At 47.5% G+C, this 71,113-nt stretch overlaps 1 protein-coding gene across 1 annotated transcript; it reads left to right on the top strand.

Moving 5' to 3' along the window:
* Positions 1 to 35,584: 35,584 nt before the first annotated feature.
* LOC136569479 (serine/threonine-protein kinase PAK 3-like) lies at positions 35,585 to 68,706 on the top strand. The gene is given in 17 exon segments (XM_066569872.1): positions 35,585 to 35,629; positions 36,634 to 36,754; positions 38,363 to 38,470; positions 41,316 to 41,376; positions 49,427 to 49,503; positions 49,662 to 49,750; positions 53,665 to 53,896; positions 54,784 to 54,821; positions 56,180 to 56,311; positions 57,634 to 57,768; positions 58,047 to 58,379; positions 62,275 to 62,387; positions 62,933 to 63,050; positions 63,728 to 63,827; positions 64,229 to 64,425; positions 67,136 to 67,273; positions 68,617 to 68,706. Coding segments are annotated over 17 exon segments (2,127 nt in total).
* Positions 68,707 to 71,113: the final 2,407 nt, after the last annotated feature.

Raw genomic sequence — 71,113 nt, 5'->3', positions numbered from 1 at the left:
GTAGAGATTTGGAGGAGGCCCCCTGTTATGCTTGCTGGAAGACATTTGGGACCGAGGCTATCAGGTGTTCTTGTGACAACCCAGAGAAAATCCATTGTTGGTTTCATGGCCCAAAATACATTCTAACTTTCTCTGCAAAGGAACAGGAGAAGTTAATGCAGATGGGATTACGAGAAAAAGAGGGGAGTTGGTTGTTACAAGATGGGAGGGAGATGGTCCCAAAGGCCTTAGCCTTAAGAATCCTCCAGGCAATTCACGTGAAAACCCATTAGGGCACACAAGCATTAATTGATCAGTTTGCTATAAAATACATGGGTATTGGGTTACATCATTCAGCAAAGCAGGTCACTCACCGGTGCCTCACCTGTCAGAAGGTTAACAAACAGCACCAGAAATCCCGGATAATGGGAGGAAGGGAGTTGGCCCATAGACTGTTCTCCCATGTACAGATAGATTTTATAGAATTATCTAAAGTTGGGCGATATAAGTATCTATTGGTCCTGGTAGATCACCTGACCCACTTTGTGGATGCCTTTCCCACTGCTCGGGCAACAACTCATGTGGTGGTTAAAGCAATACTTGAAGAAATCATCCCCAGATATGGGTTAATAGAAGTAACAGACTCTGACAGAGGCCCCCATTTTGCTTCTAAGGTAGCAAAGGAAGTTTTTACTGCTTTAGGAACACAGTGGCAATATCACACTCCATGGCACCCTCAGAGTTCGGGCAGAGTAGAGAGAATGAATGGAGAAATAAAGAAGCAATTAACCAAATTAATGATAGAAACAAAAATGTCCTCGCTCAAATGTTTACTGCTGGCTCTACTAAACATCCGTACTCAACCACGGACAGACGTGGGAATTTCCCCATTTGAGATGCTATACGGAATGCCATATGACATGGAGGCACCGGTAGATCATCCACACCTAGAGAATATACAGATAAACCAATATCTGACCCAATTGATGAATAGGCGAAGGGAGCTCCGTGATAAAGGATTACTGGTACAGAGACCTCCCTTAGATGTCGCCATCCACCAAATCAAACCTGGGGATAGAGTATTGATTAAGACTTGGAAAGAAGCCTCCTTGACACCTCGTTGGGAAGGCCCGTATGTGGTATTGCTTACCGCAGAAACTGCCATCCGAACAGCTGAGAAAGGATGGACACGTGCTAGTCGAGTGAAGGGACCAGTCGAACCTGAACGCACATGGAAAGTGGCAAGCCAATCCGAGAACCTAAAGGTTAAGCTTAAAAGAGACCAGTAATGACAAATAATTAACCCCAGGAAACATTACCATCAGAACACTCCTCACCTAGATCAAGTGGACTTTTTGGTTCTTCCCAGCAGGGACTGTGAAGGAGAAACCAGCATGGTGGATGTGTTGGGACAAATTTTGGCCAATTTGGCTTGGCACATCTACTATACTGCCTTTTCAGTTACTGCATGGACTTTGAACATTAGGAAAATGTATTTTGAAAATTTTAAAGAAAACGATTGTATAGATAAATGGAGCTGCCGATGTGGCAACCTGCCCAACTTGATACTGAGTTATGTCCGGAGGTGCGTAAAAGGGACGAGTTTCATTGGAACCTCCTGGAAGATAAATCCTCCAATGGTGTATAGATATACTGTCCTTAGAGCCTAAAGCAGTAACTTTTCAAGACATAGAATCAGCCTACTCTTTGCAGAAAAATTTCAAACATTTAAATGTTTAAGATGTACTAAATGTACCTTTTGTATCCCTTGGGTGTTGCTTGAATGTGGTAAATGTAAAGCACTGAAATGGATTTATGCTAGAGGCCTATTTTATGATTTATGTGCAGAATGTTATCATGAACATCGGAGAAATTCTAATTGGAAAAGACAATTGGAAGCATTTATTGGTGGGCCCAGTCCTGTTCAAAACATATACCAATTATTCGAGAATAGAGAACAAGCTTACCAGTCAATTAGCGCTAACGAAATCTGCACATATATTACTCTTTTGGCTTATTGTAAGAAATCGCGCATAATCACTTTTGAGTGTGACAAAAATGTATTTGTGCCTTATCCTCATTCTGTACTTAGTATCAAGTGGCATGCCGAGAATGAATATTGGCGTCAACGTCGCCTACGGGTTTACTCCCAAAAAAAGACAAAAAGCCATGGATGCTAGTATGCACTACCCAAAGATTACACTGTATATTGTGGGACTAAGGGGTGTGAATGTTATCTCTTTGTATGTCTTGTCTGCAGGATTTGCCAAGAACGGTGGTGGGTCCATTGCCACCGGAATTAACAGAAACCATTCTAAGATTAGGGGAGCTTTCGGGAAAATAGGTAAAATATGAATCTCAAGAGTGGTGGGGAATCTTTACTAAGGGTATAAATCCAGAGACACATTGTTCTCATACCAATGAACCCACTCCCTTTGTAGCCCAAATCATAAAAGGATACCACCGGAGACAGCTGCTTGGTATCGATTGCAGCTCTCCTTTGATAAAGGATAAGAATTGGGAACCATATCGAGTAAGGCAGGAACGAAAAGGATCCCTAAGCAAATACCTGTGCCGCCGAGAAGATGGTTAACCCCGTGCAACCGGATCGACGGGAGAGGCAGAGAGGAAAAGGCAAAGGGACCTGCAACCCAGAGTGGGATGCGCTTAGAGAAGTTCCAACAACTGCCTCTCAAACATTAAGTTCCCTGGAAAAATAACCCACTCCAGGGTATCCAAAGGGCAGCTCCCCAGGAAAATACACATGTGAAATTTTAGAGTAGGACTGCACCCTTTTTTGGCAGATCTATTTAATATCGATGTGGGCATTGGGATAAGTCACTAGAGATGCAGGGGGACATTAGCCATTCACATGGACGCTAATTTGAGTAGATAGAACATTTCTTAAAGGCAGCAGAGTTAAGTGAGGCCCACTTAAACCTATCAAACCACCCTACTCTCCACAATAGGGGGACCAGTAATTCTATTAATCCTTGGGCTGACTTTTGGGCCTTGTCTATTCAATAAAATGATTGAAATAGTAAAAGGAAGGCTGGAGGCAGCCCATCTGCTTCTGATTAGAACCAAATATGAACCTGTAACAGAGGATCCTGAACTGGGGGAGGAGGCCACCTTGAGTCAATGTGAGTTAAAATGATTTGATGAACAAAACAGTCAAAAGAAAAGGGGGGGCATTGTAATGGGTTAATTTCTCAAGTTTGTTCATCGAGTCTATTAAAAAGAAAAAAAAAGGGAAGCTGATGAAAAACCAAAAGTTAAATAAATATAATGGGCTAATATGTTGCAAAATGTCATAAGGCTTAAACGGCAATATGTCACAAGCTAATATGTTGAAAAGCTGAATATGCAATATGTATGCAGCCACACGCCTATATATGGTAAAGGCTATTGCAGGGTCATCAAAACTCTGAGAGAGAGGACGGGAGCCTTCCTCCAAACGACCACCAAAAGGCAGAAAAAGACCCCCTAGCAACTATCGGCGCAGACGCAGATAACACCGGAAAATACGCAACCAGGAGAGATCAGAGAGAGGCCTGAACCGCCAGGTGGGTGCAAGCCGTTGGTGGAGCGGAGACTGCCCGGCTGCACCCAGCGCTGTAATTTGCCTATTATCGCTTGCTCTGCCAATTAATAAATTACATTTCATTTGGACTCACTTGTCGGTGATTGGTTCCTCACCACAAATTATAACACTTGTGCAAGGCAGCTGTGCCAGCAGGGCCCGGGAGCTGTGCCGGCTCTGCCGGGCTGCCGGGGCTGCGGGACAGTCCCGCCGCGGCTGCGCTCACCCCAGCCTGGCCCGCTCGGTTGCTTTCTCTTTCTGACCCCCCTGGGGAGGCTCTGACATTTCCTCTTCCCTGATGCAAGTGCAGCTGCTGCCAAGGGAAACGTCCCCATACTCACTCAGTGTTCCCTTTGCTTGCCAGGTGTCCCGTCTGCTGTCGCTGTCCAGGAGAGCTGCTCTGCACGGGAGGAGGAGACCGAGGGAGAGGCTTTGAAGATGGGGCAGCTGGAATCCCTCTGCTTGGAATTCTATGGACTTGCACACAGGCAGTGATAATTACATCAATCTGTACATATCTTGCTATTTGTATTGGTATATTTCTATACATATGATACTTACTATATTTCTAGAAATACAATACTTATTATATTTATAAATGTGCTATGTATATATGTACAAATATATGCATACACGTTTGCAGTTACATATTTGTGTGTAGGTGTATCTAGCTTCTTATGTATGTTGTAATATCTTTTTGTGTTTAGATTTCAATAAGTATACAGTTGTGTAGGTATCTATTCGTATTGATGGAGTTTTTTGTATATGTCTTTTTAAAGAGGGATATTCCTATTTGTGTTGGTATATATGTCTATTTTTATATGTATATTGACCTATTGATATATGTAATTATATTTACATATATATTGAGATGTACAGCTGTATATTTGTATGGATATTTAGCTTGGCACATTTTTTTGTATTTATAGATAGGTTTGTCTTATATATCTGTTTAAATACATGTTGTATGTTATCTGTAATATTTAATCCATATTTGCATCTGTAGATTGTTATATATGTATTTATATATATTGGTGTCTACATATGGTTTTAGTTCTGTTTCAACATGTATGGAGTGTTCTAGTTGTATAATTCTATTGGTTCTATGTATAATTCTCTGAGTTGTTGGTACAGGATTACTTAGAGAGAGAATCCACATTTTTGTATTTCTATATGGGCTGTATGCTTGTAGTCGTTTGTAATAAATTAAGTTGTTAAATACCTAATTGATCTTTGTGTATAGGGAGTTGTTGTAGAGGTTGGCTATAAGTTTTTTTTTTTTTAAATGAAGTTGTATTTTTATATTTTTAACTAGTCTGGCTGTAATAGTCTAATGAATTCCTGGTTTTAACCTAAGTTGAGATTTGTATTGTTCTGTATTGTCAATGTGGGTGTAGCAATTTGTAATAAATGACATTTTTCAACTGAAATTGATTCTCGTGTATTTGTGGATCAGCAGTGCGGCTGTGGCAATCTGCAAGAAATGCCATTTGTCAGCTGCGATGGGTGTTCTGTGATTTGTGCTCCCCAAAGCCATGAGCAGATGTAAATGCTGGAGGATTTTGGCCATGCAAATCTCCAGCCATGCCCAGCACATGCCCCACCTGCACTCAGGCTGGGCAAGGGAAGCGCAGATTTGGGCTGGCAGCAGAGCCCCCCGTTGGCTCAGAACTCGCTGCAGAGGCCTGCTGAGAAAACTCCCGGACTCCAGTGAGCGCAGAATCCAAGCAGGAGCCACCCGGGGAGGACAAATCTGCCCCCCATCCCATGGGCAGCTCTTTAGGAAGCGCTCCAAGTGTCCCTCTGGAGCTCATCCCTGACCAAAAGCCAGCAGGGATCCTGAGCCAGCTCCGCTGCCTTTGGCAGCACTTTGGCAAATGAGCTGCAGCAAGGGGGAGGCAGCAGTGACTGTGACTGCTGAAAGGCTGGGCATGAAGGAAGGGCCATGGACACAAGTGCTGAGATGCCCCAAAATCCAGAAGGAGGCTGGAGAACTGGGAATCAAGAAGATCTCACAAGTGCTGAAATGATGGAAGCCCTTTGTGTGAAGCTTCCTGGAGGAAGTGACAGGGAGTTGCTGCTAGGATCAGCAGTAGCAGAAGGCAGCAGGATCTGCTCATTTTCCTGGCTCTGTTTCCAGGACACAGGCTGAGATGGGCCCTTCTCCCACAAAGCCCTTGCCCATGGAGGCTGCCGGGCAAAAGCAATCCCATTGCAAAGAGAGGCTTTGCAGTTGAAATCCACTGCCCTTGTGTTGAGGGGAGGAATGACTGCCCTGCCAAAGCACAGCAGCCGCAGGGCCCCTCTCAGCTCTGTGTGTGTGTTGCAGGCCTGCCTGAGGTGCCCGTGCTGCAACAGCTGCGAGAAGGGCAAAGTGACCTGATTGCATCCTTAGCACACCTACTGCTGGATCTGATGGCACACTTCCCCACCAGCCAGGGCCAGGCCTCGGCCAGAGCTCAGGCCTGGGCTGGGAGGAGTTTCCCCTAAAATACCCTACAGAAGCCCGTGTTCATGTCAGTTGGGAAAGTTTCCTAAAGTGATATGTTTCTTGCAGATAACTTCATGAGGTTATGCAGAGCTAGCATAAGTGTCTTTGTAGTCTATTTTTAGCTAAATACTGATGGGCTTGATGACCCCAGGATTCATCTTGTAAGTCAGCTCTGGCTCAGACTTGCTGCTGAGGCCTCAGCACATCAGACACTGAATTTAGAAAACCTTTTGATAAAGATTGTCATCCCTTTACTTCTTTTAGCCCAATACTTCTAGTCCTGATAAATTTGAATTCTTCCTGTACATTCTGGCAAACAGACCATCTAAAATTTTCACTGTTTATCAGTGTTTAAATTCTATCCACCAAAAGAAACCCAGTCACTTCCAAAAGGAGCTTGAAATAAGCTACTATTTTAAAGCAAAACCAAGAATTTTTCTTGCTAAGTGAGAAAAGGAGTTTCCAAAACTCCTCTGTGAAACTAATGCAGATTATTTGAAGTATCCTTTTCCTGCCAGGAGCAGAGGGAGTCCAACCTGGGCAGAGTGCACACAAAGCTCATTTCAGTAGAAAGGTGATACACTGGGGATGGACAGAGGGGATTTGCAGCTCTGCTGGGGCTGTTCAGTTCAGGTTGCTGTTCTCAGCTGTAAAAGGAACTCCTGCTGCTGTAGCAAAGCTCTTTGAAGATGCAGACAGTTTGTTCATGAGCCAGGTCCTGGTTGAAGAAGCATTTGTTCCCCAAAATCTACCAGCAGCATTACCACACCATACTTTAGCCAGCTTGCTGCCAGAACCTGTAATCCCAGGAGCAACTTCCAGGGAAAGGGGAGTGGGTTCTACTCTCATTCCTTCTAACAGCTCTTACACCATGGCAGGGACTCTCAGCAGCCCAGGTTCCCCTTGGAAAGGCAGGATGCCGTGTTCCTTCTCACTTTTCAGGATCCCTCATCATTTACAAGCTTTACTCAAACATTCTGAATGTTTTCAGCAAGATAATGAATAGTGTAAGAGCCTGGGATGAACTCCTTTCACTTTGTATCTGGTATTTCCTGCAGGGAGGGGATGGAGGAAGGCAGAAGATTCCCTGCTTCACAGAAGGGACACCCATGAGACAAACCTCTGACAGGTGCACCTTCCATGCAAATTAGGTTTACAGGGAAAACACTAGACCCTAGGAAGAAATGTCACAAATCAATAACTTCCCATTTTGATTTCAGGAGCAGACTTCAAATGCAGCCTCCAAGCACAGGGAGCACTGAGACTCTAAGCCACACGACATCTCTGCCAAAATTCCCAGCAGCCATGACAAAATGACTGCAGAAATAATGCAGCGTCCTGGCCCTCCTGATGTGTCAGGAATAAGCCACTGGGGATACAGCCAGAGGGACCAAAGTTGCTCTAGCTGAGCACATTTTGAAAGGAGAGGAAGGAAGAAATTAGGTGTCTCTACTGTTGAAGTTTAAAGCTTGTGAGAAATGTTTCCAAGAACTGGACAAAGAATGGGAGAACAGACAGACAGGACCAGAGGCAGGAGAACCAGAAAAATCAACCAAACACCAGCTTTAGTAAGAATTTGGGCATAACAAGATTCTTTGTGGTAAAGCTGCAGCAAAGGGAGCTGAAAGTCCTTTTCTGAAAAGGGCAATGACAGCAATGCCTCAGCCTAGGGGAAGGTGAGCACATCAACCAGGGCTCCTCAGTGGAATGCTATTTCCTAAGGGTCTCCATGACCTCTCCTTTCTCCTCTTCTGGATATTTAGATGTGTTTGTTTGGGGCTAGGGTTTCCTAGTGCACCAGCCCTCAGGGGTTCTTGGCCTGGCTCAGGAAGATCCCAGGTGCCTAAGGAGTTGCTCCACTGAGACTACAGATTCATTTCCTTGGCCTCTATTGGGCCTGGTAATTGGGAAACTCTTCCCTGCCAGGAGCAGGGCCATTCCTTGATGGGATTTAATTAGCAGAGCCCTCAAATGAAGCTCTCACAAATCTCTGCTGCAGCTGAGCTTCCATCCCACCAAGGCAGCACTTCAGCAGCATGTTCCCACCTTGGCAGTGTGGGAACACTGGGATGGGAAATTTCCCAGGGATGGGAAATTTCCTCTCAGGAACAAAGAACACATAAAAACTGAGGGCAAGACCCAAGGGACAGGGCCAAGAAAAGAAGCTGAAATAAACAGGGCGGGAGACTTTTTCTCCTTTTAATGCCTTTTATAAAGGTGATCAGCTAAAAATTGGGAAGCTCGACAGGTCTCTCCCAGGGTGCCTCGAAGGAGAAGGAATGTGCAGCTTTGTCCACTGGGGGCAGAGCTGGGGGTCCCATCCTCACAATTGCCATAGGGCGTAACCCCAAGTTTGCAACTCTCCAGTGAGTCCTACTTGGGGTCTTGGTTTCAGATGAGTTCCGCTCAGGGTGAGGGGCAACAAAGGTTCTCAGCATCTCTGCAGGCTCAGCACTCTGTTCCTCATGTCTAGACACCACTCTAATTTCCTAATTCTGTATTGGCTCATTGTTTTTGGGGTCTTCTTGGTAAGTTTGATGAGGTTCCCATGGCATGCTGGTCTCGAGGCTATTTTGCATTCTCTCTGATGCCCCCCCCCCCCCCACCTCTCCTCCCCTCACTGTCTGGGCAGAAGTACAGTTTAGCCCCAGGCAGGGCTTTACCAGTACAAAAGGAGCAATTAGTTACAACAACCCGTGTTTACAATAACAAAACAGGTACAATTCCACCTTGGCAACAACTAGTCTGACTGGTTTTGTAACTCTTTTTCTTCCCAAAAGAAATTGGCAGATTTTTGTTTATAACAGTCCCTCCTCTTTTTCTTTGATCCAGCTTAAACTTAAGCTTACATCAACTTGCAATTCTTGACTCATGAGCTTCATATTTCTTTAATTTTTTTAAAATAAATTTCTTGAGCACTCTGGTAATCATGGTTATTCAACTTGGTTACTTTTCTTGGTTTTCTTTTTCAGGTTAGAATTTTTTTGAGATTTTTAGCTTGGTCTGTAGGGCCAATACTATTATTTTAATGAAACAGGGAAATAAGCATAGTAAAAGGAGCAATCTTCCATGTATACACACAGTGAGGAAAACAACTTTTTCCCATACATTTTTTTTTTTAAATCTATAGGTTATCTTACCAACTGGAATCAAGTGTAGGAGTTTGTTCTTGGTTATTTATACATGCTAGTTTTTTTATTTCATTTGAGATGTTTCTAATGATTGCATTCTTTCTCTCTAATACTGCTTGGAGTCTGATGATTCTGTTTAACATAGATATTGGCGTCTGAACTTGGTCCTTACAATTTTGGATTCTCTTAATTTCTATTGCACTTTGCTTTTGCTGTTTGGTTTCTCTTAAATCATTGTGTATAGCAACTCCTAAACTTGATCCAGTTTCTTGGTTTTATCATTCTAGCAGTGCAGCTGCCAGACCAATCTCTTGACAATTTAGTGTATGCTGTAGTACTAGAGATCAAAACCAGGTGTTTAAGGCTCTCTTGAAATGTGTTATTAGTTTCTGTTGGGCATTCCCAATATCTACACCGTTCTTTCATTTTCTAAAAGGGGTTGATCCCTTTTTCAGTACACTCATAACATTCATATACTTCATGGTGGGTACACTTGTCTCTTTCTTTTCTTTTCTCAACAGACTCTAATTTATTTGGATCTCTTGGGATCCACCGGGTAGCCGAATTCTTTACTGCTAAATACTTGTTACAAACCACCCTTCTTACTGTTTTTACCATTTCTTTTCTTTTGACTAGATCTACTGAGCTTGCTTCAGCAGCATCACATTCAAAGCACAACCAGGCTTCTCCTATAGGGCACTCTCCCAGGAGTGGCTGCCTAAAAGTGGCAGTATTCCAGCTATCCCATACATTCTCTTATCTTCTTGATAAAGGACCAATTGGGAGAGGTTAACACAATTAGGCTTAGAACTGAGGTGGACTCTAGACAAGGAGCTCCCTTTTTCCTCCTCATAGAGGGGTTGGTAGCACTTACTGCACGGCTCTCCTGGGCTCCCCAGAGCACCACCAGCAATTAGAGCCATCATTACTACCCTTCCCAAGAGTCCGGTATGGGTCATCTTGCACAGCCTGCCCACCCGGCCTGGCCTCTTGGGGAATTTTACTGAGAAGAAACTTACAAGCTCTTTAGAGTCCCTTCTACCTGCTTCTCTTGGTCTGTTCTCTACTAAGTTTGGTTTCTCTTAGGGGAGTGCCCTGCAGAGGATTAACTTGTATTAATTTTGAACCAAATTGGGGGAACTTAACCAGAATTACTTATTTACAGTCTTAAACTTTTTACAAATTTATTTTACACACAGAACTGTCTTGAAACATTTTAAGCTATGTTATGGTTCTGATACCAAACCCCTTTCCTATATAGTTCAGTCTTTTGACTCTTCCTTCTGAGAGTCAACTTTAAGTCTTTTGGCCCTTTTATAACGGTGTACTCAGGTGAATTAACTTGTGATGTGGTTGACTCTTGTCCAGTCCCAGAGGTGAGAGTGGTGTGAACTCTGGCCCAATGCCAGAGGGAAAAACTGATGTTGAGTCTGGCCCAATGCCAGAGGGAGGATGGGATGGAGTCCGGTCCAATGCCAGAGGGACAAACTGATGTTGAATCCTGGTCCAATGCCAGGGGGTGAGAGTGATGTGGAATCTGGTGATGTGGGTTCAACTTTTTTCCTTTGGTTTGCACAGTTGAATTAGCAGTGAGGAGTATCTGAAACAGGCTTTCAAATATAGGCATTAATGCTCTGCTATTTTATGATTCTATCAAAACTCAGTTTCTTCGGTTAATGTTATGTACAATTGATTAATTTCTCTTTTTCTATAGCTTGCATGTTTCTCTCATCAACTTCTGCATACTCTGTATTTTGCAGGGAGTTGTATTTCTGTTAGCTAACTTAACTCCAAAAGTGCTTTTATTCTCCTATTTTTCTGTGTATTTAACTTACTGGTTTTCTGTTCTATTTTCAAGATCTTATCTATTCATCTCTTGCCTCTGTTTCTTACTTTCACTGACAGCTTAAATACTACTTTTCTTTCAACCCCTTACACTTAAAACAAATTTTTTCTCACACTATTTTTCAACACGATACACCTCCTTCCAAGGAGATGTGGTAAAACTTATAATGCACAATCTACATTACCTATACTTTAATTTGTCTACATTCACTCTCTTTTATTTCTCATTCACTTTCACACATTCCTTCACACCCTCAAGACACAAAGTGGATCCTTATTGCTAGTAAATCTCTGTGGCCTCTGCCTCACCTTGGCATTGGCCTCTAGGTCTCAGGATCTCTGGGCCTCTTGGAAGTGGTCTGACATGGGGTTGCCTCCGGTGCTCGTTCCCCTGTGAGGCTGTCTGTGTGTCACTCACGCTCTTCAGCTATGGCCCCCTCACACATCTGGGGAACACTGGCCTGGTGTGCAGGTCACACACACCCTTCAGCTAAAGCCCCACCTGCCTGTGGAACAGTAGCCTGGTGTGCAGGTCACACACACCCTTCAGCTAAAGCCCCACCTGCCTGGGGAACACTAGCCTGGTTTTGTTTGTGACTCACTCTTACACACAAAAGAAGACAACAGTAAGGTACTTTTTACTTTCACATCACTTATTACAAGTTGAGATGTTACTGGCCAGTCCTGGTGCTATTGGATATCCTTCCACTTAGCCGTTTCTCCACAATAATAGCAGTGTTGTTCACTCAAAGGGACTTGAGGTCTCTCCATCCCTCTTGTGCCTGACAGTACAAGAGGCCTATCCTTGCCTCCTCCTGGTGGGGGACCTGCCCACCCCACACTTTCTCTGGCTACTGCAACCATGATCCTAGCCTTGGCCTTTGCTTTTTCTTCTTCCTTCCTTAAATACACCCTCAATGCTTCTCTTAATAACTCATTAATGTCCTTCTCTTGCCAATCTTCAGTCTTTTCCAGTTTTCTCCCTATATCAGGCCAAGATTTGGTAACAAACTGGACCTTTAGTAGCACTTGACCTTCTCTGGTGTCTGGGTCTATTTTAGAGTACAGTTGGAAATTCTGCTTTAGGCGATTAAGCCAAGCAGCAGGAGCTTCATCCTTCCCTTGTGCACCCTCAAATGCCAATTTGGTAGTAGTTCCTTTGGGAACTGACTCTTTGATCCTCCGTATTATCAAAGATCTATATTCCATCATGGCCTTCCTCCCTTCCTCTTGATTAGGGTTCCAGCTGGGATCCATTAGTGGCAATTTTTGTTCACCTGATGGCACCTGGGGTCCCAGAGGGTTGTCTTTCTCCCAAATTCTTATGCCAACCGCCCTAATCATCTGGACCTCTTCTGGGGAAAATAAAATATTTAGAATGGAATTTATCTCTCCCCAAGTCTAGATATTTGGACCTAAGTATTGATCCACTTGGTTGACTATGCCTGCTGGGTCCTCAACTAAATGCCCAAACTCTTTCTTGAATCCTTTCACCTCAGAAGCCGTTAGAGGAGCATTCACAAAGCCAACACCTCCCACTACTCCTCCCATAGGAACTTCTCTGAGGGGAAAAAGTCTCTCTGCCTTGGAGGTCCTGGATCTGGTACTACAGTATGGCCCAGACGCCAAACTACTCATTTGAGAGATATGAGGATTACCCTAAACTTTCTGCAGATCAGCAGGTGTATTTGGTGGTAACTGTTTAGCAGGCAAGGAGGCATTTGTGTCCCAACTAGGAGGAGGTAAAGGGACAGCAACAGGAGGGGGAGAAGAGCTTGAGTACATATTAAGTGGAGCTGGAGAAGGGGTGGAGAATGCAGCAGGTGGAGTAGGCACTGGTAGTGGTGCAGAAGGAACTGGAGGAGCTGAAGGGGGTGGTGAGAGAGTGGTTACTAGGGGAGATACTGGGAGATACCATAGGGGAAGCCAAAGAGGTAGAAGAAGGAATTAGAGAAGGCGGTAGTGAGATGGCAGCCGGGGGAAGAACCGGATCTGCCATTTCAGGTGCCCAAGGAAGAGGATTAAAAGGTGGAGGGGCAGCAGGAGGCAAATAATCCAAGGGGTCCCATTTTTTTCCAATTCTAGCATCCCCTCCTTCATTCCCCTCTTTCTTCTTCTGCACCTTACAAATTCGCACACCTTCATCCCCAGTAGCACTCTTTAACCAGCAAGCTACATACAATAATTGCTCAGGATCGGTATCCTCCCCAGCTGTCAGATAATGACTCAGTTGTTGACACATCCACTTGTCCCTTGTCCCACACCAAGGCCATCCTCCTGGTACCTCTAATTCTGGCCAGACTTGTACAGAGTAGTGGATCATCTTCACCTTATCTAATCCCTCTGTGGCCTCTACAGAATCCCATTTCTCTAACAGTTCCCCTAAGAGACTATTGGAGGTATATTCCTCAATCTCTTGCCTGTCTTCTTACTATTACACTCTCCCATTTTTCGGGTCTCAACAGAAAAAATCCCAAAGGTGCCTCTACTGACAGGTAGTCTCATGAAAAATATATTTGCCTGCCGCTCAGGACTTTACACTGAAACAACTGTCTGATCTCTTGATTGCCCAACTTTACTCATATCAGATCTTATACCTATCAGGACTTAAAAACACGAAACCCTGGCATAAGAGCCCCAGTCGTGCCTGACTCCCCTCTGTCAGGAAAAACAGCTGCCTGATTTCTAGTTTGCCTAACCTTCCAAATGTTAGGCCTCACCATATCAGGACTTAAAAACCAACCCCAGCTTCCTTCACTGGGATTTGTGCCTGACCCCTTTGTCAGGACTTGATTTGCCTGCAGGGCTTGTGAGCTTGCCCGAATCCTTCTCGGGACTTGCAATCTGCCTGACTTCCCTCTGCCAGGACTTTTGGGGTGCGTGCCACTCATACACTATTTCCTCTTCACGCCCGGAGGGGGGGCCCTCTCTGCCCCTTAGGAGACGACTCACTCACGCTTATTCCACTCGCTTCCCTCTGTTCCCGGCCGGCCCGCTCGTGGGGGTTCGCAACCGCGGCACTGAGGGCTCCACACTGAGGGCGAGGGTCCGAGCTGCCCGCTCTCGTCTCACTCACGCTCCACTCACTCGCCTCCTACTCCCGCCGCCGGATTTCTCACCAGTCCGGTGCTCCTCTGCGTCACTGGTCCTGAGCCGATCTCTCTGCTCCTGATAGCCAGCTGTCCTGGAGGTCCAAGATGGCCAGTCCTGGTGGCCTCTTTGGACATGGCTATCCCGGACGAGGCCCCAGCTGAAATAAACAGGGCAGGAGACTTTCTCTCCTTTTAATGCATTTATTAAAAGTGATCAGCTCAAGGTTGGGAAGCTCGACAGGTCCGTGGTTTGCTGTCGCCACTCCCAGGGTACCTCGGAGGAGGAGGAATGTGCAGCTTTGTCCCCTAAAGGGCAGAGCTGGGCGTCTCACCCTCATGAGAGCAGTGGGCGTACCCCATCTTTCCCCACTTTTAGATTTGCCATCCAGGGTCTTGATCTCAGTTGAAGTCTTCTGCTTAGGGCAAGGGGCAATAAAGGTTTTCAGCATCTCTGCAGGCTCGGTACTCTGTTCCTTAGGTCCAGACATCACTCTAATCTCTTAATTCTGTATTGGCTCATTGTTTTTGGGGTCTTTTTGGTAAGTTTGGTGGGGGTAGCCTCCCATGGCATGCTGGTCCTGGTGGTTAATTTTGCATTCTCTCTGATGCCTCCCTCCCATGTCCCCTCCCCTCACTGTCTGGGGAATAGAACTATCAAATTAGCCTCAGGCAGGGTCTTTCCTATACAAAAGGAGCAATTAACTAAAAGGACCCGTGATTACAATACCAAATAGGTAGAACTTCACCTTGGCTGGCAACCGGTCCAACTGGTTTTTCAACTCTTTTTCTTTTTCCCAAAAAAAATTGTCAGATTTTTTATTTATAACACTGAGCACAGCCCAGCCTGGAGGCATTGGCCATCTGGAGTGTGCCCAGGAGCAGAGAAAGGCCAAGGGCAGCCGAGGGCCGCTGGGCTGGCTGAGGATTCCTCCTCTTCTGCCGGCTGCCCTGCAACTCCTGGCCAAGGTCAGCAGTGTGTGCAGCACTCTGGGCACCGGGGCAGGGAGCCGGGCTGCTCGGCAGGCTGGAGCACAGGGCAGCCTCCTTCAGGCCCGGCACTTCTGCCAGGGGAAGCGAGGCCAGCGTGAGACAGGGACAGCTTGGCAGGGCACGTCTGCAGGAGCCAGCGCCTCACGCAGCTCTTGCAGGAAGCACCTGCAATCCTGCAGTTCTGCACTCAGCCAGAGCAAAGGTGTGAGGTGCAGAGTGTTTGGCAGAAATATTCAGGCCCACCAGGCCAGCCTGCTTGGTGCTCTCTGGCACACAGCAAGCGCTGTGCAGTGCAGCTCTGAGCTGCTGGGAGAGAGGCAGTCAGGGATGTGCCTGAGGCTTTTGCTTGAGGAGTGAACTGATTTGGAAGGGGGCAGAAGCCTTTCAGTAGGCAATTTGTGTTTTCTTCATTAATTTCTGAAAGAAAGTCATAATGTGTTGCACACAGGTAGGGTTATTAGAAAAGAAAGTCCTTATAAAATCAGGCCTTGCTATGGGAAATTCCCAGCTCGCCTGTTAGGTCTTCTACGTGCAGCCAGCTAACTTCCCATGGGAATAGTCATGAGTGCAGTTAGCACAACAAGCTATTGTGCTAAGAAAACTGTTTGCATCTGGAATAAACAAGAAATCTGTCCTATGAGCATCCACAAAAGAAAAATGTAATCACCTAAGTAAGAGTGAGTCTTAAGAAGAGAGAGTCTTAGCATGTACACACCAAAACACCTTCTAAGCAATCAATTGTGTGGCAAGGAAACTACCAGCCAGTTGGAGTTGAACACGAGGTCTGTGAAAACAATATAAAAATGAGTTATGTGAATAAAGAATTGGCTTTCCCTGCATGAAGAAACTCAGTCCCACCTGCTTTATTGACACAGCAATGTGGCTTCACTCAGCAGGAGCACTTGCAGGGTGTATTGCTGAAATGCTTGTGTTTGATTCCCAGAACAGGAAGGAGAGGCGTTAAGTGTAACAAACAGGGCTTAGTCTTGTGAATTCCTTTAGCTTTAACAGGAGTGCTGAACCCTGTATTCCCCCACTGCAGTGCTTACTGTGTGCAAGTGGCTATCTTGGCCTTGAGAATAAGGAGAGTGGTCCTGCTAAGAAGGCAGCTGGAATGCATTCAAAGGGAAGAAAGTGTTTTTAGGAGGCTCTTGGCCACCAAAGGAGAGTTTGAGCAATGGGATTATTTCCCAAATGACTGTGTCAGGAACCGGAGTCGTGTCCCAGGCACTGCCATGTTTGATCCATGTTTGAGCAGGTTGACAAGACAATGAAGAAAAGTGTCTTGTTTAACAGGTGGGATCTTGACCCTTGAAAGAGAAACAATCTATTGGTCAATCGGTGAGCAGTCAAGCTTTGAAAGGGGAACAGTGCATAATGGAGCCCTTGGTGGCAGGGAGTCATGGAGTCATCCTGAGCCATCATCTCACAGCCAGCCATGTGTGAGCTGATGCCGTAACTGGGAAAATGGCACTCCTGAGCAGGAGATACAAGGCCTGGTTCTGAGCTGGAAGGGTGAGAAGGATGAGATGCACACTGTTTTGATCCAGGGGATGTCCTGGAAGTGCACTGCCTACCTTCCCCGGTGCCGAGCACCACGCTCCATCTCCTTCTCCTGCTCAGCAGATTTTTGGGAATCCAGAGGTCAGTATGTATTATTTGCTACTGCAACTAATGGAATAAATTTGCTTTGCAAGCTCAGTTGTGTTTTAGGTTCTTTTGTGAATGGGTCTCCTCCTGAACCTGTGGCAGCGACCACCAGGGACCTACAGGACACTCCTACTCTGATGTCAAAAAATTCTGAGAAGTGATTGGAATATGTCAATAAATCTGGTGTTTAGCCTGTGAGTTTCAGCAAAGTATTGAACATGTCTTAGCTCCATGCATACAAACTGGTAGGTGAGATTGCTGGCTGTGCAGGCCTTAGGGAAGTGATTCCCTATGCACCCAGCACTGAAATAAAGTGATGCCTTCTTTCTAACCCTCAGCTGGCAGCAGGGATCAGGCCCTGCTTGGAAACTTTCATTTTGGCAACTTCTGTTAGCAGGTGAGAAAGGTCAAAATGAAAGCTTTTCCAACTGTTTTCCTCTGGTTGATCTTTTTAGGCACCAAAGCTCTGTGCCACACGTGTCCTGGGTGTGTGCAGAGCAATGCAGCCCCCACAAAGGCCTTGGTTTCTCCACAAGTTGCCAGGTTGACTGCTTCCAAAGGGGAAGAAAGGCAGAGATGTACATCCACAGGAGTCCTGGCCATGTCCAATAAATGTGCAAACATGTGGGGAGATTTGTAAGGAATGATTTCAGCTGTGATGCCAACAGTGCCTTCTCTCCTGCTTCTGTGCAATATAGGTGAGTTATGTAGTAGTTGGCTCTCACAATTAAGAGATAGCTATTATGTGGACAGATATTATGTTCAAATGGAAAGTGCTGTTATTGTAATATGTCCTCCCATAGTCCTCTTTCTTATCCCCCTTGTAATAGCCTTGGTAGTCAGGGCATTTGGGGAGGGCTGGCTTGTGACCAGCAGGAGGGGTGGAACAACACCTGACCTCCAATCAAGGTGCAAGAAAGTAATCTCCACCAATGGACAGCAGAGAAAGAGTTGACTGACAAAACATTGGGAGGGGCTAAGGGTATGAATGGCAGAGCATCCCTTTTGTAGATGAGCATGTGGCTGCTAGTCGTGGAGACTCCCAGTGCTGCAATCTTTCCTTATTCAGTCCTTTCTAAAGGTTTAATAAACCTCTAAAAAGTTAAAGGAAGTGTTGTTTCTCAGATGGGCAATGCTTTGGGCCATTTTCTTGCTCTGGTTTCCTTTGCTTGTGTCCCATCTGAGTGCTCAGTTGGGCTACAGGCTGTAGGTGCTTTGTGCACTCTTGGAGTTCCTCTTGGATCCCTTGAACGACAGGCTTTGGCCCACGAGGGGAATTTGTGCTACTTTGTGACAGAGGAGAACTTCCCAGGCTCTTTTGTGTTTGCTGTAGGGAAGGTTGGTTAGTGCTTGGCAAAAACTCACAGAGCAACATGGAGCGTTTGCTTTGTGATGTCAGGGCATGGTTGCCACATTGTCGTGGTGACATCAGAAGGGTGCCTTGGTGCACGGAAGGCCTGAGTGTCAGAGCAGCCCTAGCGCTTGCTCAGTTCAGGAGAATCCTCCTGGGCAAGGCTTTTGTCAGTGGGCTATTGCACACTGACAGGAGCCTTGTTTTTCCTACTGAGTGAGCACAGCCTGCAGACTTGCAGAGCACAATGATTGAGCGACTTGCACCCGTCCTTTTCGCCACATATGGCGTTACTTATGGTGCATATTTCATTACACACTTCGCACGTAAGTAGATGTTTCCTCTTCTGCTTAGGTTAGGGTGTAACCTGACCTGGCTTTTGTCTGTCTTCCTGCTCTTTCTTAGTGACTGAGCTTCTGATTTTGAAACAGAAAGAGCATTAGGATGCCACTGCTTTGGTCAAGCTCCTGTCAAGGTGTTCAGCTAAAAAGGGGGTGTCTGTAGCCACAGGGGCAGCATTTGCAAGGGAACCTGCAGGGCTTCTGTTCCCTCCACGGGAGAGTCTGTGGCAGCAGAGTCTGCCATTTCTTCAGTTTGCTGGGACAAGCAAGACACCTTGGAAAATGTAGACTGGCAGACCTTCAGGGAATGCCTTCTAAAAACTCTGCAGTTGTTCCCAGAATTCAGGGAAAGCTTCTTTCTTCCAAAATTTTGTCATGAAGGGATTTGACTGTCTAACTTGATCCTTTAGTGAGTGCTAAAATAGAGATTCCCTTTGCAATGAAATGCAAACTCCAAAGCACTGAGTCTGCTCCAGAACCCTGGAGTTACTGTTGTGCTGTTTCACAACAGAACTGCTGCAGCTCAGGGGGATTTTGGGGAAGCTTTTCTGGGCACAAGTTTCCAGCAAGTTAACGAGACTTGGTGCATGCAACTGACTTAAAAAAAAAAAAAAAGGACCCAAGGGAGAGATTAAAAAAGCTGCTTTATGTATTTGGTAGAAGAGGAACAGCAAGTGTTCAGGAACAATTTGAATTTTCTTCATCATGTTTGTAGTCATTTACTGACAAAGCAGGCCAAAGAGTAGGCACAGGCAAAAATATTGTCCTGATCTCTTGCTGGCTGTGTGAATGAAACATGTCTCCTGGAGGGATGTTGTGAAATGGGAAATCATCTCTGTTTGGGTTGACTTGATTTGTGGGTTTCACAAGCCCAAGCAGTTTTCTCAAAGCATCTGGTTCATTTTCCATTGCCCACTACAGGTCACCTGAAGCGTGTATTCAGTGGAGTTGATCCTGAGGTGAGTGAGATTTCATGTTCCTGGTGTTAAGAAATTATGGACCCAGCTGTCAGCTTGGCCAGTAGCAGTAGAGTGTAGAGGGAGGCCAAAACAAAATCCATTTTCATGCCTTCAACAAAAATAACATGGGCCTAAAGTGGAGAGTTCCTACTTTCCATCTCAGAGCCCGGAAGAAATATAAACTCAGTTTGACAGAATGTCACTTCCTGACAGCACCTAGAGGGGAATACTGAACTAAGAGCAATTTCCTATAGACTAAAATTAGCCGATTTCAAATAAGTCAGCGTGACTGGGAATTCTACTCTAAGAAATTTAATGCTGTCTCTTTAGAAGATGCAGCTGTAGAAAAAAACAGGTGTCTTGTAATGGTGCCTACTGTATTTGAAGTAATTTAGGAAATTTTGTGGCTGGGGAGCTGCGTGGGCCAAAAGGAGCCAGGGTTGCTGCTGGCCTTGAGCCACTGAGGATGAGGCAGCATGTGGCCAGGTGGCCAAGAAGGCCCAGGGCATGGTGGCCTGTGTCAGCAGCAGTGGGGCAGCAGGAGCAGGGCAGTGAGCGTGGCCCTGTGCTGGGCAGCGCTGCGGCCACAGCTGCAGTGCTGGGTGCACTTGTGGGCCCCTGGGCAGCAGAAAGTCCTTGAGGGGCTGCAGCGCGTGCACAGAAGGACAGGGGAGCTGGGCAAGGGGGTGCAGCACAAGGCCAGTGAGGAGGTGCTGAGGGAGCTTTAGCCTGGACAGTGGGAGGCTCTTGAGGGACCTTCAGGCAAACTTCCATCATTCCCTGCATGACAGTGCTCAGCACAAGGGCTGGTTCACACCAAAAATTCATCACTCATTGCATCCAAGGGCTCTAGACACTGGAGTGGGTGGCACTTCCATCTGGTGGTTTGTTGGCTCGTTGTTTTGCTAGCATGAGAAGGCCTGTTCATTTTCCTCTTTTTCCAGTAAGCAATGATGCTTCTGTACAATGTTTCCTGCCCTTTTGCAGCCCTGGATGGGATTGTGGTCCAGTTTGAGTTTTCTACGTCTGCAGCAGCAGTAGCAAAGGCATTGCTGTCACTTTCCTAGTTTGCCATTTCAGAGCTTTCAAGCTCTAAAAGCTCCGTTTTTCTGAGGCAACCTTGCTTGCTGATGGCAGCCATGGAGGAAAATCAACTTCATAGCCATCTAGAGTGGTGTTGAATTGGCCCATGTAATTTGGTGGCTGTGATTTAGAACCCCTCTGTCACCATGAAACGTTATGAGTTTTTCCTTAGAAGATGTTGTGGTAGATCTGAAAAGAAATGAGGTTCTACATGATAGGAAATGGCCTGTGTCTCATGCTCCTCTCTTGCCACAGATGACAGAAGCAAGAGCCGCCTCTCCCCTGGCCCGCGCTGCTCCTGGAGAAGAAGCCAAAGAGGAGCAAACTGAGGTGGATGAGCGCCAGCCTCCATCAGTGGTCAGACCACCATATTCTCAACGTGTAAGTGCCAGTTGTGTGTGGTGCTGTCTTTAGTGCAAGGCAGAGCTGCAAGGTTTGGAGCAGGCAGCACTTTGCTGTTGCTGGCTGAGGATGCTGGGTGCTGGAGTCCTGCCAGGAGCTGGGGATTTCCTCCCGCTAGCGACCGCACAACTTGGCCTTTGAGCTGTCATGTTGAGGCAGCAAAGGGCTGGTGCCTCTGGGAGAGCATCTGGCTGCTTGGCTCAGGGAAGCTCTATCGCTTGGCTTCTGCAGTGCTATGGCCAAGGGCAAAGGAGGGAGTGCTGGAGGTGCCAGGCCTTGGTTTGTTTGTTTTCCCTTTCTGGAAAGGCGTGTTTGGCTTGTGAAAGCGGTCGGCACTTTCCTTGAGTAGTTCTTCACTTGTACAGTCTCTTTTGGGCCAGCTGTCTTTTGGCTTTTGGTGCCGGGTGTCGGCACAGAGCAGGGTGTCCCAGAGGCGCTTGCGCTCCAGAGCCACCAGCTTCTTCTCAAAGTCCAGCAGGCAGAGCAGAGCCTTCATGGCCTGCACTGCAAACCTGTGTACAGAGCAAAGGCGAGGTGACGCTGGGAGCACTGGCCCTGGCCACAAGGGCATGGGAAGGACAGGGCGACTGAGACCTGTTGGGCTTTGTGGGAAGGCAGTGTTCCTCCCGGCACGCTCTCCAGAAGTTCTCAACCTCCTCTGGCATCTGCTCTGTGGTGACAAAAACTTGGAAGAGCAGAGCCACAAACAGGCGGGCAGAATGAAGGACTAGTGCCTCGTGCCACTCGGGCATGTGGACAGTCTTCCACAGCACCACAGTTGCCTGCAAAGGAGAAAGCACCCCGAGGCAGCAGTCAGTGCCCAGGTGTCCATGTTGCAGGGCCCAAGGGGAGATGCAGTGGGAGCAGCCAGCCTGCTCCCCCTGAGTCTGCCCCTAGCCCAGCTTTCGGCCCAGCGCCTGAGGCAGGGAGGTGCGGGACAGGGAGAGAGCATGGAGAGCTGCTGGAGAGGTGACCTGGAGGGTGAGCAAAGGCCAGTTCTAGAAACTCACAGCCAGGGCAAAGATGGCCTCGTCATCCCCACTGTAGAAGAACATGCTGTAATGCGGCCGGTCCTCTGTCACAGACAGGAGTGCTGGAAGCACCTTCTGCACTGCGGATCCTGAGGAGCCGATGGTTCTCCACATCAGTGCAGCAGCTCTGTGGGACCAGGGCTGCGCGTCAGTACCGTGCCCCGTGCGGCTGGGTGGGGCCGGGTGACAGAGCCCCGGTGCCCTGAGGGGCAGGGGGGGGCATGGCAGCAGGCTCAGGAAACAGAGGGGCCCCAGAGTCCTGGAGCTGTCCGCCTGTCTGGCAGACCCCACTGGACAGGCTGGACAGGGGGAGGGCCCTAGGGGCCACTGAGCACCAAGCTCTCGAGGCAGTTGTGCTCTGTACCTGTCACAGGTTGGGGCACAGCGCAGGAGGCTCATCACCACATTAGCAGGGTGCTCTTGGGCCAGGCTCAGAATGTCCCTTTGCAGCCCAGCGTCCACAGTGAGACGGGACACGAGTGTCTGGTGAATGTCCCTCACCATGGCTGGCACCTAGAGGAGGCATGGGGAATGCATGGAGTGCTGTGCAAGGGGGCAACTTGCCCAGCTTCCCCCAAGAAGTGCTTGCCTTCCCACCCCACTTTGCTGGCTTCAATGGCTGAGGGGGCCTAGCAGACGTAGCTTGAGGGGCCACAGGATCCTGGGAGGCCTTCAGCCCTGGCCCCAAGCTGCTTACCTGCTGCTGAGATGAAAAGAAATCCTGAGTGGGAGCAGGAACCGCAGTGCAAGTGGGCCTGATGTTGGTCTTTGAGAGGGCCCACGTGCTTTGAGTCCTTGCGTCCTCACTCAGGGCCGTGACAGCCTCTGGCCTGCCCTCAGCCATTGCCCTGACAGAGTCTGCTGCCTGCTCAGGGGAGGCTGAGCTGACATCAAGCTCTGCCCGCAGCTTGGCCGTGCCCTCGGTTGCTGTGGCGCTGGTGTTTCTGCACCGAAAGCACAGGAACCTCCGCAGTATCTGCAGCAGAAGGAAAGGCAGGAAGAGAGGGATGTTCCGTGGCCTGCTCCAAGCGCGGCACTGGGCCGAGCAGTGCCAGCAGGCCCGGCCCAGGTGGGGATGGCCGCAGGTACCTGCGCTGCTCTGTGGAAGCGGCCGCGAGTGGGGTCCTGCTCTCGTGTCCGATCCTTGCCCGCATCTGGCAAAGAATGAGTGCAGCCAGAGCTGAGGGGCTGCGGGAGAGGCCCGAGAACACGGCCCAGCCCTGGCAGGGACAGCCCCCCGGTGGCCAGGGGATGGAGCACGGCTTCTGGGGGGCAGCCCCAGCCCCTCTTCCGTCCTGTCTGCGGGCTCGTCCACAGGGGCTGGGCCGGCCACAGGCACCAGCCCTGCGGCCCAGCTCTGCCACTCACCGTCCTGCAGTGGCTGCAACTGCTCCGGCTCTGCAGGCTGCTGCACTGGGAAGGCTGCAGGGCCTTTCCTTTTCTTCCCCCGAAGCACCTTGAAGAGGCTGAGCATTCTGCCTGCCATCCCGCTTTCTGACCTTGAGGACACTTTTGAGCCAGATGCCTGGGCAAAGGTCTGAATCAGTGAGCGCCTTGCAGGTGCCTGCGACAGAGAGGCCTCAGGAAGGCTACAGGACAGCGCGTCCTGCACTCTGGTCTCGAGGCCTCCTGCCACAATAACAGGAGGCTCCTTGTGAGCAATGGAGGTCACTGAGTCCTATGGCCTGGCCACGAGGGCACCGCCACAGGGATGGCAGATGCCTGGGAAAAGCTCCGAGTCAGGAAGTCCTGCAGTCTGGCCACCAGGCCAGCCACAGGAGTAACGCCTTGGAAAAGCTGTGGGTCAGCGACGAAAGAGCCGGCTGTGTGGGGCTCCTCACAGCACAGCTCTGGCACGTCCTGTCTCGTCACATCCACCAAGCACTGTGGCGTTGCCTCATCACCGCCAGCACCCATGTCACCACGTGTCACAAAGGGTCCTGTTCCATTCCGTTCCATGGTAACCATGCTGCGCCGTGTCAGCAAGGGCCCTTGGACACGCTGCCAAGTGCTCTGGGGCCACCCCCACCCTGCCCAAAATGCCTCTGATTGGAAGAAATCCATTGCCCCAAGTGTCTAAGACACACCAAGCCCAGCCAAGTGCTCAGGAAAGGACTCTCCGTGGTGCCTGGCCAGCACAGCCCAGCTCGCTGCTGGCTCTGGAGCAGAGCAGCTTCCAGCAAGCACAGGGCAAATGCATCTTGCCAAGAGTTAAGGCACACCAGATAGGGGAGATGGCATGAATGTGTGCATCAAGGCCTTTGAATTCACAGCTCCCCAAGAGAGCTTTGGGGCACTCGGCTGGACAAACACGATCCGGCTCAGACCTGTGCTCAAAGGTGGGCAACAAACCCTGCTGCAGGTGCTTGGCTTGGTCTCTGCAGGCCCAGGCAGATGCCAAAGCTGCTCTTCACATCCTTCCCCTGCCCCTCTGCCAAGTGCAAGGGGCCTCAACTACTGAAGGAAACACAGGGAGTCAAATGGAGACACTTGCACCTATCTCACTGGGGGCTCCTGGAGAAGCAGTTTCCTTGGGAATCAAGCCCCTCTCTTCCAAGGGCACTTCCCCAAATTTGTACATTTCCTGGGCAACACCAACACACTCTTAAGTGCGGGGTGTGGAAGTTCGTGGACATCACACCATGACCAATATGATCCAGCAAAGCCAAATTTATTATCCCTAAAAAGACTATATTTATAATAAATTTCCACTGTCCACGTGTCTCTAGCTAATACATGATTGGTTAATCCTAGCTGTTCATGCATCTAAAATAGAATGCTGATTGGATCATCTAATTTTTTATGCATCTTGCTGTGGTTGTCTGGCCCACCCATGGCTCACTTTCCCAAGCTTGCTGACAAACTTGCTGAGTCCTGATGACTCTTCTTGTATCTTTTTCAAGGATATACCGAGCCCATTTCTGAATATGTCCATAATTCATTCTTTGTGAACGTGTTCATTGTCCATTATTACAAGCAGGCTGGATTGTGCATTGGCTGAATATGGCCATTGTCTTGCAAAAATTCCTCAACCTGCAAAATATTCTCAACACTTAAGAAACCCTGGCAAGGCTGAATTGCTTGTGCTCCTTGCAGCACAGGCACTCCAGCTGGAGCACATCTTCCTTCCCCCGAGGCTGTTTCCATGCGTCACTCCAGGCGTGCAGCCCCGGGCCCCTCCAAACATGAGCTGCCCGCTGCCTCTGCACGTGCCTGAGCTCCTGCCTGCGCTCAGGGCAGCAAAACCGGGCTGTTCCCGGCCAGGGAGTGGAGCCCTGTTGTTGAAGATATTTTGCAGGGAATTTGTGCCTGATGTCAAGCATCTGTTGAATGCTAGGGGCAAACAATGTCAATTTCCCAAAATAGCACAGTCCTCCTAATGCTTTCTGAGGAATCGCAGGCTCAGCTTTATCTCCACAAATGAGAAAAACTCCAGGAGGTAACATCCTTGCAGATTTTTGTTTCAGGGATACAGACCAGGTCCATTTGGCAGAGTATGCCGTGGTATTGTAATACCAGGAAGAAAGAGGAGATATCCAAGTGCTGTCGTCGCTGGGTTTTCCTAATTTCTCCCTAATCAGCTCTTTACCCTTGTGGTACTCAAAGAACAAACAATAATTTCCTGGCACTGATCCCAAAATATCCAATTCCTGCGGTCACTGGCTTGTAGTATTTAAACCTTGAGCGATTGTAAATGCCTGAACTCCTAAAGGATTTCTAGGGATCCTTTGTTTTTCACAGCAATTTTCTGTGATCATCCCATTTTGATTAGTACACCAATTGGACCAGGCCTTACTTAAGTTGCCATAAATGTGAGCTCTGGTCCAATTTCCGAATTCTTCCACTGAGTCTAAAGGAATTCCAATTAAACAGGTGCAAAATGGATGCGAAGGTGTAGCTAGTGATAAGCAGAAAGATTCTTGCCCTCTTCTGGTAGCCTGTGTAACCCTCATGTTAGCTCGCTGCTCTATATTGTATACTCCCTGCGTTTCCTTAATCACTCCACTAAGCAACATTGTTAATATTTGCCAGGCTGGTGCCATTGTTGCCCTTGTCATCCATCACGCCTGCACTTTGCCCAAATTGCTTTAGCTTGTTCTCACTCAAAATCTCTAAAGTGACGTATTTGTGGTATTGCTATTCTTACTCTCCATTCAGCTATTATCTTGCTCTCTAGTACAATTTGGTTTACTACAGCAATTAAAGCAAGTTTAAACTGCAACCACAGTAACAATCTTTGCTTATGTATTTCTATCAAAGATACATCTTGGAGAAAACTCTGATATCTTCTTGAGTTACGCCTTAAAGATTTAGCTCATGCCATTCTCAGGGTAATAGTGTTAAGTGTGTAAGAGCAGTTATTGCATATTAGGTTAATAGGCTTAAATTTTTGCTTTTTCCCTCGGACCACTGCTAAATGATGTTCTTGACAAACTTGTCGCCAAGTAAAAACTTGTTACGCTTTACACAACGAACATTAAGCCATGGCTTACATGCACACCATGCAGATATCAAGCATTTCTATCTGATTTACAGCTTGTGATGGAAGTGAAAGTAAAAGAAGTCTGTCTACATCTAACCTGTGTGTATTAAGCTTATGTGGAGTTGCTAGTACTTCCTCTGCATAGTCCAGCAAATTTGGTAGATATTCTAACCATTGTTCAGCGGTCAGCTGTCGAAGAATTGGATTCAGGGCTGTCTGGAGTCAGTGCTTTTGCCGACTCTCCGCCTCTGGGCACAACATGGGTTGAGGACGGTGCTTTCAGATAGGGATTCACCCCCGTGGCTGGAATCCAACGAATGCCTTTATCTGTAAGTAAGCACATAGAAGCTCTTCCTCTTAATTTGACTGTAGCTGGTCCTTCCCACACCCCTGTTTCTGGACTTTTGAACATGACCTGAATGCCATCAGGCAATTCCTCACTTGGATTACGTGTGAGGGCATGATGCACAAGAATAGGTGGATCTTCCCTCTCCTGTTGTTCTAAGGGAATTAAGCACAAAAATGGCTTTAGCTGTTTTTTCCTCAGGGGATAAGCCTGGAGTTCCCCCTTTTTGTTTTCCCAGCATGCCCTTGAATGTCTGATGGGCACGCTCAATAATTGCCTGTCCAGAAGGATTGTGAGGAATACCAGTGTCACGTCGAATACCCCACAAATTACAGAAACATTGGAATCTTAAGGAACAGTACGCAGGACTATTGTCAGTCTTAATTGCTAAGGGGATACCTAATATGGCAAAGCAATTGTACAAATGTTTCTCAACATGACGTCTCACCTGTTAAGGGAGTAGCTCATATAACTCAAGAATAGGTATCAATGCAAACATGGACAAATTTTTTCTGACCAAATTCTGCTACATGAGTTACATCCATTTGCTATAATTGCAAGGGTTGAGTACTCCTAGGGTTAACACTAGTGCTTAAACTAATGTTATCTTGTTGACAAGTCAGGAGAGGATCGCACAATACCAGAAGCATCAGTAAGGGGAATAGCAAATTGTTTACCTAACATTTTTTCAGCTTGATGAAGAAATGCATGGGAAGTTTTGGCTTGCTGAAATTTATCAGAGTTTGGCATTGGCCAGACAGTGGCTACTAACCGATCAGCTCGAGCGTTACCTTCAGACAGACCAGGGAGAGCTTGATGACTACGAACATGAGTAATCAAGTATTCTTGCTGTCAATGATTTAGGGTTTTAAGCAATGGGCATAAAAAGGGAATACAAATGCTTATTAGTCACCTCCTTAAGTACTGCTCTTTCAAGGCATTGGACACAGCCAACTACATAAAGCGAATCAGAAACAATGTTAATGACCTCATTATTCCGATTTTCAAAAGCCCAAATCACAGCTTTCAATTCTGTTGTCTGCAACGTATCTTTTACCTCTCCAAAAATGACATGCTTTTTCCACACTTTGTCTTGCTGCCAAGTGCAGGCAGCCCTTTTGGACCTTTTACCTGCATCTGTAAATACTGCCTGCCCAGACACCAGACAGTCAAATCTCCAGGGTCTGTCCTCCAGACGCTGATGCTCCACTAAAGATAACACCCGGTGCCGTGGATAAGTATTGTGAACTTCACCGTCATCTCCAGCCAAAGCTATCTGTAAAGAAACAGAATGTCTAATTCCCCATTCAAGAGACCAGTTAGCCATTGAATATGGTTCATGTCCCCAGGTTTCCAATATTCTCCCTCTGCCCTTCAAAATCAAATGAGCAAAAAGCTCCAGTCAAGTGGTAATAATTCTAGATTGTTTTACAGGTAAAAATACCCATTCCAAAAGAACGAAAGGATTAGCCTGACTTTTAACCCATGGACAAATCAAGGCAAAAGGATGCTTGGCATAATGGTCACCCTCCTTGCTCTGATTGATGATCATCAATTGAAATGGAACATGCTCGATCAGAGGATGTGCATGCCATGTAGCAACCTTTGCGGCAATGTGATCCAAGGCCTGCTGTTGTCTCTTATCCAGGCTCCGGCGTTCATCTGTCCGAGACGAAGTGCCTGGTAACTGTATTCATGGTGCAAGTTCTTCGTTAGTTATCCCACAGATAGGTCTAATCCATTGAATATGCCCCACTAACTTCTGGACATCATGTACAGTTTTCATCTCAGTTGTAATGGTGAGTTCCTGTGGCTTCACTACAGACTGATCAATCTGCCGCCCGAGATATTTCTGAGGAGCAAAAGATTGCACCTTATCAGGAGTAATTTTCAAACCCCTTTCCTCAAGCATAATTGTCATGGCTTTTAGAACAGTTACAGAGTCTAATTGTTTTCCAGCCACTGATACATCATCCATGTAGTGATAGATGATATACTCAGGGAATTGCTGCCCAACAGGTTTTAATGCCCAAGCCACATAAATTTGGCACATTGTAGGGGAACTTTGCGTGCTTTGGGGCAAAGAAATCCATTAATACCTTTTGTAGGGTTCTGCCTTCTTGATAGATGGAACAGAAAATGCAAAAGTATAGTGAACTTTACCGTCATATCCAGCAAAAGCTATCTGTAAAGAAACATAATGCTTAATTCTCGATTTAAGATATTAGTTAGCTAATGCTACAGCAATTGAATATGGTTCATGTCTCTAGATTTCTAATATTCTCTCACTACCCTTCATAGTCAAATGAGCAAAAAGTTCTAGTTGAGTGGTAATATTTCTAGATTGTTTGACAGGTAAAAATACTCATTCTATAATAACGAAAGGATTAGCTTGAGTTTTAACCTATTGATAAATCAAGGTGAAAGGATGCTTGGCATAATTGTCATCTTCTTTGTTCTGGGTGATGATCATCAGTTGAACTGGAACATCTTCAATCAGAGGATGTGCATGTGAGGTAGCAACCTTTGTGGCAATGTGATCTAAGGCTTGCTGTTGTTTTTTATCTTGGGTCTGGCATTCATCTGCTCGAGACGAAGTACTTAGTAACTGTATTAGTGATCCAAGTTCTTCATTAGTTATCCCACAAATAGGTCTTATCTATTGAATATCTTCTACTAACTTCTGGACATCAGGTACAGTTTTACATTGCAGTGCTAATGGTGAGTTTTTGTGGCTTTGTTACAGACTGATCAATCTGCTACTTGAGATATTTCTAAGGAGCAAAAGATTGCACTTTAGAAGGAGCAATTCTTATACTCCTTTCTTCTAGCAAAACTGTCATGGTTTTTAGAATAGTTACAGAGTTTGTTTTGCAGCTACTAACATATCATCCAAGTAATGATAGATGATATACTCAGGGAATTGCTGCCCAACAGCTTCTAATGCCCAAGCCACATAAATTTGGCACATCGTAGGGGAATTTTGCGTGCTTTGGGGAAAACAAAGTTCTTCATACTTTTTGTAGTATCCTGCCTTCTTGATAGATGGAACAGAAAATGTAACATTGACTAGTGTCTTCTGGATGCAAGGGAATGGTGAAAAAACAGTCTTTGAGATCAATGATCAATAGATTCTATGACTCAGGTATCATAGGAGGAGATGGAAGACCAGGTTACGAGGCAGCCGTACTTAGCATGACTGCATTAACAGAACGTAAGTCATGGAGCAACCTCCATTTCCCACTCTTGTTCGGGATGGCAAAAATTGGAGTGTTCCAAGGGCTAATGGATGCCTTTATGTGCCCTTCCTCCAGCTCTTCTTGCACTAATGGTTGGATTATGGGCAGCTTTTCCTTTGACAGAGGCCACTGATCAATCCACACAGGGCTATCAGTGGTCTAGCTGATTTTGAGGATCGGCTGCCTTCCAGTGGCCGCTGCGGCTGTGTAACAATGGTGGCTTTTAAGTGGCCTAACAGATCCCTTCCAAGCAAACCTAATAACCTACCAGGAGTTTGCATGACATAAGGCCTTGTAGATACCTTCACTCCATCTGGGAAAGTAAAAGTAATTACTTCCCTGCTCATCTGAATTGCCTGAGTCCCTCCAATACCTGCAATGCCTAAGGCAGAATTGACCAATGCCTAATGTTTTGGCCATATTGTGTTTGAAATGATGGTTACATCTGCTTCAGTGTCAATGATGAGTTTCTTTGTAATAGAATCACCATTAGGATGTGTCAAGGTTGCCTATTTGTCTGGTTTACGTCTTGTGATGTCTATGGCTCAATATATTTCTTGTTTACCTGTGGAACCAAAGCTTCCTGTTCCCCGTTCCTTGTAGTCTGTACAGGGGACACAAGACTTAAAAGGAATAAGCTGAGCAATTTGTGAACCTTTGGGAATAGATACAGGAGGGAAAAATGTTCTAACCATAATTTTAACAACCCCTTGATAGTCTGCATCAATAACCCCAGGAATTACATCCAATTCCTTTTTACTGGCAGATGATCTCCCTAACAGAAAACCACTAAGCCCATCCCCCAAGGGTCTTTTTACAGTAGTATCTATCAGGTGTACAGCAGAGTCCATGATGGCAACATCTACTGCGGTTTCCATGTCCACTCTGGCGCTTTTAGAAGTTGACGATCTGAGTGAGCAAAGTTCTCCTCCTCCTCCGTGGGAGGCTGAGCTATCCGGGCAGCTCTCTGTATTTTTCTTGGCACATGTGGAGATGGCGCGTTCCAAGGCCCGTTTCCCTGGAACCAACATTCTTTAGTATTGTGGTAATATTTTCTGCAGATAGAACAAAATTTTTTTCATAGTTTCATTGTTGATGAGCGACACTGACTCCTAACATGTCTGATTTTACCACATCCAAAGCACCTAATGTTGTTTCCTTCGGCTCTCTTTTGCAGTTTAGAAAGCAATGGCTTTACTGCATCCTGTACTGCAGCAGCTACATAGGCGGCTTTTTGTCTTTCTGTAGTTCTAGCCATAAGTTCCAGCATTTCTGGAACATCAGCTCTCTTCTTTAGTGTTCCCAAAATCTGACGAGTTTTATCATTGGCATTGTCAAAAGCAAACATATTAAACAATTGTAACTTTGTGTCTGAATCCAAATCAGGATGATCATAGATAGCTTCATGCAATCTGTCTACAAATTTATCAAAGTCCTCATTCCTTCCTTGGCAAATCTGTGTAGAAGACGTGGTGTGTAATTTTTCTGGAAGTGCAAGGGTAGCATTATATGCTAGTTGTTGGCTCATCTGTAAGACCAATGCTCTTAGGCTGGGCAGTGGCAGTAGCCCAGGGCCCTTAGCCAAGTAACTGTTGTGCTGTTAAACTATACAGAGGATCACCCTGCACTCTAGGTCTTGCTGCTTCTTGAGCACACTTTTCCTCCCAGCTTTTATGAAACATCACCTGCTGGTGGGGTGGCATTCTAAGTTTTATTAGGGTACGCATATCAGCTGGAATTAATGTGTTAGATGGAAAAATATACTGCAGAAGTGACTGTGCAGAAGTTGGGATTTTCCACCAAATTGTGAAATTGCAGCTCTCAACTTTTCTAAAATCTTCCAATCGAAAGGTTCTCAAACTCTACTTGCAGCATTAGTTACTGCAGGAAAAGCTTCTACATCATTTGAGAGAAAAGTCCCTTCTACAATAGCTTCTGGAAGAAGTTTTTTCTACTTTCATTTCCGAGCTGCTTCTATTTCAGGGTCACATTCCAACTCTAGTTCCACATTCTTTACAGCGTGAGAGGGAGGATTTTGTTTAACCGGCTCAAATGCTGGCTCAGAGACAAAATGAAAGGGTGGTAAGCGCTTCCCTGGGTGTCTGTCTGAACCTACTATCATTGGCAAGTCCATTTTCTCAAAAGAATAGTCTCTTTTGGGGACAACTGAATCCTTTTGTTGAATTACCAATTTTTGCAAACTGTCTACTAAAGATTTTAAATCCTCTTTGATAGAAGCACCATTCATAATACGTCTTCTTCCTTATCCTTTTAACTTACAGCATGTTTCGCTTCTGTTATCAACAGCTTTGTAACTCTGAGTGCAACTGTCCTTTATTCTGCAACCTAACCCCCCCAAAGAGGCAGCAGCTTCTTCATTCTTGCTCTGAGCTGGAGGAGCAGTGGGTGTAATGCTCAATTCTGAGCTGAGGGCTTGCATTGGGGTACCTGGTGATGTATCTTAATCACCAGAGGCACCCTTTTGTAATAATGCTGAGGTGCATTGCTTAGCTTATCCTTTCCTGACTCTTTCTTGCACTTCTGCATTACAGTAAATTACACCGTTCCTTCAGCTGGTGTCTGCGTCTGCATCTCTGACCCTCTCCACCATCAAAACAAACACACAGCCAATTTAGCATGAGACCTGCCTCTCTGCCAGCCCATCTCTTGGCAAACACCCCTGGTGGCCATCTCCACCAATGAAATTCCCACTTTGCAACTTCCTTTTCTGCAGGCAGGTGAGAAAAGGAGCCACTCCCAGTTCTGAACACCTCCAGAAACCAGCTGCTTTCAGAAGTCACAACACTGAAATATCAACCTCCTTCCTTAACCTGCCCACAGGGAGCTCCCACCAGGAGGCCTTTTGTCCAAGGATACCCACAGAAGAGCTTGAGGAGGGAGCAGTTTGAAACACAACTGCTTCAGAGTTTAAAGCTGCCTTTATCACATGGGCACACACCAACCTGTCCCAAAGGGAAAGCAGGCAGGAAAGAGAAGCTCCCCTCCCACAACAGCAAACTCTGTGCTTCCTTCTGTTCCAGCTGGAGAGTGGAGGCCATGGGCTACACCTCACTTTGGGAAGGAGCCTGGGGAAATGGCCTGATCTGGGAGGGCAGCAAAAGGAATTCCCCAAGAAGTAGGAAAATATTCTCTGGAAGCATTAGATTATGACAATATTTCTGGAGGAAAGCAAAAAAAAAGAATAATTGAAGTATTTCAAGAAGTGCCCAGACTGAAATTTGTTTGCCAAGACGACAACCCCAAAGTCTCTGTGGTGTGTCAGGAAGCTCAGGAATGAACCTGCAAGGCTTGGATAAACATCACTGGTGTCCGTCCCCCAGAGCACAAGCAGCTCCCCAAGAAGACTTCAAGATTAAGGGACAAAGCTTCCCCCTTCAGCTCTCCACAGCAGCTCTAGGGAGTCTCTCTCCACTGCAAGATCTCCTTTGTCAGTCTGCAGTGACAAGAGTTGGCTGCAGGAGGCATTTGCATTGGAGCTCTCCCCAGATGGGGAAAGAAAAAGAAGAGGAGATTCCTGAGGAAAGAAAAAGGTAACGCTGTTTGGGAAGACACCAGCATGAGTTCACTACAACTCTAGGCCAGAAATCCCTGGAAGAAAGCAACATCCATCCATGGGGCAGCACTTTGGCTTTGATATCAAAGCTGACAAAATTGCTGCCCCTTCCTGCTGCTGTAGCTGACTCCAAATCACGAGAAATGTGCCAACTCTGGCAAAGACAGGTAGACATGCTGAGATAACACCAGCTAGTGTGCTGAAAAGGAGTCCAAATGAATGTTTTCTAACCCCCCCTTTTCATCCTTTCCGCAGCCAAGCCAGAGCAATGTCCTTCCTCTCTGTCCCCGATGGTTACCCAGGCACGGGATGCAGCGTGGGGACAGAGCCTGTCACTGCTCCCAGTGCTCTGCCCTGCCCATCCCTGCCTGCCTTGCCCTTCCCTGTCCTGCTGGAACCTTCTGTGCCATGCCATGCTGTGCTGAGCGCAGCCAGCGGTCACGCATTTTGGGAATGACCCTCCCCTGTGCCGCCCGCCGGCGTAATGAACATACCACTTTGTAACTTTGACTAGTCAGAGAGTCTTTGTCCCTGATTTTCAGTTTTAACAATTCAGGGAGCTTTTGTTTTCCCTGACAGAAGTACAGTTGCTGCCAAGGGAAACACACCCAAAGACCAAGAGTGACCCAGCCTTCCCTTTGCTTCCCTTTTCCTTCCCTCACTGCTACACAGCGCTCTCATACCAGCACCTCAGTGCTGCCTCCCCTGAGGATTCAGAGCTGCCTCCAGGCCCTTCCAGGCTAAGTGCAGGTGCTCAGGACTCTGAGGTTTTCCTAGCTTCTTGGGAGGAGGTGTTTGCTTCCTCTGGACTTCTTGGGGTTTCATTGGAGGAACCAGGAACAGGCAAATTTCATCTCCACTGTGAGCTCTTCATTCTGCTTGTTCCCATGAAGCTTAAATGCCAGCCTGAGCTCATCGTTCCTACTGATTCCCGTAGACAATCACAGCCCTTCCATGGTCTCTCCAGAGAGGAGCAGCTGCACATCTTCAGAGCAGCAGTTGCCAGCCCTCAGCCCATCAGTGAGGGAAAGAGCTTCTACCCTTGCTTTCCAAGCAGGTCCTGGTTAATGACCCTTTAAAGTGTTTTCCTGCAGTGCTCTATCATGGGTAGATCTCAAGTGCGAATCAGGTAGAAGGTGTCAAGTCGCCTAGGAAGGGGGACCTTGAAAACAGAAAGATTCTCTGCCTGCTTTTCCTGTCCTTGCTGCAGATTTGGAGGGTGTTCTGGGCATTTTCCAGAGAGCCTCTCTGTAGGGGTACAAGGGCAAGGTGAAAGATATTGCCTAACAAGTGGTCAGTGTAAGGTGCACTCTCCTCTTTCTTTGAATGAAGCCAGACTAGGACTCTGATAGAATATTGCAGATGTTTAAGACTGCCTGCCCTGCAAATCAAGGCGTGCCATTGAAATGAGCTCTGTGTGCCCCACAGCAGCTGCAGCTGCAGAATATGGCCTCACCCTCAAGGTTGTTTTTAGAATGAACTCACAGCAGAAGTTTAGCACGCATGTCTGCAGGTCTTGGCTGTTCCTGGGTGAATCCATTTTCTGTGGTCTTTTTTAATGAGAAACCAAATGTAGCCAAATCCCAAAGGTGCTGGGAAAATGCAAAAGGCTGTGATTATAAGATGATTGTGTGTGTGTGTGTGTGTGTGTGTGTGTGTGTGTGTGTCTATATCAGATTTAAAATCCATGCTTTAATCTATGTAACATGTCAATTAGGATAAATATTTTTAAGAGGAAGAACTGACTCCTCCAATCCCCTGGGAAGTCTGAATACATTTCTGGAACAGAGGTTGCTGTGTGCTTCCTGTGATGTTTGATGCAAGGCAGCACTAGAGCTCTGCATCCCAAAGACACATCGTGGAACCTGACCAGTGTGTTTGGATTCTTGCAGCCAGGCCAGACACTTCAGCCCCCAGCACTCCAGGTGGCAGTGCAGGTTCTGCAGCATGGACAGCCCCCTGCCGGCTGTGCAATACTCCTGGGGAAGAGGAATTGCCACCCCTGGATCTGGACATGGTGCTTGAGATGCTGGAGGAGATGTTTTCTCCCTATGCTCAGGTAACTGCATTGGGCAGGGAAGAAAGGGAAAGGGGCTGGACTGAGAGCTTGTGAATGTTGTTGCTTGGCTGAGAAGGAAAAGCTTCTTGAGTTCAGCTCTGAATGGACCGGGAAGGCTTTGCTTGGTAAAGCAAGACTTCCTAAAGAAGAGGGAATGAAAATGTCATCCCTGAGTAAGGATGAAAAGGTGTGAGCCTGTGTTGGCCACGTTTGGGTGCTTGTTTTGCTGGGAAGAATCCCTGGTGCAGGGGCATTTGTGGTGAGGAAATGGAAGCTTGGTAGGTTCTAAGAGGCTTTGTTTGATGGGAAAGAAGAGAAGAGTGTTTGGAGAAGGGGCACTGAAGGCCAAGTGTCCCGTGCAGGGAGGGGCATGCCAGAGGTGCCTCTGTTGCAGCAGCAGATGCGGGCTGTGCCTCTTTTGGCTGGGAAGGCCAAGACAAAGCAAGGGCTGGGCTGCAGCTGCTGCTGCTGTGTGAGCCCTGCCATGCGTGTAGGCGCTCCCAGAGCCGTGGCTGGGGCTGGGCTGGAGCTGCACTTTCTTGTCCTCTCAGGAAGTTGCTGCCTGCAGTCCAGTTTCCATCTGGGAAATCCTCAGCTGGGCAAACTGGCCAGTCTTGCTGTCCATGTTGCAGAGCTCAGTCCCCTTGCTCTTGGGCATCTCTGTGGGAAGAGATGTGTGTTCCCATGCTGTCTCTGCCAAGCTGCAGCCTGGATGAGACTGCTGTGCTCAGGGCTGTGGAGGGAGGAGCACATCCCTGTGCCAGGAGCTGGCAGGACTCCTTCCTTCGCAGCCATTCCATGTGTTCAGTGTCACCCCCATGTTCAACCCTGTCAGCTTTGACAGCTTTTGGACTGTGTTTGAGAAGTCACATCTTTTTGACTGTTGAAGGCCTTTGGGGCCCAGAGTTCTTGTTAGGAACAAGGGATTAAGTGTGTGAGCCATTGGACCAGGTATTTCGTGTAAGTGGTGAGAAGGGTTTCTTCCTTTCTGTTTCTCTTTCAAGGGGAATATTAATGTTGGCCCCGAGTCTTCAGGAGGGGAGCCTGTGGACAGAGCTGCAGCAGAGGGAGCTTTGGCTGGCACCGAGAGCTGCAGGAACAATTCCCAGGAGCCCGAGGAGCTTGGTAAGGACAGAGCCCCCAGTGGTTTAGAGAGGTGTGAGATGGCTGCTCTGAGCCTGCCTCTGGCAGCAAGGGAGATGAGAAGAGTTGAGTTCCTGTCTGCAGGCTTGGTGCTTCCTGGTGCCTTGAGTTCAAATCCTGCACGGGCACAACCTGCCTGAGCCCTGCCCTCCATGCTTCTCCAGAGGCTCTGACACCGAGTCCTCTGCTGTGGCAAGAGAGCAGGGAATAAACCTGACCTTGTGGGACTTGTGTCACCAACTCGGGTGTCCCAGTTTTGTGCTGATGTCCATGGATAAGTTTGCTGCAGGGTGTCAGTGCTCTGGAGGCAACACTGAGTGACTCTTGAAGCAAGAGAGGAAAAGCCCAGCAAAAAGCCAGTGTAGAAGGCTGAGGTTTTTGTCTCCAAGCATTAAATCAATGTAATACCACCAGTCTGCTGATAGGTGTAGTGAGATACATTAAAAATACAAGGAGCAGAAACTCTGAGGCCAAGGAAATCATTAGTCACAAGTCCAGTAGCTCAAGGAAAAACTGAAATTACCCCTTTAAATTAGCGAGAACTAAAGGAGAGAGAGAGCACTTTGGATCTGCATTCTTGAGCAAAGCTGGTGCAGCCTGCAGGCCTGGTAGGGAGCTCTTTCCCTCTGGGATGACCCAGAGCTGCTGGTTGTTTTGGAGGAGCTGCTGCTCACTGCAGAGGGCAGGCTGTAGATGGCAGGGAACGGTGCTGGTTCATAACTCAGCTCCCAGCACCTTCAGCTTCAGCCATTTCAGTGAGGACTGAGGTCTCTCTGTCAGCACAGAGAAAGAACCAGGCTGGGCTTCTTTGTGGCAGCTGGCACTGTCTGTGTTTCAAGCTCTCGTGGGGGCCCTTTGCACTGTGAGGGCTTTCAGTGTATTGGGATACTTCAAAACTTCAAAAGTTGTAAACACTTGGAAGGAGTCTGGCTCTTTGAAGAGCAGGCTTTAAACTGCCAAGTGGGAGTCTGCCTTTCTGGCTATCTTTTACAGACTTTGATAGAAGGACAGTTACTTCCAAAGGGAAAGATGCACAGAGGCCAATATTGACCCAGTGTTCCCTTTGCTTCCCAGATTTCCACCTGATCTGCCTTGCCAGGAGGGCTATCCTGCGTGGGAAGAAGAATCAGAGGGGGAGCCTGTGACCATCAGGCAGGTGGAATCCCTTGGTGTATACATAGATTTATAGATTTCTACAGTTGTATTTCTATATGCATATGGTTACATTTATAGATTTATAGAGGTGTGTTTATATGTGCATATATATATATCCATCTATACCGTAAATTGATCTATATTGTTATAGATGGGATAGAATTAGTTACATTTCTAGATTTTGAGATTTACATTTATATATTTATAGAGTTGCATTTTGATGCCTACATTTAGACCATTACATTTCGATGCTTAGATATAGATTTAGAAATGTGTGTAGTTATTTCTTTAGAGGTATGTGGAATTTTAGATGCATAGATTGAGCTGTGTAGGCCTGGGGTGCATTTTTACCTCTTTCCCCCCTCGGCTGCCTTTTTCACCTCTTGCTTTTCCCCCGGTGCCCCCTGTGTCCCCTGTCCCTGTGCTGGGTCCCAGCTGGCGGCTGGGCCGGGCAGAGCAGCACTTCCAGCCCCGGCTGTCCCTGGAGCGGTGGGAGCTGCCGCTGGCCCCAGGCACTGTCCCCTGAGGAGCTGCTGAAGGACGGTGAGGGGGCTGAGGGGGCTGAGGGTGCTGAGGGCGGTGGCGCCAAAGGGACGGTGACCCTGAGCTGCTGCTGGGGCTGAGGGCTGTGGGGCAGCCGAGGGCCATGGTGGCACTGAGGTGACAGGGAAGTGGCACAGGCTGCGGGGTTGGCGGGTCTCAGGGGACGGGATGGCTCAGAAGGAACTGAGGGGGGTGAGAGGACTGTGAGGGGCTGAAGAAACTGAAGGGGGCTGGGGCTTCACCGAGAGCATGGCGGGGCTGAGGGGACGGAGGGGACCAGCAGGGAGCACAGAGAAGTCTGGGACTGCAGCTGTGCCAGGCCTTGGAAGCAATTCCAGAGCCTCCACTTTGGCCACAGCTGCAAGGAAGACCTTGAGGACAGCCAGAGACTGACGGGAGCCAGCAGGGAGGAGCTGAAGGCCGGCAGCAAGAGCAGTGAACGGGGACCTGCTGCTGCCAGCCTGGAGAGAGCCCGGCTGAGGCCACAGGCCCGGGGAGGCAGGCTGGGGCTGAGGCTGGCATGGGCTGTGGCTGTGGGCACTGCCCGGCGGGGCAGGAGCGGGCCCTGCCTGTGCTGGGGCTGCTCAGCGCAGCTGCCCCGGCTGGCACAGGGGCTGTCCTTGGGCAAGGCAGCTGTGCCAGCAGGGCCCGGGAGCTGTGCCGGCTCTGCCGGGCTGCCGGGGCTGCGGGACAGTCCTGCCGCGGCTGTGCTCACCACAGCCTGGCCCGCTTGGCTGCTTTCTCTTTCTGACCCCCCTGGGGAGGCCCTGACACATCGAAGTGCAGCTGCTGCCAAGGGAAACGTCCCCATACTCAGTCAGTGTTCCCTTTCCTTGCCAGATGTCCCATCTGCCGTTCCTGTCCAGGAGAGCCGCTCTGCACGGGAGGAGGAGACCGAGGGAGAGGCTTTGAAGATGGGGCAGCTGGGATCCCTCTGCTTGGAGTTCTATGGACTTGCACACAGGCAGTGGTAATTACATCAATCTGTACATATCTTGCTATTTGTATTGGTACATTTCTACATATATGATACTAACTATATTTCTAGAAACACAATACTTATTATATTTATTAATGTACTATGTATATATGTACAAATACATACATACACGTTTGCAGTTACATATTTGTGTGTAGGTGTATCTAGCTTCTTATGTATGTTGTAATATCTGTGTTTAGATTTCCATTTGTATACAGTTGTGTAGGTATCTATTCATATTGATGGAGTTTTTGGCATATGTCTTTTTAAAGAGGGATATTCCTATTTGTGTTGGTATATATGTCTATTTTTATATTTTTATATGTATATTGACCTATTGATATATGTAATTATATTTACATATATATAAAGATGTACAGCTGTATATTTGTATTGATGCATTTGTATGGATATTTAGCTTGGCACAATTTTTTTGTATTTATAGATAGGTTTGTCTTATATATCTGTTTAAATACATGTTGTATGTTATCTGTAATATTTAATCCATATTTGCATCTGTAGATTGTTATATATGTATTTATATATATTGGTGTCTACATATGGTTTTAGTTCTGTTTCAACATGTATGGAGTGTTCTAGTTGTATAATTCTATTGGTTCTATGTATAATTCTCTGAGTTGTTGGTACAGGATTACTTAGAGAGAGAATCCACATTTTTGTATTTCTATATGGGCTGTATGCTTGTAGTCGTTTGTAATAAATTAAGTTGTTAAATACCTAATTGATCTTTGTGTATAGGGAGTTGTTGTAGAGGTTGGCTATAAGTTTTTTTTTTTTTAAATGAAGTTGTATTTTTATATTTTTAACTAGACTGGCTGTAATAATCTAATGAATCTAATTCTAATGAATAATCTAATGAATTCTCAACCTAAGTTGAGATTTGTATTGTTCTGTATTGTCAATGTGGGTGTAGCAATTTGTAATAAATGACATTTTTCAACTGAAATTGATTCTCGTGTATTTGTGGATCAGCAGTGCAGCTGTGGCAATCTGCAAGAAATGCCATTTGTCAGCTGCGATGGGTGTTCTGTGATTTGTGCTCCCCAAAGCCATGAGCAGATGTAAATGCTGGAGGATTTTGGCCATGCAAATCTCCAGCCATGCCCAGCACATGCCCCACCTGCACTCAGGCTGGGCAAGGGAAGCGCAGATTTGGGCTGGCAGCAGAGCCCCCCGTTGGCTCAGAACTCGCTGCAGAGGCCTGCTGAGAAAACTCCTGGACTCCAGTGAGCGCAGAATCCAAGCAGGAGCCACCCGGGGAGGACAAATCCGCCCCCCATCCCATGGGCAGCTCTTTAGGAAGCGCTCCAAGTGTCCCTCTGGAGCTCATCCCTGACCAAAAGCCAGCAGGGATCCTGAGCCAGCTCCGCTGCCTTTGGCAGCACTTTGGCAAATGAGCTGCAGCAAGGGGGAGGCAGCAGTGACTGTGACTGCTGAAAGGCTGGGCATGAAGGAAGGGCCATGGACACAAGTGCTGAGATGCCCCAAAATCCAGAAGGAGGCTGGAGAACTGGGCATCAAGAAGATCTCACAAGTGCTGAAATGATGGAAGACCTTTGTGTGAAGCTTCCTGGAGGAAGTGACAGGGAGTTGCTGCTAGGATCAGCAGTAGCAGAAGGCAGCAGGATCTGCTCATTTTCCTGGCTCTGTTTCCAGGACACAGGCTGAGATGGGCCCTTCTCCCACAAAGCCCTTGCCCATGGAGGCTGCCGGGCAAAAGCAATCCCATTGCAAAGAGAGGCTTTGCAGTTGAAATCCACTGCCCTTGTGTTGAGGGGAGGAATGACTGCCCTGCCAAAGCACAGCAGCCGCAGGGCCCCTCTCAGCTCTGTGTGTGTGTTGCAGGCCTGCCTGAGGTGCCCGTGCTGCAACAGCTGCGAGAAGGGCAAAGTGACCTGATTGCATCGTTAGCACACCTACTGCTGGATCTGATGGCACACTTCCCCACCAGCCAGGGCCAGGCCTCGGCCAGAGCTCAGGCCTGGGCTGGGAGGAGTTTCCCCTAAAATACCCTACAGAAGCCCGTGTTCATGTCAGTTGGGAAAGTTTCCTAAAGTGATATGTTTCTTGCAGATAACTTCATGAGGTTATGCAGAGCTAGCATAAGTGTCTTTGTAGTCTATTTTTAGCTAAATACTGATGGGCTTGATGACCCCAGGATTCATCTTGTAAGTCAGCTCTGGCTCAGGCTTGCTGCTGAGGCCTCAGCACATCAGACACTGAATTTAGAGAACCTTTTGAGAAAGGTTGTCACCCCATTACTGCTTTTAGCCCAATACTTCTAGTCCTGATAAATTTGAATTCTTCCTGTGCATTCTGGCAAACAGACCATCTAAAATTTTCAGTGTTTATCAGTGTTTAAATTCTATCCACCAAGAGAAACCCAGTCACTTCCAAAAGGAGCTTGAAATAAGCTACTATTTTAAAGCAAAACCAAGAATTTTTCTTGCTAAGTGAGAAAAAGAGTTTCCAAAACTCCTCTGTGAAACTAATGCAGATTGTTTGAAGTATCCTTTTCCTGCCAGGAGCAGAGGGACGCCAACCTGGGCAGTGTGCACATAAGCTCATTTCAGTAGAAAGGTGATACAAGAGATGCTGGGGATGGACAGAGGGGCTTTGCAGTTCTGAGGGGCTGTTCAGTTCAGGTTGCTGTTCTCAGCTGTAAAAGGAACTCTTGCTGCTGTAGCAAACTGTTTGAAGATGCAGACAGTTTGTTCATGAGCCAGGTCCTGGTTGAAGAAGCATTTGTTCCCCAAAATCTACCAGCAGCATTACCACACCATACTTTAGCCAGCTTGCTGCCAGAACCTGTAATCCCAGGAGCAACTTCCAGGGAAAGGGGAGTGGGTTCTACTCTCATTCCTTCTAACAGCTCTTACACCATGGCAGGGACTCTCAGCAGCCCAGGTTCCCCTCGGAAAGGCAGGATGCCGGGTTCCTTCTCACTTTTCAGGATTCCTCATCATTTACAAGCTTTACTCAAACATTCTGAATGTTTTCAGCAAGATAATGAATCGTATGAGAGCCTGGGATGAACTCCTTTCACTTTGTATCTGGTATTTCCTGCAGGGAGGGGATGGAGGAAGGCAGGAGATTCCCTGCTTCACAGAAGGGACACCCATGAGACAAACCTCTGACAGGTGCACCTTCCATGCAAATTAGGTTTACAGGGAAAACACTAGACCCTAGGAAGAAATGTCACAAATCAATAACTTCCCATTTTGATTTCAGGAGCAGACTTCAAATGCAGCCTCCAAGCACAGGGAGCACTGAGACTCTAAGCCACACGACATCTCTGCCAAAATTCCCAGCAGCCATGACAAAATGACTGCAGAAATAATGCAGCGTCCTGGCCCTCCTGATGTGTCAGGAATAAGCCACTGGGGATACAGCCAGAGGGACAAAAGTTGCTCTAGCTGAGCACATTTTGAAAGGAGAGGAAGGAAGAAATTAGGCGTCTCTACTGTTGAAGTTTAAAGCTTGTGAGAAATGTTTCCAAGAACTGGACAAAGAATGGGAGAACAGACAGACAGGACCAGAGGCAGGAGAACCAGAAAAATCAACCAAACACCAGCTTTAGTAAGAATTTGGGCATAACAAGATTCTTTGTGGTAAAGCTGCAGCAAAGGGACGCTGAAAGTCCTTTTCTGAAAAGGGCAATGACAGCAATGCCTCAGCCTAGGGGAAGGTGAGCACATCAACCAGGGCTCCTCAGTGGAATGCTATTTCCTAAGGGTCTCCATGACCTCTCCTTTCTCCTCTTCTGGATATTTAGATGTGTTTGTTTGGGGCTAGGGTTTCCTAGTGCACCAGCCCTCAGGGGTTCTTGGCCTGGCTCAGGAAGATCACAGGCACCTAAGGAGTTGCTCCACTGAGACTACAGATTCATTTCCTTGGCCTCTATTGGGCCTGGTAATTGGGAAACTCTTCCCTGCCAGGAGCAGGGCCATTCCTTGATGGGATTTAATTAGCAGAGCCCTCAAATGAAGCTCTCACAAATCTCTGCTGCAGCTGAGCTTCCATCCCACCAAGGCAGCACTTCAGCAGCATGGTCCCACCTTGGCAGTGTGAAAGCGAGGGATAGGAAATTTCCTCTCAGGCACAAAGAACACATAAAAACTGAGGGCAAGACCAAAGGGACAGGGCTAAGAAAGGAAGCTGAAATAAACAGGGCAGGAGACTTTTTCTCCTTTCAATTCCTTTATTAAAAGTGATCAGCTTAAGACTGGGAGGCTTGATGGGTCTGCAGTCTCCATCATCCATCCCGGGGTGCCTTGGAGGAGAAGGAATGCACAGGGGGCACTGGGGGCAGAGCTGAGGGTCCCATCCTCACAAGAGCCATAGAGCATATCCCTGGTTTTTCAACTCTCCAGGGAGTCCCGGCTCGGGGTCTTGGTTTCAGATGAGGTTCGCTCAGGGTGAGGGGCAACAAAGGTTCTCAGCATCTCTGCAGGCTCAGCACTCTGTTCCTCATGTCTAGACATCACTCTAATTTCTTAATTCTGTATTGGCTCATTGTTTTTGGGGTCTTCTTGGAAAGTTTGATGAGGTTCCCATGGCATGCTGGTCTCCAGGCTATGTTGCATTCTCTCTGATGCCCCCCCCCCCCACCTGTCCTCCCCTCACTGTCTGGGCAGAAGTACAGTTTAGCCCCAGGCAGGGCTTTACCAGTACAAAAGGAGCAATTAGTTACAACAACCCGTGATTACAATAACAAAACAGGTACAATTCCACCTTGGCAACAACTAGTCTAACTGGTTTTGTAACTCTTTTTCTTCCCAAAAGAAATTGGCAGATTTTTGTTTATAACAGTCCCCCCTCTTTTCCTTTGATCCAGCTTAAACTTAAGCTCACATCAACTTGCAATTCTTGACTCATGAGCTTCATATTTCTTTAATTTTTTTTTAAATAAATTTCTTGAGCACTCTGGTAATCATGATTATTCAACTTTGTTACTTTTCTTGGGTTTTTTTTTCAGGTTAGAATTTTTTGAGATTTTTAGCTTGGTCTGTAGGGCCAATACTATTATTTTAATGAAACAGGGAAATAAGCATAGTAAAAGGAGCAATCTTCCAAGTATACACACAGTGAGGAAAACTGCTTTTTCCCATACATCTTTTTTTGAAAACCTATAGATTATCTTACCAACTGGAATCAAGTGTAGGTGTTTGTTCTTGGTTATTTACACATGCTAGTTTTTTTTTTTATTTTGTTTGAGATGTTTCTAATGATTGCATTCTTTATCTCTAATACTGCTTGAAGTCTGATGATTCTATTTAACATAGATATTGGGGTCTGAACTTGGCCCTTAGCATTTTGGATTCTCTCAATTTCTATTGCACTTTGCTTCTTCTGTTTGGTTTTCTTAAATCATTGTGTATAGCAACTCCTAAACTTGATCCAGTTTCTTTGGGTAATAAGAAGAAAGCTGGTTTTGTCATTCTAGCGGTGCAGCTGCCAGACCAGTCTCTTGACAATTTAGTGTATGCTGTAGTACTAGAGATCAAAACCAGGTGTTTAAGGCTCTCTTGAAATGTGTTATTAGTTTCTGTTGGGCATTCCCAATATCTACACCGTTCTTTCATTTTCCAAAAGGGGTTGATCCCTTTTTCAGTACACTCATAACATTCATATACTTCATGGTGGGTACACTTGTCTCTTTCTTTTCTTTTCTCAACAGACTCTAATTTATTTGGATCTCTTGGGATCCACCGGGTAGCCGAATTCTTTACTGCTAAATACTTGTTACAAACCACCTTTCTTACTGTTTTTACCATTTCTTTTCTTTTGACTAGATCTACTGAGCTTGCTTCAGCAGCATCACATTCAAAGCACAACCAGGCTTCTCCTATAGGGCACTCTCCCAGGAGTGGCTGCCTAAAAGTGGCAGTATTCTGGGCTATCCCATACATTCTCTTATCTTCTTGATAAAGGACCAATTGGGAGAGGTTAACACAATTAGGCTTAGAATTGAGGTGGACTCTAGACAAGGAGCTCCCTTTTTCCTCCTCATAGAGGGGTTGGTAGCACTTACTGCACGGCTCTCCTGGGCTCCCCAGAGCACCACCAGCAATTAGAGCCATCATTACTACCCTTCCCAAGAGTCCGGTATGGGTCATCTTGCACAGCCTGCCCACCCGGCCTGGCCTCTTGGGGAATTTTACTGAGAAGAAGCTTCCAAGCTCCTTAGAGTCTCTTCTACCCGCTTCTCTGGTTAAACCTCTCTTGGTCTGTTCTCTACTAAGTTTGGTTTCTCTTAGGGGAGTGCTCTGTAGAGGATTAACTTGGATTAATTTTGAACCAAATTGGGGGAACTTAACCAGAATTACTTATTTACAGTCTTAAACTTTTTACAAATTTATTTTACACACAGAACTGTCTTGAAACATTTTAAGCTATGTTATGGTTCTGATACCAAACCCCTTTCCTGTACAGTTCAGTCTTTTGACTCTTCCTTCTGAGAGTCAACTTTAAGTCTTTTGGCCCTTTTATAACGGTGTACTCAGGTGAATTAACTTGTGATGTGGTTGACTCTTGTCCAGTCCCAGAGGTGAGAGTGGTGTGAACTCTGGCCCAATGCCAGAGGGAAAAACTGATGTTGAGTCTGGCCCAATGCCAGAGGGAGGATGGGATGGAGTCCGGTCCAATGCCAGAGGGACAAACTGATGTTGAATCCTGGTCCAATGCCAGGGAGTGAGAGTGATGTGGAGTCTGGTCCAATGCCAGAGGGACAAACTGATGTTGAATCCTGGTCCAATGCCAGGGGGTGAGAGTGATGTGGAATCTGGTGATGTGGGTTCAACTTTTTTCCTTTGGTTTGCACAGTTGAATTAGCAGTGAGGAGTATCTGAAACATGCTTTCAAATATAGGCATTAACGGTCTGCTATTTTATGATTCTATCAAAACTCAGTTTCTTCAGTTAATGCTATGTATAATTGACTAATTTCTCTTTTTCTATAGCTTGCATGTTTCTCTCATCAACTTCTGCATACTCTGTATTTTGCAGGGAGTTGTATTTCTGTTAGCTATCTTAACTCCAAAAGTGCTTTTATTCTCCTGTTTTTCTGTGTATTTAACTTACTGGTTTTCTGTTCTATTTTCAAGATCTTATCTATTCATCTCTTGCCTCTGTTTCTTACTTTCACTAACAGCTTAAATACTACTTTTCTTTCAACCCCTTACACTTAAATTTTTTCTCACACTATTTTTCAACACGATACACCTCCTTCCAAGGAGATGTGGTAAAACTTATAATGCACAATCTACATTACCTATAATTTAATTTGTCTACATTCACTGTCTTTTATTTCTCATTCACTTTCACACATTCCTTCACACCCTCAAGACACAAAGTGGATCCTTATTGCTAGTAAATTTCTGTGACCTCCCCCTCACCTTGGCTTTGGCCTCTAGGTCTCAGGATCTCTGGGCCTCTTGGAAAAGGGCTCTGACTCTGGTTGCCTCCGGTGCTCGTTCCCCTGTGAGGCTGTCTGTGTGTCACTCACGCTCTTCAGCTATGGCCCCCTCACACATCTGGGGAACACTGGCCTGGTGTGCAGGTCACACACACCCTTCAGCTAAAGCCCCACCTGCCTGGGGAACACTAGCCTGGTTTTGTTTGTGACTCACTCTTACACACACAATAAGACAACAGTAAGGTACCTTTTACTTTCACATCACTTATTACGAGTTGAGGTGTTACTGGCCAGTCCTGGTGCTATTGGATATCATTCCACTTAGCCGTTTCTCCACAATAATAGCAGTGTTGTTCACTCAAAGGGACTTGAGGTCTCTCCATCCCTCTGGTGCCTGACAGTACAAGAGGCCTATCCTTGCCTCCTTCTGGTGGGGGACCTGCCCACCCCACACTTTTTCTAGCTACCGCAACCATGATCCTAGCCTTGGCCTTTGCTTTTTCTTCTTCCTTCCTTAAATACACCTTCAATGCTTCTCTTAATAGCTCATTAATGTCATTTGCTTGCCAATCTTCAGTCTTTTCCAGTTTTCTCCCTATATCAGGCCAAGATTTGGTAACAAACTGGACCTTTAGTAGCAATTGACCTTCTCTGGTGTCTGGGTCTATTTTAGAGTACAGTTGGAAATTCTGCTTTAGGCGATTAAGCCAAGCAGCAGGAGCTTCATCCTTCCCTTGTGTACCCTCAAATGCCAATTTGGTATTAGTTCCTTTGGGAACTGACTCTTTGATCCTCCGTATTATCAAAGATCTATATTCCATCATGGCCTTCCTCCCTTCCTCCTGATTAGGGTTCCAGCTGGGATCCATTAGTGGCAATTTTTGTTCACCTGGTGGCACCTGGGGTCCCGGACGGTTGTCTTTATCCCAAATTCTTATGCCAGCCACCCTAATCATCTGGACCTCTTCTGGGGAAAATAATATATTTAGAATGGAACTCCTCTCTCCCTAAGTGTAGATATTTGGACCTAAGTATTGATCCACTTGGTTGGCTATGCCCGCTGGGTCCTCAACTAAATGCCCAAACTCTTTCTTGAATCCTTTCACCTCAGAAGCCGTTAGAGGAGCATTCACAAAGCCAACACCTCCCACTACTCCTCCCATAGGAACTTCTCTGAGGGGAAAAAGTCTCTCTGCCTTGGAGGTCCTGGATCTGGTACTACAGTATGGCCCAGACGCCAAACTACTCATTTGAGAGATATGAGGATTACCCTAAACTTTCTGCAGATCAGCAGGTGTATTTGGTGGTAACTGTTTAGCAGGCAAGGAGGCATTTGTGTCTCAACTAAGAGAAGCAATAGGAGGGGGAGAAGAGCTTGAGTACATATTAAGTGGAGCTGGAGAAGGGGTGGAGAATGCAGCAGGTGGAGTAGGCATTTGTAGTGGTGCAGAAGGAACTGGAGGAGCTGAAGGGGGTGATGAGAGAGTGGTTACTAGGGGAGATACTGGGAGATACCATAGGGGAAGCCAAAGAGGTAGAAGAAGGAATTAGAGAAGGCGGTAGTGAGATGGCAGCCGGGGGAAGAACCGGATCTGCCATTTCAGGTGCCTGAGGAAGAGGATTAAAAGGTGGAGGGGCAGCAGGAGGCAAATAATCCAAGGGGTCCCATTTTTTCCCAATTCTAGCATCCCCTCCTTCATTCCCCTCTTTCTTCTTCTGCACCTTACAAATTTGCACACCTTCATCCCCAGTAGCACTCTTTAACCAGCAAGCTACATACAATAATTGCTCAGGATTGGTATCCTCCCCAGCTGTCAGATAATGACTCAGTTGTTGACACATCCACTTGTCCCTTGTCCCACACCAAGGCCATCCTCCTGGTACCTCTAATTCTGGCCAGACTTGTACAGAGTAGTGGATCATCTTCACCTTATCTTATCCTTCCATGGCCTCTACAGAATCCCATTTCTCTAACAGTTCCCCTAAGAGACAATTGGAGGTATATTCCTTAATCTCTTGCCTGTCTTCTTACTATTACACTCTCCCATTTTTCAGGTTTTAACAGAAAAAATCCCAAAGGTGCCTCTACTGACAGGTAGTCTCATGAAAAATATATTTGCCTGACGCTCAGGACTTTACACTGAAACAACTGTCTGATCTCTTGATTGCCCAACTTTACTCATATCAGATCTTATACCTATCAGGACTTAAAAACACGAAACCCCGGCGTAAGAGCCCGAGTCGTGCCTGACTCCCCTCTGTCAGGAAAAACAGCTGCCTGATTTCTAGTTTGCCTAACCTTCCAAATGTTAGGCCTCACCATATCAGGACTTAAAAACCAACCCCAGCTTCCTTCACTGGGATTTGTGCCTGACCCCTTTGTCAGGACTTGATTTGCCTGCAGGGCTTGTGAGCTTGCCCGAATCCTTCTCGGGACTTGCAATCTGCCTGACTTCCCTCTGCCAGGACTTTTGGGGTGTGTGCCACTCATACACTATTTCCTCCTCACGCCCAGAGGGGGGGCCCTCTCTGCCCCTTAGGAGACGACTCACTCACGCTTATTCCACTCGCTTCCCTCTGTTCCCGGCCGGCCCGCTCGTGGGGGTTCGCAACCGCGGTACTGAGGGCTCCACACTGAGGGCGAGGGTCCGAGCTGCCCGCTCTCGTCTCACTCACGCTCCACTCACTCGCCTCCTACTCCCGCCGCCGGATTTCTCACCAGTCCGGTGCTCCTCTGCGTCACTGGTCCTGAGCCGATCTCTCTGCTCCTGATAGCCAGCTGTCCTGGAGGTCCAAGATGGCCAGTCCTGGTGTCCTCTTTGGGCATGGCTATCCTGGACGAGGCCCCAGCTGAAATAAACAGGGTAGGAGACTTTCTCTCCCTTTAATGCCTTTATTAAAAGTGATCAGCTCAAGGTTGGGAAGCTCAACGGGTCCGTGGTTTGCCGTCGCCGCTCCCAGGGTACCTCAGAGGAGGAGAAATGTGCTGCTTTGTCCCCTAAAAGGCAGAGCTGGGTGTCCTGCCCTGATGAGAGCAGTGGGCATACCCCATCTTTCCCCACTTTTGGGTTTGCCATCCAGGGTCTTCATCTCTGTTGAAGTCTTTTTTCTTAGGGCGAGGGGCACTAATGGTTTTCAGCATCTCTGCAGGCTTGGTTCTCTGTTCCTCACGTCCAGACATCACTCTAATTTCTTAATTCTATATTGGCTCATTGTTTTTGGGGTCTTTTCGGTAAGTTTGGTGGGGTAGCCTCCCACGGCATGCTGGTCATGATGGGTAATTTTGCATTCTCTCTGATGCCTCCACCCCATGTCCCCTCCCCTCACTGTCTGGGGAATAGAACTATCAAATTAGCCTCAGGCAGGGTCTTTCCAATACAAAAGGAGCAATTAACTCAAAGAACCCGTGATTACAATACCAAATAGGTAGAACTTCACCTTGGCTGGCAAACGGTCCAACTGGTTTTGCAACTCTTGTTTTTTTCCCAAAAAATTGGCAGATTTTTTATTTATAACACTGAGCACAGCCCAGCCTGGAGGCATTGGCCGTCTGGAGTGTGCCCAGGAGCAGAGAAAGGCCAAGGGCAGCCGAGGGCCGCTGGGCTGGCTGAGGATTCCTCCTCTTCTGCCGGCTGCCCTGCAACTCCTGGCCAAGGTCAGCAGTGTGTGCAGCACTCTGGGCACCGGGGCAGGGAGCCGGGCTGCTCGGCAGGCTGGAGCACAGGGCAGCCCCCTTCAGGCCCGGCACTTCTGCCAGGGGAAGCGAGGCCAGCGTGAGGCAGGGACAGCTTGGCAGGGCACGTCTGCAGGAGCCAGTGCCTCACGCAGCTCTGGCAGGAAGCGCCTGCAATCCTGCAGTTCTGCACTCAGCCAGAGCAAAGGTGTGAGATGCAGAGTGTTTGGCAGAAATATTCAGGCCCACCAGGCCAGCCTGCTTGGTGCTCTCTGGCACACAGCAAGCGCTGTGCAATGCAGCTCTGAGCTGCTGGGAGAGAGGCAGTCAGGGATGTGCCTGAGGCTTGTTCTTGAGGAGTGAACTGATTTGGAAGGGGGCAGAAGGGTTTCAGTAGGCAATTTGTGTTTTCTTCATTAATTTCTGAAAGAAAGTCATAATGTGTTGCACACAGGTAGGGTTATTAGAAAAGAAAGTCCTTATAAAATCAGGCCTTGCTATGGGAAATTCCCAGCTTCCCTGTTCCGTCTTCAACGTGCAGCCAGCTAACTTCCCATGGGAATAGTCATGAGTGCAGTTAGCACAACAAGCTATTGTGCTAAGAAAGCTGTTTGCATCTGGAATAAACAAGTCCCATAAGCGTCCATGAAAGAAAAATGTAATCACCTGACTAAGAGTGTGTCATAAAAAGAGAAAGTCTTAGCATGTACACACCAGAACACCTTCTAAGCAATCAATTGTGTGGCAAGGAAACTACCAGCCAGTTGGAGTTGAACACGAGGTCTGTGAAAACAATATAAAAATGAGTTATGTGAATAAAGAATTGGCTTTCCCTGCATGAAGAAACTCAGTCCCACCTGCTTTATTGACACAGCAATGTGGCTTCACTCAGCAGGAGCACTTGCAGGGTGTATTGATGAAACGCTTGTGTTTGATTCCCAGAATAGGAAGGAGAGGCGTTAAGTGTAACAAACAGGGCTTAGTCTTGTGAATTCCTTTAGCTTTAACAGGAGTGCTGAACCCTGTATTCCCCCACTGCAGTGCTTACTGTGTGCAAGTGGCTATCTTGGCCTTGAGAATAAGGAGAGTGGTCCTGCTAAGAAGGCAGCTGGAATGCATTCAAAGGGAAGAAAGTGTTTTTAGGAGGCTCTTGGCCACCAAAGGAGAGTTTGAGCAATGGGATTATTTCCCAAATGACTGTGTCAGGAACTGGAGTCGTGTCCCAGGCCCTGCCATGTTCGATCCATGTTTGAGCAGGTTGACAAGACAATGAAGAAAAATGTCTTGTTTAACAGGTGGGACCTTGACCCTTGAAAGAGAAACAATCTATTGGTCAATCAGTGAGCAGTCAAGCTTTGAAAGGGGAACAGTGCATAATGGAGCCCTTGGTGGCAGGGAGTCATGGAGTCATCCTGAGCCATCATCTCACAGCCAGCCATGTGTGAGCTGATGCCGTAACTGGGAAAATGGCACTCCTGAGCAGGAGATACAAGGCCTGGTTCTGAGCTGGAAGGGTGAGAAGGATGAGATGCACACTGTTTTGATCCAGGGGATGTCCTGGAAGTGCACTGCCTACCTTCCCCGGTGCCGAGAACCATGATCCATCTCCTTCTCCTGCTCAGCAGATTTTTGGGAATCCAGGGGTTGGTATGTATTATTTGCTACTGCAACTAATGGAATAAATTTGCTTTGCAAGCACCGTTGCGTCTTAGGTTCTTTTGTGAATGGGTCTCCTTCTGAACCTGTGGCAACGAAAACCAGGGACCTACAGGACACTCCTACTCTGATGTCAAAAAATTCTGAGAAGTGATTGAAATATGTCAATAAATCTGGGGTAATGTTTAGCCTGTGAGTTTCAGCAAAGTATTGAACATGTCTTAGTTCCATGCATACAAACTGGTAGGTGAGATTGCTGGCTGTGCAGGCCTTAGGGAAGTGATTCCCTATGCACCCAGCACTGAAATAAAGTGATGCCTCCTTTCTAACACTCAGCTGGCAGCAGGGATCAGGCCCTGCTTGGAAACTTTCATTTTGGCAACTTCTGTTAGCAGGTGAGAAAGGTCAAAATGAAATATTTTTCAGCTGTTTTCCTCTGGTTGATCTTTTTAGGCACCAAAGCTCTGTGCCATGTGTAGCCTGGGTGTGCGCAGAGCAATGCAGCCCCCACAAAGGCCTTGGTTTCCCCACAAGTTGCCAGGTTGACTGCTTCCAAAGGGGAAGAAAGGCAGAATTGTACATCCACAGGAGTCCTGGCCATGTCCAATAAATGTGCAAACATGTGGGGAGATTTGTAAGGAATGATTTCAGCTGTGATGCCAACAGTGCCTTCTCTCCTGCTTCTGTGCAATATAGGTGAGTAATGTAGTAGTTGGCTCTCACAATTAAGAGATAGCTATTATGTGGATAGATATTATGTTGAAATGGAAAGTGCTGTTATTGTAATATGTCCTCCCACAGTCCTCTTTCTTATCCCCCTTGTAATAGCCTTGGTAGTCAGGGCATTTGGGGAGCGCTAGCTTGTGACCAGCAGGAGGGGTGGAACAACACCTGACCTCCAATCAAGGTGCAAGAAAGTAATCTCCACCAATGGACAGCAGATAAAGAGTTGACTGACAAAACTTTTGGAGGGGCTAAGGGTATGAAAGGCAGAGCATCCCTTTTGTAGATGAGCATGTGGCTGCTAGTCGTGGAGACTCCCAGTGCTGCAATCTTTCCTTATTCAGTCCTTTCTAAAGGTTTAATAAACCTCTAAAAAGTTAAAGGAAGTGTTGTTTCTCAGATGGGCAATGCTTTGGGCCATTTTCTTGCTCTGGTTTCCTTTGCTTGTGTCCCATCTGAGTGCTCAGTTGGGCTACAGGCTGTAGGTGCTTTGTGCACTCTTGGAGTTCCTCTTGGATCCCTTGAACGACAGGCTTTGGCCCACGAGGGGAATTTGTGCTACTTTGTGACAGAGGAGAACTTCCCAGGCTCTTTTGTGTTTGCTGTAGGGAAGGTTGGTTAGTGCTTGGCAAAAACTCACAGAGCAACATGGAGCGTTTGCTTTGTGATGTCAGGGCATGGTTGCCACATTGTCATGGTGACATCAGAAGGGTGCCTTGGTGCAAGGAAGGCCTGAGTGTCAGAGCAGCCCTAGCGCTTGCTCAGTTCAGGAGAATCCTCCTGGGCAAGGCTTTTGTTAGTGGGCTATTGCACACTGACAGGAGCCTTGTTTTTCCTACTGAGTGAGCACAGCCTGCAGACTTGCAGAGCACTATTACAATGATTGAGCGACTTGCACCTGTCCTTTTCGCCACATATGGCGTTACTTATGGTGCATATTTCATTACACACTTCGCACGTAAGTAGATGTTTCCTCTTCTGCTTAGCTTAGGGTGTAACCTGACCTGGCTTTTGTCTGTCTTCCTGCTCTTTCTTAGTGACTGAGCTTCTGATTTTGAAACACAGAGAGCATTAGGATGCCACTGCTTTGGTAAAGCTCCTGTCAAGGTGTTCAGCTAAAAAGGGGGTGTCTGTAGCCACAGGGGGAGCATTTGCAAGGCAACCTGCAGGGCTTCTGTTCTCTCCACGGGAGAGTCTGTGGCAGCAGAGTCTGTCATTTCCTCAGTTTGCTGGGACAAGCAAGACACCTTTGAAAATGTAGACTGGCAGACCTTCAGGGAATGCCTTCTAAAAACTCTGCAGTTGTTCCCAGAATTCAGGGAAAGCTTCTTTCTTTCTAAATTTTGTCATGAAGGGATTTGACTGTCTAACTTGACCTTTACCAAGTGCTAAAATAGTGATTCCCTTTGCAAGGAAGTGCAAATGCCAAAGCAGTGAGCATCTACCACAGCTCAGGGGAATTTTGGGGAAGCTTTTCTGAGCAACTGTTTCCAGCAAGTAAATGAGAATTAGTGCATGCAACTGATTAAAAAAAAAAAAAGACCCGAAGAAGAGGATTTAAAAAGCAGTTTAATGTGTTTTCTAGAAGAGGAGCATTGAGTGTTAAAGAACAATTTGCATTCTCTTGGTCATGTTTGTAGCCATTTACTGGTTCAACAGGCCAAAGTGTAGGCACAACCAAGAACATTGACCTGGTCTCTTGCTGGCTGTGTGAATGAAATGTGTCTCTGGGAGGGATGTTATGAAATGGGAAATCACCTCTGTTTGGGTTGACTTGTTCTGTGGGATTCAGCAGCCCAGGCAGTTTTCTGACAGCATCTGGTTCATTTCCCCTGCCCACTACAGGTCACCTGAGGCGTGTATTCAGAGGTGCTGATCCTGAGGTGAGTGAGAAAGGAACATTTCATGTTCCTGGTGATTAAGAATTGTAGAGCAAGCTGAGAGCTTGGCCAGTAGCAATAGAAGGTAGAGCTAGGAAGGCTGAATGAAAATCCATTTTCATGCCTGCAACAAAAATAACAAAGCCAGAGATGGATATTTTTAAATTTCCATCTCGGAGCTTTGAAGAACTAGAAACCTACTTTTGCAGCGAGAACCTTGCTTGCTGATAACAGATAGGGTGGAATATTTACTTAGGATCACTTTCCTTTACAGTAGAATTAGACCATTTTAATTTAGTCAGAGTGCCTTAGAATACTGTTCCTATCAAAATTTATGATATCTATTTAGAAGATGTCATTATAGAACAGGAAGGCTATTTTGCAATGGTGCCTGCTGTATCTGAAGTGAAATGGGCACCTTTGTGGCTGGGGAGCTGCGTGGGCCAAAAGGAGCCAGGGTTGCTGCTGGCCTTGAGCCACTGAAGATGAGGCAGCATGTGGCCAGGTGGCCAAGAAGGCCCAGGGCATGGTGGCCTGTGTCAGCAGCAGTGGGGCAGCAGGAGCAGGGCAGTGAGCGTGGCCCTGTGCTGGGCAGCGCTGCGGCCACAGCTGCAGTGCTGGGTGCACTTGTGGGCCCCTGGGCAGCAGAAAGTCCTTGAGGGGCTGCAGCGCGTGCACAGAAGGACAGGGGAGCTGGGCAAGGGGGTGCAGCACAAGGCCAGTGAGGAGGTGCTGAGGGAGCTTTAGCCTGGACAATGGGAGGCTCTTGAGGGACCTTTCAGAAAAATTCCATCATTCCCTGCATGACAGTGCTCAGCACAAGGGCTGGTTCACGGCCAAACATCCCCTCACTGCATCCAAGGGCTCTAGACACTGGAGTGGGTGACACTTCCATCTTGTGGTTTGTTGGCTCATAGTTTTGTTAGGAAGAGAAGGCCTGTTCATTCTCCTGTTTTTGCAGCAAGTAAAGATGCTTCTGTACAATGTTTCCAGCCCTTTTGCAGCCCTGGATGGCATTCTGATCCAGCCTGAGTTTTCCACGTCTGCAGCAGCAGTAGCAAAGGCATTGCTGTCGCTTTCCTAGTTTTCCATTTCAGTGCTTTCAAGAACTAAAAGCTCCCTTTTGCCAAGACAACCTTGCTTGCTGATAGCAGACAGGGAGGAATATTGAATTCATAGCTATATAGAATTCCATTGAATTAGCCCATTTGAATTTGGTTGGTGAGGTTGGTGTGACTTAGAATCCCATTACCAAAAAAATGTATGATTTCTCCTTAGAAGATGTGGTGGTAGATCTGAAAAGACATGAGGTTCTAAATGATAGGTAACAGCCTGTCCCTCGTGCTTCTGTCTTGCGACAGATGACAGAAGCAAGAGCCGTCTCTCCCCTGGCTCCCACTGCTCCTGGAGAAGAAGCCAAAGAGGAGCAAACTGAGGTGAATGACCACCAGCCTCCATCAGTGGTCAGACCACCATATTCTCAACGTGTAAGTGCCAGTTGTGTGTGGTGCTGTCTTTAGTGCAAGGCAGAGCTGCAAGGTTTGGAGCAGGCAGCACTTTGCTGTTGCTGGCTGAGGATGCTGGGTGCTGGAGTCCTGCCAGGAGCTCGGGATTTCCTGCAGGCAGCGACCACAGAACTTGACCTTTGAGCTGTCATGTTGAGGCAGCAAAGGGCTGGTGCCTCTGGGAGAGCATCTGGCTGCTTGGCTCAGGGAAGCTCTATCTCTTGGCTTCTGCAGTGCTATGGCCAAGGGCAAAGGAGGGAGTGCTGGAGGTGCCAGGCCTTGGTTTGTTTGTTTTTCCTTTCTGGAAAGGCGTGTTTGGCTTGTGAAAGCAGTCGGCACTTTCCTTGAGTAGTTCTTCACTTGTACAGTCTCTTTTAGGCCAGCTGTCTTTTGTCTTTTGATAAGCTGCAAGGGGAGGATTGTGTGGTCCATGCAGCTGTGGGGGGCCATTCCTGTGCCGCGTGGCCAAAGAAACAAAGTGAGGTGTCGCGAAGCTTTCTTGTGAGGCCAAAAGCAGAAGCGGCAGTTTCTGTTGATGCGTATTGTGGTGCAGTCTGCAGCTTTGGCAAGTGCCTCTGAGCCTGCAGTGGGGGTGAAGCTGCAAGTCCTTGACTGCTGTCTTGTGTTGCTCAGAACAGGAAGGCCATTGTACAATGGTGCCTGCTGTATCTGAAGTGAAATGGGCACCTTTGTGGCTGGGGAGCTGCGTGGGTCAAAATGCTGGTCAGAATTCTCAGTTGACAAAAGAGGGAGAAGAAACACCTTGGTCCTCCTCCATATACTGAGGTGGCCATAGAGTTTCTCTGACATCTATCAGAGGATCCTTGCACACATTCTTATCTCCTGAATGACCAGGATTTCTTACAAGAGTATAGATGTCAGGTATGCAGGAATGCTGGTGCAGGCCTGAAATGAACTTGAACTCCAGAAGTGTCTCTCACAAGGGCTGAGCTCACCCAGGAAGCCACCTGCAGAGCCAGGATGGAGCTGTGGGACAGGGTGGGGTGTCAGTCACTATTGAAAGACAAACAGGACATGGCAGAAGCAGAGGGAGGCCCTCAGCAGACCCTTGAGAAATGCCACACCTTCCCTGTCAGCTGCCTGAGAGGCTGTTGGAGCTTCAGTCCCAGATGGCCCCTGATTGTAGGGCCAGGGTCACTTTGGAATCTGTGCCTCCCCTCGAACAGAGAATGACCCAGCAGAGCAGCAGCACAGTGCTTTGGGAACGTGTGAGCCCAGCAGTCTTTGAATCTTGGCCCACAAAGGTCCTATGGGAAGTTGAAACCAATCTTCTCTTCCTTTCTGTTCAGGTGCTTCTAGAGAAAGAGCAGGAGCAGATTGCTTCATCAGAGATGCCATGGCAGACTCAGGGAGAGCTGTTCCCAGCGCGAGAGCAGGAAGAGCAGCTCAGGCAGCAGGTGGAAGAGCCACAGGAGAATGGCCAGGTAAGCCTGACTGGCCAGGGGACAGAGGGAAGGGCAGGAAGAGGGGCATAAACCAGAGCTCTTGGGACTGAGGAGGCCAGGAGTCCCACAGGCACTGGAAGCACAGAGCCTTGGAATCTGCAGAGATCAGCCCTGGGACAGGAGGTTTGCAATGGAAGCAGATGTGGGGAGGGAAGCAGAAAGAAGGGGCTGAATAAATGTGATTTTGAGGCTTCAAGACGGAAAAAGCTGAGTCTGATGGCAGCTCCCAGTCACTTGCTCTGCATTTGTGTGTACAGAAGATGAAGGCAGAGCCACAAGCAGAGCTGCCCGAAGCTCAGAGTGCCATCATGGCAGTGAAGAGGAGGAACAAGGAAGACATAGGAAGAATTCAAGAGGAGAATCTCCATCAACAGAGGGGCGATCAACAAAACCAGGTGAGGGAAAGAGTGGCAGCCACTCCAGTCATAAGGCGTCCTCTCCCTCCTTGTTTACAGAACATCAAGGATTACCTGCAGGCAGAGCTGCAGAAAACTGACGCTAGGATCAGGGCATTGGAGAAGAGGCTTGAGGAAGACATGAAAATCATCAGAGAGAAAGCTAATCCCCTCCCTCAGGCTCTGCAAAAGCAAGTGAGTGAAAGAGGGATGCAGTCACTGCAGTCACCAAGCTGGTGGTTTCTGCCCTTCTTGCCTTTCCACTCAGAGCAGCAGGGAGTGGGGCCATGCCTCTGAGTGCTGTCCTGCTGTAGTGTGTATCACAGTCACTCTGAAGGACATTTCCTGGTGTGCTGAATCTCCACTGCTGCCCTTGACAGTGAAACTCGTCCTTTGGCCTTCTGGCCAGCAGTCATCCAAATTGATACCTGCTGGCCTGTTCCTGCTCTCCTTGTTTCTTGAGGTGTTTTTACAGTGGAATGTGGTGACCCAGATGGAGGATTGGAACAAGCTGTCTGTATCCTCTGTCAATCTGTTCTTTCCCTTTTCTCACAGTGGATGACTCCTGGCTGACAGGGACAAGCTGTAGTGTCTGACTGCTTTGTTCTGTTTGACTTGAGGTGCAAGTGTTGACATCTCACCGGGCAGCCTGCGAAGCCTTCCAGCGAATGTCTGGCAATGAAGAGCCCCAAGGTCGGCATGAGGCACAGGAACAGTGCCCACCAGAAGTGCTCCAGGTTGAGCACATCTACATGGGCTCTGGCACTAAAGCTGCTGCCGCAGCAGCATCACCTCGAGGAACCTCTGTTGTCAAACCTGGGATCTCGAGCTCGGGCAGTTTGTTCATCTCCAGTGCTGAGAGCAGCATGGCTGCTCCAAACCAGGAGACTGAGGAGAAGTACCTGGAGATGCTGGGTACGTCTGGGGGGTTTCTTGTCTGAGGGACAGTGTGTTGTGTGCAGGTGTCAGCAGAGCTGTACCAAATGCTCCTCCTGAGTTTGGTGTCACAGGGCCATTTAGGACTCCCCAGAGGAAGTGCTGGCTCCGAGGCAGCGAGAGAGCCCTCTGGGTGAATTGGACTGGCTTTGGAGTATTATCTTTTTGGCTGGGGATTTTTTATTGGGCTTTTTTTTTGTTTTGGTTTGGTTTGGTTTTGTTTTTGTGGGTGTTTGTTTTCAGTTTTCTTGTTGCTTTTTTTTTTTGTTTGTGGGTTTATTTTTTTTTTGTGTGTGGGGTTTTATTTGTTTATTTTGTTTGTGGGGTTTTTTTTGGTGGCGTTTGTTTTTCTCTATCCTGAAGGAGCCCATCTGCCTCACATGTCCTGGTGATGTCATTTTTATGACTTTTAATGTTACTATTACTACATCTGCAGTTTATTTTCATGAGAATGCTATCTTTTTGTCAAAGAGAACTACTTTGAAAGAACATCAGGTTACAGGACAAATAGAGAGCACGAGGTGTTTTCCATGTGCCCCCAAAGAAAAAAGCAATACTTTGAGAACAACTTTTATTTAACCTTCTAGTTTTATGCTTGTCAAGATGTGTCCAAGAGACACATCCAAGTGGTGTGATCAGATAAAAGTGTAATGCAGGAATTTCTCAGGAGAGAGCCTCCAGCCCAGCCATGGTATATTCTTTAGATCCATGGGTATTTTTCCATACCTGATTCCCACTCTTTCCCATGACTGTTAGAATCCTAGCCATTGGCCCAAGCCCTGCTCAGATCAGTCCCTAGGAAAACACATCAAGTCCTTTGTGATTCTGCAGCACCACCCAATGAATCTGCTTCTTGCCCGGAACAGCTGCCAGTGCTGTGCTCTCAGATAAGACCTGGTGGGGCTGAGACCAGAGCCCGGTGGATTCTGTGTCTACCATCACCTGCTGGGACAAAAAGGGCACTGATCTGTGCCTCGGTGGGGCTGATCTCAAAGCCCATCCTGTTGTGTCCTGAATGGGGCAACAGCTTGTAAGGGGCTCAGGCTCACTCTGGCTTCTTCCCATCAGTGCCTGTCAGTGCTCATGCTTGGGCTTTGCCAGCCTTGTTGTAGTCACTGCCCTGCCCCTGAGGGCTGGGCTGGAGGGACTGCAGAGGCTGGAGCCTTCCTTAGCTGGGAGAGGGGCATCTTTGAGCTCAGCCTGCTCATAAACAGGTGAGGGTCCTGATGCTGAAAGGCCCGTTGGGATTAGCTCTAGCATGAGCTGCTCTGGTTTACAAATGGGAAGGCATTCTTTTGGCAAATTGCTGAAAGGTGGAGAAGATGTCCTCCTCTCCTGGAAATGCATCTCCCTGTGCTTTCTTTCCTGTCAAGAGAACTCTTCAAAGGACTGTACAAAATCAGTCTCTGTGCCAGCCATCTGTACTGCAGGGCTGCCTGTCCTGTTGCTGTTGTGATTGTTGTTGTTACCCAGCAAACTCCAAAGGGCTCAGAGCTCCAGAGAGTGGGGTTGTACCTCCTTTTGTACCTCCTGGAAGCTGGGATCTGTGCTTTCAAGTCAGCATCCTGCATTTTGTTTCCCTCAGGGAGAATGGTGAACCCCATTGAAAATCCTGTGAAGAAATACACTGAGCTGGAATATATTGGCAGCGGGTGAGTCCAACCGCAGTTACTCCTGCACAACCATGGGCCAGGTGTTTTTCTGCTGGAATGTCTATCCAGCGTGAAGTCAGGCCAGCTGCAAAGATGTTCACACACTGGGGATAGATTGTCCCATCTCTCAGTGCTGCGCAGAATTTGTGAGTGGGCTCAGAAGGCATTGTCAGCGACAGGTCCATGCTGCCAAGGTCCATGCTGCCTGCATCAAGGAACAGGACCTTGAAGGTCTCCTTGTCACACAAGTATGGAACAGTTCTGTTTCAATTTATCATTTTTGGATGTCTCTAAATCATACTGGCCCACTAATGAAAAAGTAGTCTTGCTTGCCTGAAAGAGCAGCCTACCCCCTATCAAAGCTGTGAGCTAACAGTTCTCAGGAACATTTCATTCCAAGAGTTTGCTGAAGGAAATACTCTGTGGTCAGGATAGAAACTGCACAGTTTAGAAACTGAAACCCAAGAGGAAAGAAGAAGCTGTCTTTAGGAGCTGAGACAGTAAAGCCCAACACTTCAGGGACAGGCCCAGTGCCCATGCACTTGGGAGGAAAATGCATCATCTGCCTTCTGGCAGAGCCCTCCTGCATCCTGCAGGTTTTAGACATTTACAGCACAGATCTCCTGTGTGGGCTGGCTTTCACTGCAAGATCTAAATGGCTTCTCCTTTCTCTGCTTCTGTTTTGTTTCTAGGAGTTTTGGAGATGTTTGCCGAGCACTCAACAATGCCACAGGGAGAGAGGTAGATGTCAACAGGCCCTGCAAACTCTGCTGCTCTTGAGGGGCTTTCCCCTCTGGTGTGAGCTGGGGCTGGAGCTTTGGGCAGAGCTGTGCTGAAAAGGCACAAGAAGCACAGACTGGTGCCAGCCTGCAAAATACATTTGGGACTTTGTCCTCCTCAGCTGCCGGAAGGAAGGCACGGAGGGCAGCGGTTCCTTTCCGAGAAGGACGCGCTCACTCGCTCTCCATTGCTAAAACAAAGGTGGTGCCTTCGAGCACTTCACTGCTCTTTGGGGCTACAGCTTCAGAGTCCTGAATTCTCATTTCTGGCTGCCAGCAAATACATCTGAAAGTTCCTGGTAGTTCCTTAGCCAGCTGCAGTGCTGCACTTGGGAACTGCATGGAGGGAGAGATCTGCAAGGTGTCCCTAGAAGCCCTGCCCATAGGCCAAGATGTATCCACAGAGTATTAAGGCATGGATTACTTCTTCTGAATCCCATCCAAAGCAGCAGAGAGTGTGGTCAGAGGTTTGTGGGTGATAGCTGAGACACCACTGTTACCAAGTGGTCAAGGCAAAATGTCAGTGGCCCCACGTGTGCTGTAACTGGCCCCCAAGGGAGCAGAGAAATGGGCTGTTGGGATGTCAGTTCCTCATTACTGCAGTGCCTCATCACAAGGCAGTTTGGCACAGCTCAGCTGTGTCATTGCAAAATCACACGCTCCATGTGTGTTCGGTCTCGTGCCACCAACTTCTCGAGTTACTGATTTTCAATGTCATTTTAGGTGGCCATAAAGAAAATAAATCTTCAAGGACTGAAGAGGAAGCAAGTAACTGTCAATGAAATCAAAGTCATGAAGTGCTACAGGAGTCCCAATGTTGTGAATTATTTAGACAGGTGAGTGGTCATGGTCTTATCCCATGAATGCGCATTTATACACAGCAAACGTGAGAGGTTAAAAACCCACTTGGTCACTGGCAGAAAGTAGAGCTGTAAATTATTATTTATTCATATTTCTCTACTCATCTCCAATGGATGAGAAGAGATTGCATTTTTTCTGCATGAGTCTTCTCTGGTACACCAAATTTGAATATTATTCCAAAGATGATTTCCCTTGGATGGTCGCCCCTTTGCCATTGCTGTACATGCCAGGAAGACGAGGTGCTTATTTCCAGAAACACCATGCCTGACAGGTTTTTTATCTGGGCTGTTACTAAACTGCATTTTTCACTTGCTGGCCATCTAAGACATCTTCTTTTTCACAGCTGTGCCTTTCTCCTTGGGACTGCACAGATTGCAAATGCACAATGCACAGCCAAGAGGGGATCTCTATTCCTTTTATTCTGCCCTTGTCACAAAGGGACCTGAAACAAGAAACCTGGAAGCAAAAAATCAAGGTAGCCATGCATGTTTATCTCCATGCCCTTGTTTCCTTCTTTCAGCTACCTTCTGGGCGAGGAACTCTGGCTGGTTATGGAGTACATGGACGGAGGCACTCTGAGAGATGTCATCAATGAGTCTAACATCTTTGAAGGCCACATTGCAGCCATCAGTCGGGAGGTCAGAGATGTGCTTCCGAGGGCTTGGGCAAGATTGTCTGAGAAACGGGGGTTCAGATCAGGAGGGATTTCCTGTGCCAGGCTTTGTTTCTGTGTTGCTGCTATGCTATGGGCAAGTAAAAGCACCTCAAGTGAAAGGCCTGCCAGTGCCCCTGCACTCCCTGTATTCAGTGCCAGTACTCTTATCTCCTGCTGTTGTACTCTCGCTCTGCCTCTTGTATTTGCTGTTCTCCATCTTGCCTGGCTAAACTTTTGCCTGTCTTCACTGCATTCCTTGCCTGTGAGAGCAAAGGTGCTGGTGGCAGGATTTGAAACAAGCAGCAAAGAAAAAAGAGAGACTCGTTTCTCTCAGTCCTCAGCTAAAAAGGACAGGAGTGCAGCCCAAATGCTCTTTGCTTCTGAGCACATGCACTGCAGCAGCAGTCATTCTGGCTGGTTTGCAGGGGACAGCCTACAACAGCAGGTGCTGTTGCTCTTTCAAAAGCTGACGTGCCTTTCCTCAGAAAGGACCTGCTCTGCCAGTGTTGGAGCAGCAAGCTCTTCCTCTCAGTGGCACTGTGTTCTGCCATTACTCCCCATTCCCCTGGAGAGGGAATCTTTTAGATTCTTTGTTTCCTTTCTTGTGTGATGAAATCCCATCACTCATTTTTGCCCTCCTGTTTCTGTTTTCTTTCTCAGTGCCTGCAAGGACTTTATTTTCTTCATTCAAACGATGTGATCCATCGAGATGTGAAGAGCAGAAACATCCTTCTCAGAACCGACGGTTCTGTCAAGCTGGGTCAGTATATTCTTGGTCAGGTGCAGCATTCCAGGGATGTGGCTGTGGGGCTGCTTTGAGTGACTGCCAGCTCCCCAAAAATGGTGCTGCTGGCAGCGCAGGGACACCCGCTGTGAGCTGAGGGCACAGTTGCAACGTGCACAGAGGTAGGACAAGGAACAAGCAGTCAAGGGTGGCCTTGCTCTGTGTGTGTCCCTTCCAGAGGGAGGGAGTTACAAGTCTAAAGTTTCCAAGGAACAAAAGCCACTGCTGGAGGCAGTGTAAAAAATGGGGGGATTTTTTAAGTTGCCAATGCCAGGAGATTCAACAGCACATTTTCCAACTTCTACTGGGGAATTCTTTTGCTTGCTTTCCTAATTGCACAGAATTGAAATAAAACCAGTATTTTGCTTTCTCCTCAGCTGATTTTGGCCTCTCTGCTCAGCTCACCCCTGAGCAGAGCAGACGGTGCTCGGTAGTCGGGACTACTTGGTGGATGGCGCCTGAAGTGGTGATGCATCAACCATATGGCCCCAAAGTGGATGTATGGTCTTTTGGAATTGTGGGGATTGAAATGGTAGAACAAGAACCTCCTTACTGGAGCGAAAGTTCTGGCACGGTAAGGAGCAAATACTCACTGATCCCACTGTCTTTCTCACCTGTCCCATGTCCTGCATGCCATTGGACAAAATCCCATTGCCATCTGCTGGAACTACTTCCACCAAGGTCCCCTCCTCAAAATGTCCCTGCAATACATCAGCATCTGCTCTAGTTCTGGTTGCATCAGTGGGGGAACTCAAGCCTCACCACATGCAAACAAACTCCATTCTCAGGCAACACTTTCCTTTGGGTTATAAGTGGTTCCAGTTCTTTTCTCTGTGGAGATGGCCGCAGTAACATTTAGTAACCGTGTTTCTTTCATAGCCCAAGCCACGTTGTCCACATCACCAAGCCAGAGCCTGGTGATGTGGAGAGCCTGCCAAAACCTGGCACTTTTGGGGAGGGGCCTACCATTGATGCATTGACTTGAGTAGCCAAATGAGCAGAGGGTGACCACAGGGACGCCACCTCTCCTTCTTCTGACCATGACAATTTTCTTTTGCTGAAAAATGAGAAGCTGAAATTTTCAGACTGCTGAGAGACAGAGCTGCAGGTGGCTCCTGTGTGGCCAAGCAGGCATTTTCATCCCAGTACATTTGTGCAGGCATCTTAATGTGTCTGTGTTGAAGATGAGATTGTAAATGTTTGTTTCCTTCTCTGGGGATTAACTGATGGATTTCCTTTCTTTTCTTCCAATTGCCATTGTTTTCAAGAACAGCACAAAAAGCTTAATGAGTTTTGTTCTATGGCATTGTTATGGTTTTACATGAGGGACATTTAGGGAAGTGACATAAAACTTTTAACCACTGGAAAGCGGGACACACCTCTGTGAAAAACAGATGTTAAAAGAGGAAAGAAACTTTTTCTTTCCCTTCCGGCTGGGAGGGAGGTAACACGGCCAGGTGGCCCCTGCTACGGGGCCAGGCCGGCGGGTCTTGTCGCGGGGTTAGGCCCCCGCTTCTCCCAGGCTGCCTGCCGGCCCCCTAACATCGATTTCTGGGCAGGGAGAGGGGGGTGCTGCGCAGCCAGATGGAGCCGGCCTTGGTAATATTTGGTTACTTGTTACACTGCGCCCAGCCCGGGGCCCAGCTGTGCTCGCCGGCCCCGGGAGTAGCCCCGGCTCCAGGCTGGGATTTGACCTCCACAGAAGTTACTCACAACCATCGGGCAGAAGGAAGGAGGAACTTCCTCTCTATTATCCTGGGTGTCACTGTTGAGTCCTGGGCTGGTTGATTAGATCTGAGCTGCACCCCTAGCCCCAGTTTCTCCTGTTTGCAACCCCTAGTCCGACTGGGGTTAGGCTGACCATTTATAGGCTCGAGGTAAAATACGAATCCTTTTAGTGCTTTTATCCTCCCTCGAATGAGAGAAAAGAACAAGATATAAGTACGTGAAGGAATAAATATGAAAACATTATCATCAGTGAGCAAGAAGTCCTAGATGGGAGGGATGAGGAAATAATTTTAGAGCTAAAATTCTCTTAGAAATGATGAAGAAAAAGGTTTTTTTCTTATAACACATGAAACTATGGGGAGATGAAGAGTTCAAATTGATAGTGAACAAAGGCCTCCACGTTAAAGTAAGCAGCTATTAAAGTAACTATAATCATATGAGAAGTTGAAACAAGAGAAAGAGAGAAGAATAGTCCTGTAGTGCCAGGAGAAGATTGTCTGTTCCTAGGGATAAAAATGATTTTAAAAATAGATAATGAAAACTTTTACTTTTGAACAACTCATCTTTAAAACAATACCCCATAGACCAACATGGCCCATAAACAAGTTGGGGGAAAGCTTTTAGAAAATGGGAGAAACTTTATGATAACAGGGTTCCCCAGGCAGCTGTTATTGATGAAGAAATTAAGAACCACAAGAAAACTGGTTTTTTCTTCTTGTAGAGAAGTCCCCATAAGATTAACAAGAGGTAACAAGAGGGACTTCTCTCCCTAAGTAAACTGAAGAAAGACTATTTTCAAAGTAGTCAATGGACTGGAAAGTTTAGGTTTTGTTTCTTTACATTATCAGTGAGAAAGAAAAGGTTCTGGGAAGAGGAGAAATGTTCTGAAGGCTTTATTCTCATCCTTATTACTCTTTCTTTTAGTTGCTATTAATAACATTTTCTTTTTACTCTTTGAAAGTTTTAAGCCTGTTTTACCTTCTCCTAATCCTATCTTCCTAGCTCACAACAGGAAGTAAGTATATTAATAATTGACCAACACCAAACCCACCACACTCTTGAATACATTAGCCGGGAAAAACTAAGAACTGGGGAAATCTTAAATTGGGGAACCAAAACCACTAGACAAAATTAGTGTTTCTGCCCAGTTTTGAACTGAAACCGCCACAGGCACCTATGCTCAAGGGACCAACAAGCACTGCAGAGATGCCTTTCATGTACTAATCCTTAGAATTGGTTAGTATAGCAAAGACCCTCTTCCAAAAAGCCTCTCAAGCTGGTGTGAATCCTCAGAGAAGCAAATGTGCCTTTGCTGATGTAGCTCCCACTAACTAGGTCAGTCAATGAAATCAGCTGCCAAGGCAAGATCTGCGGGATGGTGGAAAAGCTGTGGCTGCATCGGGGTTTGGGTTTTTGGTTGGAAAAGGAAAATCATCTCTGGGTCTCTGCCAGGGCAGAAACTACCACTGAAGAACAGAGGTTAAACAAAGGGATGTGGGAGAGCACTTAGAGATGTGAAAGGACCTGGTGGAACCTGGTGTTTCCTTTTTCCCCAGGCTAAACTCATGATAGCCATAAAAAGGACCCCACGGCTGCGGCAGCCCAACCGATTCTCGCCTTGCCTGCGTCACTTCCTGGGCTGCTGCCTGCAGAGAGACGAGGAGCAGCGCTGGTCTGCCAAGGAGCTCCTGCAGGTAAAATGTGAAGGGGCTGCAGGTGAAACAGGCTCTGAGGGATGGGCTCCTCCTCCACTCAAGTCCAAGGCATCAGATGAGCCCTCTTCCTCCTCACCTCCACTCTTGGTGCTCTTCAAATGAAAAGGTGAGGAATCCTAGACTGGGCTGGATTGGCAGGGCCCTGTAAATGTCCTGTGGTGCAAGTGTGCTGCAATGAGCAGGGACATCTTTAAAGAGATCAGGTTGCTCAGAATCTTTTCCCACTGGAGCCGGAAGGGTTACAGGGATGGGGCACCTACAAGCTCTTGGGGCGACCTGTGCCAGGGTTGCACCATGCTCCGAGTAAACAAGTTCTTCCTTAGACCTACTCTGCTTAGATCTCCTTTGTGTTTAAAAATATTCACCCACATCCTATTGTAACTGGCCCTGTTAAAAAAGATGTCCCCACTTTCTTCAAAACCACTCTGAAGTCTTGAAAGTCTCCCTGGGGCCTGTCCTTCACAAAACTGAATAACTCCACCTCCCTCCGCATTTCCTGAGGGGAGAGCTGCTCTGTCCTCTGACCGTTTCTGTCACCCTCTTTTGTAATTTGGTGGGTGTTCAGTTTTATCTAACAGCAAAAGAATTGAAGCAGAGCAATGCAGGGTACAGAGACATGAAATGGTGGTGGTGGAACCCAAGGAAGCCAGTCCCAGCTGAGCAGTCAGAGATTTGGCTGTGGGCAGGAGGGGCTGTGGGGGGCTCACTGGGAGCCTCGGAGGGGCCCTGGTTTGTGCCCCCCAGCCCACCCTTAGAGGTTTCTGCCACACAAACAGGGACAGCTGGGAGGGACTTGTCCCAGCCCCATCTGCTGCCTGGCACGCCCAAGCAGATGGGAACTGTGCCAGGGTTACTGCCAGGTTGTGTGGCAGAGAGGGAACTGCAGGGCCCAGTGCCACTGGGCTGGCCCTGCTGGGAAGGAAGGTGCCATCCAGCACACGAGGGGCAGGGCATGGAAAGGCAGACACTGCTCTGTCTCCCTGTGGGAATCAGCACAGTGCCTGTCTTGCAAAGGCAGGGACCTATGTGAGTCATTGGAGTTTCCTGCAAGGGAGAAACGCCAGGGACAGAAAGCACCATTTCTAGAGCACTGGCAGGGCAAAAATCCCAACAAGATCAAAAAACCAGAATAAATGGATGAATGGGATTCTGGGCCAGGTTTGCCTGTGATGGCAAGCTCCTGCACATGACGTCTGGGAGATGATCCCATTGCTCCTCTTTCTGGGTCTGTCTGAGAACCAGAGCAATCCTGATTGAGCCTGTGAAGCACTGATCTGGGAAAGTAATGATTGTTTTTTGTTATTTTTTTTCCCTGTGGACAGCATCCATTTGTAACATCAGCCAAGCCAGCATACACCCTGGCACCACTCATCAGCTCAGTGAAGAGGAGGATAGACATGCGAAAACTGTGATCATCACATCAGCACTATTTACTCCATAGGCATCTTAGAGTGGGATTGTAGAGTAGGATTGTAGTGTAGGATTTAGAGTAGGATTATGTGAAGAAAAGACAAAGGACTCTGCACAATTGAATGTGAATCAAGGAGAAGCCATTTATTGTGCTTCTAAACATTGTTTCTATTTACTTCCTATCTTATAGGTCTATAGAGTAATGCATTGTTTGGTTGGCTGCTGCGCTTTGTCCATGCATCTCTTGATTGGTAGCTCTATTTTATCCTGAGGCAAGCACGCATCTTTTTTTCTTAATCTAATTGGTAAATGCTGTAAAGGTCATTTGATTTGGCTTGCTACCCCTTTGTCTGTCAGCAACTCTTCTGCTTCTTCTTTCTGCTCGCAGCATTGAATTTTTATCCACAAAGATGGATATTAAGCTTTATTAAAAACAAGACCTAGTTCTTTAGTTCCAGTAGGTTAGGCTAGTTTGTTCAGTAGCTGTCCATTTTTTCTGTAAATATCACCCTGCAGGATTATAGAGTAGGATTGTAAATCAATAAAGTTTCTGAAATTTTAACTCATCTGGAAGATTCCATTCTTTCTCACCCTGTGAATAAGCTCAGCACTTCCTTCTGAGCTGTCAGTTGTCTCTTAAAGCTGCAAAGTGACATTTATGGCTTCTTTGGTGTGCCTTGAAAGTGGGGAAGACTCTTCTTCATTCATCATCTCCAGACCACACTGCTTTTGGAATACGGCCCACTGTCCCATTTTGGCACATTTGTGACACTTCCAGGTGAGGCAGAAAGGACAATGGCATTTGCAGGCAAAAGCAAAGGAAGAATGGGGCAGCCCAAACATCCTGTGACGATTCATGCCTTCAGCAGTGACTGGAGAGCATTTGGGCTCCTGCCACTTGGATTTGGATCCCTAAATGCAATGTCTTTGGCGGAAGGAGAGCCTTGCTCAAGTGAGAAAGCAGAAAGATCAGAGAGGGTGCTCGACAAGGTCTCCTGTGGTGCAGAGCTGTGAGCGCCTGTGAGGTGAGAGCGGGCCCGGCCTTGCCTGGGCTGGAGCCCCAGCAGAGCCCAGGCAGAGGCGGGAGCAGGCTGAGCCCCAGCAGAGGCAGGCTGGAAGGAGGCCCTTGGAGCTGCGAGGCAGCAGCCGGGCCCTGCGTGCCTGTTCCTGGGAGCGGGCGAATCCTGCGCTCTCAGAGCCCAGGTGGCAGCTGGCTGCTGCCAAGGGGAAGCGCAGCCGTGCTGGGCACAGCCCGGCCTGGAGGCATTGGCCGTCTGGAGTGTGCCCAGGAGCAGAGAAAGGCAAAGGGCAGCTGAGGGCCGCTGGGCTGGCTGAGGATTCCTCCTCTTCTGCCGGCTGCCCTGCAACTCCTGGCCAAGGTCAGCAGTGTGTGCAGCACTCTGGGCACCGGGGCAGGGAGCTGGGCTGCTCGGCAGTGTAACAAGTAGCAATACCTTTGTTCATTAATTAAATCAATAGCTAAATAATTATACAATATAAAAGCAATAACTAAATAGCTAAAACAGCTTGATTCTTAAATGTGCAGCCACGTATGGTTGCTTGGCTTGCAGGAATCCTATAGTGTTTTGGGAATTCCATGGTAAAGACATACGTTATAAGGAAAAATTCACCCAGAGGTCACAGAGGAAGGTTGTAATAACAATCCCTAAACTCGCAAGAATAGCTTAGGCTTGCAGGAATCGCATAATGTTCTGAAAATTCCACTGTATAGGTATGCCTTATAAGGGACAGTTCACTCAGCGGTTAAAAGGGGAAGACTTGGAGCCTTCATCCCACCACCACCAGAAGGCAGAAAAAGACCCCGCTAGCAACTGAACGAGCAAGCGCAAAAGACAGACCCCGTCATGCCTGGACCCGGGAGAAGAAGGCAATAAAAGGCGAACTTTGGGGATAGGAACAGTGCGAGCCTAGAGGAGCGGAGACTCCTGGCCGCCCAGCGCTGAACTTTGCTTATTCTTGCTTGCATAATAATAATCAAAAAAAAATTGTATGATCCTTAAATCCAGTGAATTAGTTTATCACAATTTGGTTCCATGACTCGGATCCAGAAAATGGGGTTGGTTCAGAGAATCCTGGGGGGGCGCCCCACCACCTGGTGGCCCTGGCCTTCTCACCCGACCCCTCATCTGGACTGATGAACCTAAATTCGGGAATAAGCAAGGAAAACACTGGTAACCCTGTAAACTTTGTGCACGAAGATCCAAGCGATGACGCAGGACGCGTGAGTATACGAGATGAACCACTCGGCTGGGGTTGGGATCCCAGGGCACGGTGAAGGAGACGTCCACCTGCAGACGACGTGAGAGGGACCCTCTAGTAGTGCAGTTCTCGTAGCCCACGAGGGAGCGAGCCACGACCAAGGGGTTTTGTGTGTGTGTGTCTGTGGAG

The sequence above is a fragment of the Molothrus aeneus genome (assembly GCF_037042795.1).
Source record: "Molothrus aeneus isolate 106 chromosome Z unlocalized genomic scaffold, BPBGC_Maene_1.0 scaffold_33, whole genome shotgun sequence".
Lineage (NCBI taxonomy): Eukaryota > Metazoa > Chordata > Aves > Passeriformes > Icteridae > Molothrus > Molothrus aeneus.
The sequence above is the reverse complement of the archived record's forward strand: the minus strand, read 5'-3'. Positions and strand labels throughout refer to the sequence as shown.